General features: G+C 51.0%; 2 protein-coding genes across 6 annotated transcripts in view; one reads left to right on the forward strand and one right to left on the reverse strand.

Annotated features, from left to right (window-relative positions):
• The first annotated feature begins 18,088 nt into the window (after window positions 1-18,088).
• Window positions 18,089-49,779, forward strand: TCF7 (transcription factor 7). 5 transcript variants are annotated; one of them, XM_029216387.1, is made up of 11 exons: window positions 18,089-18,500; window positions 18,693-18,759; window positions 19,269-19,393; window positions 39,919-40,030; window positions 40,887-40,977; window positions 42,575-42,667; window positions 43,913-44,032; window positions 44,455-44,617; window positions 44,729-44,836; window positions 45,351-45,399; window positions 48,038-49,741. In XM_029216387.1, exons 1-11 carry the CDS (start codon window positions 18,261-18,263, stop codon window positions 48,058-48,060), a joined length of 1,191 nt encoding a protein of 396 aa, XP_029072220.1. In that variant the 5' UTR covers window positions 18,089-18,260; the 3' UTR covers window positions 48,061-49,741. The 5 variants fall into 5 exon arrangements, 4 of the variants coding, with proteins under 4 accessions (XP_029072220.1, XP_029072219.1, XP_029072222.1 ...); XM_029216386.1 differs by having other exon boundaries at window positions 48,061-49,741; XR_003792629.1 differs by having other exon boundaries at window positions 44,729-45,399; window positions 48,038-48,060.
• A 6,403-nt stretch (window positions 49,780-56,182) lies between these two features.
• SKP1 (S-phase kinase associated protein 1) overlaps window positions 56,183-70,139 on the reverse strand; it is a 17,234-nt gene continuing 3,277 nt past the window's right edge. The window contains exons 3-6 of the mRNA XM_029218307.1: window positions 64,637-64,710; window positions 60,142-60,285; window positions 57,720-57,860; window positions 56,183-57,075 (exon numbers count right to left, since the gene is read on the reverse strand). Coding sequence (XP_029074140.1) covers window positions 57,040-57,075; window positions 57,720-57,860; window positions 60,142-60,285; window positions 64,637-64,710 — 395 coding nt within the window. The 3' untranslated portion in view covers window positions 56,183-57,039. The remainder of the gene's footprint in view (window positions 57,076-57,719; window positions 57,861-60,141; window positions 60,286-64,636; window positions 64,711-70,139) is intronic.

Genomic DNA, 70,139 nt, shown 5'->3' on the forward strand with positions numbered 1-70,139 from the left:
GAAAGTCTCCTACTTCCATCAGGTCCTCAAAGGGGCCACAATCCATCACAAGTTCAGAACCCTCCTCCACCTACTGCCTGGTACCTGACAGCTTCTGATTGCCTTGGCCTACCCTCCATCTCCCTCCTTGAAAGGTGGGCTCTCCACCAGGGCTACCCATTAAGACACAAGTCCAACAGAGCACAACCCAGGCTCTGGGCCAGGTGGAAGTGGGTCTGGGGTGACTTGTTGGTAAGTAGTGCACTGGTGTGAGTGTGGGTCCATCCCCACAGCACATCACCTCTGGGGGAATGAGCACATTGATCCCCTGGGCCCCGAAAGCTTAAGATGTGATCGTGGTGAGCTTCATACCACGCTTCCAGGCCCTCCAGCCGATTACTGAAGGGGGATGCTTCCAACGGAGCTTGGAAAGAGGTGCAGTAGAGTAGATCTGGCGATGAAGGGAAATATCCATTGTGTAGCCCATGGCTTGGCAAGTGACAAAACAATGTATTGTATGGCCTCGGTTTCAGAAAAAAAGCCAAAATGCATATATGCATGGAAAAGAAAGTCTGAAAGAAGAACATCAAAACCTTAAAAGGGGGGGACTTCCCTGGCGGTCCAGTGGTTAAAACTCCGGGCTTCCACTGCACGGGGCATGGGCCCAATCCCTGGTCAGGGAACTAAGATCCCACATGCCGCATGGCATGGCGAAAAACCAAGCGAACAAACAAAAACCTTAAAAGAGGCCAACTCTGGATACTGGAATTATAGATTATTTTTATCTTATTTTCTATCATGAATGTGTATTATATTTTAACTCTGCAGTTCTCAACTGGGGTAATTCTGTCCCCAAGGGGACATTTGGCAACTTCTGGAGACACTTTTAGTGTCACAACAGTGGGGGAGGGGTGCATGTGGGCTACTGGCATCTAGCAGGTAGAGGTCAGTGATGTTGCTAAACATCCTACAATGCACAGGACAATCCCTGGTAACAAAGAATTATCTGGCTGAAGTGTCAATAGTGCCAAGACTGAAAAACCCTGAGGAAAACGTCAGAAGTCTCTCTAACAGAGAGACTGGGGTGGGGCAGCATGAGGCACTGCAAGCCGATTTAGCCTGTCCCACGGGCCGAGTAGCAATCCCTTCTCACCCACCTCTCCATGTCTGAGTAGACATATATGGGCTCTCCAGCAGGCAAGGTGTGGCCTGGCCAAGGGGCCAACGGCCCCCTCTCAGGAAGCTGTGAGTTTCCTGGGGCCCAGACTATAGCTGGAGGTTCACAGCTCCCAGCTCATATTCCCATCAACTTCTCCAGTTTCACCTTTTCCCAAAGCCCATCCCTGTCTAACGAAAAGACCTCGACACATATCAACACTGTCAGAACCCTTAACATCGCTGCAATCAGTGAAGCCCCCAAGTTCTCAAACGTCCCGTTCCCAGGGTTTCGACAATGGCATCCTGTTTTCTTTTGGAAGGAAACCCAGGTTGGATTGATTAACAAATACAATCATTATTTAACCTCAGAACTTGGTTTTAAAATTAATTTACAATAAAAGAAAAAGTCCATGCTAAATAATCTTTAATTATATGTTAAGGGCTCAGAATGGAAAACATTCAGGATCACAAGGGCACAACCAAGCTCATTAGCTCTGTTTTTGCTTCTAAAGTATCCCTAGGGGTACTCACTGAGGGTCCAGGCGGAGAAAAAGGCTTTTAAAATCAGATCGTTGAGAACTTCACCCAGAACAGCCACAACACAAAACTCTTTTAAATAAATCTTTGGATGATGAAACGGTGAGGGTGCATTTACACTGGCAGCTGGGCACAGGCATAGGGAAGCCACCTCTTCCTGGAAGCCCACAGCCTCCTCGGTTCACCAGGGAGAGGTCATTCATTCCAGTGGCTCGAGTGCACTTGGTCCCTGCCGCTCTACACACCCCCACCTATGGAGGGGCTGCTGGTGAGTGGACCTCAGCAGTGCCCCTCTGGGTGGTAGCGGGACAGGAGCAGCAGTGTGTGTTTGTCCGGAATAAGGGTCACAGCCATCAAGGAGATAGTTGTCTCATTTCCCCTGCAACCGGGGCTCAGGTTCCTGGGGACTTTCCCACTGGAACCTTCACAGGACAGGTCTCGCCAACACAAGGATTTCTTTTTCTTGGACAACCCTCCGCCAGCCTCTGACACTGCTCCCCTCTCACCCTCCAATCCTCTGTGCCTGGACAGGTAGTGGTCCCCTGTGTGGCCCTGACCACCAGCCCCGTCTCCATCACATGAAGATCCTTGGCCCCAGGCCTCTGAGGCTTCTTGAATGAGCTCGGCCCAACCTTATCCTTGGAGGTATCTGCAGCCTGCATAAGTAGGGGATCCAAGTCATGGTGACCAGGGCAGGCTCAGTGCCTACTCTCGCTCCTGGAGTCTCCCCCAGGGAGACTGAGGCACTGGGGAGGGAGCCAAGTCCGAAGGGGCCAAGGTTGGGGCCATAAGGGACAGGAAAACAGCCCAAGTGGGCCGCACTGGATTCAAAGTTGTGTTTGAGGGCCTATATCTATTCAGGAGCAGGGGGCAAGCCAGACAGGGTTCCAGGCTCAGATCCTGCAGCTATGATGAGCAAGACGGTCAGATGCTGCTGAGGCTGCCCCAGTGGGGGTAAAATTCTGAGGCCAAGGAGAAATGGAGCCTCATGAAAAGAAGCCGTGAGAGGGAAAGGAGAGGAGGAGGGGAAGTGAACAGACAGGCAGGAAAGACAGAACTCATTGAAACTCACCAGCTCAGAGCCTGCAGTGCTTCAGGTTGAGGCCAGGCTCTTCGAAGTAGGGCTTTTGGGGAGACTGTAATTTGGGCCGGTCAGCATCTGGCTGAGCCTGGCTTAGGGGACTGTTCTGGCTTGCCCTCTAATCAGCGCAGAATTGCCCCTCGATGGGATCGGCCCTTTAAGTTACCAGAAGTTAAAGACCTCCTGCCTCTTGGGGCCCTGAAGGCCCATGGGGGTCCCTCTCACTCCCTTCCTCTCCACTTCCCCCATTGGCTCATCTTCTCATCTGAACTACCTGGCACAGCTTGAGTAGAGCAGGGCATCCTGTCTGGGAAGTTTCCAGGGGCTCTGCCAGCTGTTAACCAGCCTTTACACCCTCTCCCTGGAGTCAGCCTTTCCCAGCTGCCTCCCTCACCTCACCAGAAACTGTTGTCAAGGCCCAGGGGTCAGGCCCAGTGGGAAGGGGGCTGTCCCACATCTCCCAGGCCTTGCTGGTACAGCCCGGCCCCTTGGCTGGCCCTGGGCCAATCCAGCAGGATTTGTGCGTCCAGCCCTGTGCATAGGCCACAGGTGGAGTCTTTTATTTATTAATTTAGACTTTATTCCCCACCTACTTCTCATAAGGATCTGAGGCCCCTCAGGGAGTACTTAGTGCCCAGGGGTACAGACTCTAACACTGCCCAGGGCACATTTCTAGAAGGAGGTGTCAGAAGAGCTGCCCAAAGCCAGGGCTCTCTCTGGGGGCAAGCTGGATCAAGAAAGCATTTTCTGGAGGACACAAGCCAGCCAGAGCCAAGTCCCCTGCCTTCACATCTTACTCAGCTGGGCTTTGAGGGTACCCAGTCATTTGCGTATCATTAGCATTTATTTGCATACGATGCAAAGGATGGAAAACCCCTCCCCAACAGTGGGCCCCAAGATTACAGTCCCTAATGCTTTGCTCCCATATCTGTAGCACCCAGTGGTAGACAGCGGATCCTGCCTGCGATCTGGGCCTCCTACCTAGAGGTGGCAGCCACTGTGAAGGTGGTAGCAGCAGCAGACACAGGCCTTGAAAAACAAGAGACTTTCACATGTGACTCACACACCAAGCGCTAAAAGCAAAATTACAGTGTGAAAACCAGAGATAGCAGAGCCTTTTCTGGGGAATCCCCTCCAGCTCCCTTCTGTTTCACTCCTTTAAAAAGCCCTGGCACCACCCAGCACTCTGGAACCCTCCAGGAAAGTGCCATGCTTTCCCAGCCATGATGGGCAGGGGCTGTGCCACCAGGCTGGGTTCCCTGATGCTCTCTCCTGGGCCTCTGGGTAGAAGCAGAGAAATAGGCAGAAGTGGATTTATCCCAGGGTGTGTGTTAGGAGCTGGGGGGTCATTGGAGACCTCTGAGCAGTTGCTGCCTTCCAGGCCACAGGGCTACTTCACATTCATCTTTTCCCAGCCTGGATCTCTCATTCTAACCCATTCTGTGAGCCATCCCATATCCCTCCAATAAACTCCTATTCTGCCCCCAAATTACCAAAGCTGATCTCTGTTGCTTACAAGCAGTAATCCCAACTGGCACATTCCCCATGACGGCAGAAGGCCCTGAAGTCCTTAGCAAAGATCATCTTCAGCTCCTGACACACCCCAGCGATGTCTGCCATCCCCAAGAGAGCAGCTTGGCTCCAAATCCTTCTCCTATCAGCTACCAGTATCCTGACCTTGGAAAGGCACTTCCTCCCTTTGAGCCTCTAGTCCCCTCACTTGCAGAATGAAACTGCTAATCAGGAAACATAGGATTGGAGTAAAGATTCCATGAGATAAGCACAAGCTGAGAGATGAGTGGGGACTCAGCAGACCCTAATTTCCTTTAATTGCCATATTTGCAGTCATACCAACGTTCTATTAATTCTTCTGATTACTTTATGTCGTTATTATTTTCATTGTTATTGTCAGAGGCAAGAATAACATGGTACACTCATGCATTACCCTGTGAAGTAGTAAGGCAGTCATTATCGTTCCTCACTTTACAGAGAAGGAAACTGAGGACCAGAGAGAGTGATTTAGAGGGCAGGCTCCCAAGTCAGATTCTGTGGGTTCAGGTCCCATCTCCATCACTAACAAGCTTTGTGACCTTGGGCCAAGTTACCGGTCCCCTCAGAGTCTCTGTTTCCTCATCTAATAAAATGGGGGCAATAAGAGTGCCTGCCTCACAGGCTGGATATTAGATAACACCAAGGAATTATTACTCATTTTTTTTGTATGTGATAACAGCTTTGTGGTTATTAAGAAAATGTCCAGGGCTTCCCTGGTGGCGCAGTGGTTGAGAGTCCGCCTGCCGATGCAGGGGACGTGGGTTCATGCCCTGGTCCACGAAGATCCCACGTGCCGCGGAGCGGCTGGGTCCGTGAGCCATGGCCGCTGAGCCTGCGTGTCCGGAGCCTGTGCTCCGCAACGGGAGAGGCCACAACAGTGAGAGGCCCACGTACCGCAAAAAAAGAAAATGTTCATGTTTTTAGAAATACATACTAAAGCATGCAAGAGTGAGATGACATTATATCTGGGATTTGCTTTAAAATATTTAATTAAAAAGAGAGAAAGAAAGCAAAGGAAGGAAGGAAGGGAGGGAGGGAGGGAGGAAGGAAGGAAGGAAGAGGGAGGGAGGGAGGAAAAGCAAAACATTTGTGGTAAATCTTGATAATTGTGAAATTGGGACGATGGGATATAGGTGGGTTCATTATACAATTCTCTCTACCTTTAAGATTTCTCAGTAAAAAGAAGACCCCACCTGCCTCATGGAGCTGTTGTGAGGCTTCGGCTGTGCTGGCCCACAGGAGGCACTCAGTAAATGCCAGGTGACATTCTTACCGCCATTACTGTTGCTACTATCCTTCCAGCTTGAGCAGCTGAGCCGGGGTAGAGCCGGGCCTCGTGGCCCTGTCACTCTCGGGGCAGCCCTCACCGTGGGACCTCACCAGCTGTGTACCACAGGTCTGTCAGCAGCACTGAAGGTGGGGCTCAGACCGAGGCTCAGGAGCAACTGGAGGCTTCCAAGCTCTCGTGCAGCCTGCCACCCCCGTCAGGCCCCGTGTGAACGATTCTGCTCTAAAAGACCCCCTTCTGGGGCTCAGTTGAACCTGCACATCCGGCCGCCAGGCCTGCTCCAGAGCCCAGGTGAGAACCCTGTCACAGCTCCCTGATAACTGAGGGAGGTGAATTCTGCCAGTGAGACCGAGCGTCTGTCCTCTACTCTAGTATTCGGTGGGGGCAGCTATGGCGAGAGGCGGGGATCCAGTGTCCGCGCGCCAACCTCCTTACTTCCCATCCCTGCCGTTCAGACACAGCCTCTTCCAGATCCAGCCACCAGGGGGCGCTGTGCGCGGGTCCGGCTGCTCCCCAGCAGGATCCAGCCTCCCCAACACTGGGAGGGAAGAGGCTGTGGAAGGAGCCGCCTGGTCACCCGGGCCGGCCCGGGCAGCGAGGGCGTGAACTACTTGTAATGCAGCAAGCTCCCAAGCCCCACTCTACCCCGAAAGTGTTTATTTACACCTGCATTTTTTTTTTTAATGACATTAAGTGGTTTATTTTTTATTACAAAAGCAGCTCGTGCTCAATATACTAAATGTGTGCTTTGGATTTTTGTTTATTTTGCTGCACGTTTCACGATGTCCTGAGCTTGGGGCAGGGGGCTCCTAAATTCTTTGAGCTATGGAGTAGAGGAAGGAGCGCCAATGATTTGTGAGACCTGCCTCTCTGGGCCTCTTTCCCTGCCTGCACATTCAGGGGTCCTGGCAATCTCCTGAGTCTCTCTGAGCTCTAGCCATCTGGCTTTCCTCAGTGCTCAGGGCTGGTCCAGGGAAGAAAGGATGACGAGCACCTCCTAACCTTTGCTCCAAAGGTCCCCGTCCCTGCCTCCCATCTCATTGCCCTCCAGTGTAGCTCTGGCCCCTCCTCCAGGGACCCTCCCTGACCACTCTGGTCCTCACTGCTCTCCTACCCTCTGAGGCCTGCACAGCTAGATTCAGCTGTCTGGGGCCTGGAGTTACACCAGGCCCTCGTCCATACAGTGGAACTCTTTAACTTCCCACTGACGATCCCCCATTTTCTGGGGGCTCTGGCACCGGCAGTCAACAAGACAGTCCTGGTCCTCTCTGTGCCGGCACCACAGCTCAGCTCCCTGACTAGCCCGTGAGCTGGTGCCCTGGGCACCTTTGGGACTTTCTGTGGGTGTAAAGGGAAGACCAAGACAGCATTTCCCACGCTGGTATGCCGTGGGTCGGTCTCAGGTACAGGTCTCAGCAACCAAAGGGGTTTCAAGTGCTTTCCCCCTACAGATCTGAATCTCATCTTTGAACACAAAACAAAAAGTTAGAGCTCAACCACAAAAGCAAGAGTAGTTCTAGAACCAGCCAGGTCCCGCCCCTACTATTTTGGAGGGGGAGGAGCTGAAGCAAAAAGCCTTGGAACTTCTGTCCTTCCCAGTTTGGGGTCCCACGTACAAGGCTCAGCAGGAGGCCAGGAGTATTTCTCTGGCTCCAAGGTGGAGGTATGAATTCAAGTTAATCTCTGAGAGCTCTGCAGTCCTGCCCTCCCAAAACCAGCTGCCAAGCGCTAGCCCCACAGTCAGGATGGAAGGGCCATCCCAGCCCCTGCCTAAGGCCCAGAATCTGCTGCAACGGGCCAGTGGCTATGGCCCAAGTGCTGCAGCTGCAGAAACCCCCGCCCCAGCCAGAGTGGCTGCAAATTTCGGAAGGGGAGCTTTCTGCCTAGACCTAGTCCCGCAATGAATCAGGATGAGCAGAGGGGCCCCACGAAAGCCTTTTCCCATCCCCTATTTTGTCAGGCTCTGCCATGTGCCCATTTTCCCAGGGCACTACAGGCCCCAAGAAGTAAGTTGACTTGTTTATGGTCAGTGGTCTCAGCTGTGCTAGAAGCTTCCCTCAGCAGTGGGGACAGCCCCGAGATGGGGAGAATGTTGGAGAGAAAGAAGGGGTGGGTCACGGCACCAAGGGGGCTTGTATGTGCAGGGCTAGAAGAACCAAAGCCACTTAGAACAAGAAAAAGAATTCCCAGTTCAAAGGGGTGCCTTCTCCCCCAAGTGCTGCCCTCAGAGCTGGGTCCACCCTGGTGGCCCCTCAAGCCTGTTAGAGGCAGGGACAGGGAGAGGAGGGAGGCAGGGGAAGCTGCTTTTAAACCGCCTCCCACCTACCTCCTGCTTCAGCATCTTCCAAAACCACAGGCTGAGAGGAGAAAGAAAAGAGGAGAGGAGAGAAGTTCCAAAATTATATTAAACACAAAGCTTGACCAGAAGGGGAAACCCTTTAAGATATCAGTAATAATAGAGCAGTGAACAAAAAGTAAAAACAGCAGAGCTGACAAGGAAAACCGCAGTTGTCATCAGAGGCCCACCAGTGATCCAGAGGTGAAGAGATGTACTTTCACCGCTGCAGAATGGAGACTGGCCTTTGGGACAGTGACTTGGATGCACCTCCCTGGCAAAGAGCTTCTGACTGCGTGGACCTGTCTATCTGACAGCCAGGAGAGGCTGGGAAAGAACTTGGCATCCCTGAGCCTCCTCATCCCAGTCAGAAGCCCCAGAGGCTGTAGCTCTGTGTCCCAGTGGACAATAAGGCCATCTCCCCTGACGGTTTCTGAGGAGTACTTCTGTGCCGAAAGAGGCCATGGGGGAGCCTCCATCCACGAGGGGTTCCTTCTGTCCTCCCACTGTCCTCACACAAGGACAGGGGAGATGTCTCTGTGGGCTGCAGAGTTACTGATAATTTGGAGCCCGGCAACCCGGGTTTGAGCTGTGTGACCTTGGGCAAGTCACTTCCTCTCTCTGAGCCGCAGTTTGCTCATCTACCTCTCAGGGTTGCTGTAAGGATCAGATGAGATAACAGAGGGGAAGGAACTTTGTAAACAGTGAAGTGCAGTGTCTGGAGACTTCTGGAATCCAACAGGTATTTATTGGACATCTGTTCTCTGCCAGGCCCTGGCTCAGCCCAGGGCACACAGTCATGAGCAAGAGAGAGGAGTCCAGCTGGGACAGAAGAGAAAAATGGGAGTGAGCAGGACACCTTAGGCCCACAGCCCCACACCATCCTGAGAGACTGTGTCCTTGTCCAGCTCCTGTCCCTTGTCCCTGGAGCTTGTCTGGGGTGGCCCAGCTCCCTCAGCAGTGTCACCGCCAAGGCAAACACTGCCAGCCCAGAACTCTGGCTACTTCTAGGCCCCCTCCTCCCCATCATGGAGATTACTCAGCTGGAGGAAGCAGGGCTGTAATTTGTAATCGGAGTCACCCAGCAACGTTTCCACAAATTAGTCAGAGAAATCTCTCCCAGGCAGCAGCCACGAGAGGGGGCTTGCAGCCTGACCAAGGCGGATGGGGGTTGGGGGACGCCTCTGACCCCTTCCTGCCCACTGATCTGTTGTTACCCTGCTCTCATTGGCACCTTACCTCCCTAGAGAGGCTGCAAACCTGTAGGGCAGCAGAGCCGAGTGACGGAGAGCCAGACCATCCGGAGTTTAAACCTTCACCCTGCCTCTCATCAGCTGTGTGACCTTGGGCAAGGAACTTGACCTTCTCAGATTCACTTTCCCTAATTTCCCTAATAATAGTAGTTTCAACCTCATTAGGCTGTTGTGGAGACTAAACAAGGTGATTGATATAAAGACCTTTGCAAGGTACTAGGCTAGGCATAGGTGAGTTTATCAATTAATTTTTATCTCTTTAACAAATACATGGTACTTACTATGGACTATTAGGGACCACAAACAATAACTCACTTAATCCTCACAAGAACCAAATGAGGGAGGTATTATTATCTTTCCGTCTTACAGAGAAAACTGAAGCACAGAGAGGTTAAGTGACTTGTCCAAAGTCACAGAGCTGCCAAGTGGCAGAACCAGTATTGAAACCCAGGCTCTCTCCTCTCCTGCTTCTTCCCGTCTTTCTCCTCAGCCCCTGGTTTTAGAAGTTGCAGCAAAAGAGGGGAGGCTGATTTAAGAATAAGACCCCTCCCACCACCAAGCTCTGTCCTCCGTGACCCCAGCAGGCCTAAGGCAGGTGCCTGGGCACAGAACAAGCTCCGGCTCCATGATGTCAGCCACTGAACTAAGCTGCTGCCTCGAAAAGGTGACTTTGTGGTTATTAACCCCCTTGAGATCAGCTTCTTATAGCAACACCCTCTCCCCTCCAGCCTCCAGCCCCAGTTTGGAGCCAGAAGTATCCAAGCTTTTGCTCTCACTCTCTGACACCTGCGGTGGGCTCAGATGGGCCAGGGAGGGGCAGGCCCACTCAGGAAGTACAAGGGACTGCCCACAGCCTCGGAGGAGCCTCAAGGGTAGAAATCCCCTCAGTGGCTTCCCTCCCTTGGAAGCCCCCAGCCTCTGCTCATACACCTCTGGTGACAGGGAGAGCTCACTGGCTCTGTCGGTGGCCTGGGCGGCCCACGGTTGGCCAGTTCTGCCTGGTAGACGTGCTTCCTCAAGCCAGATGAAATCTCTCCATGTAATTTCCTCCCATTAGTCCTGCCTCTGCCCTCAGGCGCCACAGGCCAGCTGGCTCCCTCCGGCCTGCAGACATCTGGAGATGGCCATCTCTTGGCAGGAGGAGTCCCTACTCAGGAGTCCCCACTTGAACACTCAGTGGCCTCGGCCTGGCCTCAAAAGGCAGGGTTCCTGGTGCCTTCCCCACCTTGGTTCCTGTTCTCCACTCATGACTTGCAGGACTGCAAGATGGCAGGACAGCCTCTGCTAAGCACTTTGAAGGGCTGGTCCTGAGCTCAGCCCTGCTGGCTGGGATCAATAATAATAATTGAAACTGGTCGCTACTTAGCAAGAACCTACTCCACACGTGACACCGTGCAAAGTACTTTACAAGCAGGAACTCATCGCATCTTCCCAGCTTTTGAGACAATACTATCATTGCACCCACTTAACAGATGAGGAACCGAAGGCTCCAAGAAAGAAGGGACTCGCCCAAGGTCCCACCCACAATGAGTAGTTGCAGAAGGCCTAGTTCACACACAGGCTGTGAGCTCTAAGCCCCTCTCTTGACCACCAGACAACACAGACAGCAGTCGAGGGACAGGAGACTCACTCACAGGAAACAGAGACTGAACAGCTCAGGAGCAGTTGAGGGGTTCCAATTCTAAAGGCAATGGGAGTCTGGAAGGGAGAGAGATCCCTGTGGACCCAAGTAGGTGGGAAGGCTTCCTGGATAAGGGAGAGACCACAGATGAGCCTTGAAAAAGCAAGGCATCTCAGACACTGCAGAATTCCCAGCTAACAAACCAATGGGAATAGCCCCTGGGAGTTTGAGGAACCGAGGTGTGTTGGACCTTTGCCCAACAGCCCCATCCCATGGGCAGCAGGCATTTATTAAGCGCCACAGTACGCTTGGTCCATATTAGCACTCAGCAATGGCACAGATGAAGGTTCCGTGATTCCAAGAAGCCGAGACTCCAGTAGGCCTAGAGTGAAGCCTGGTTAGAGCTGTAAAGACCAGTTTGGGGTGCAAGTGTTGCTAATTTCCTCCATATCAGGGACACAAACTGGAATATATTCTGGATAAGGAGTGCCCATCTCTGCCTCCTGAAACCAGGGATACCAGCATTTCCCAAAAGACTTTCAGGGGAGCCACGTTCTTTGGAAAATCATACATGGAAAAGTAGTTTTACGGTCAGATAAGTTTGGAAGGCACTTAACCAAAGAAGGCTAGCCAGGACTTTCCTGGTGCAGGACTTCTCAGAATCTTTACTGGCCGTGTACATTGGGACTGGCAGTGACTCCAGGGTCTGGCCCAGGTCCCCTTTAATCCTCCCTACCTCCCATGTCCTGTTGCTCCTCCCCCCGCCCAGCTGCTAGAAAAGAGGGGGCACTCTACTTGGGACACTGAGCCAGAAAGCCTTGAAGCCCCGTGCAAGATGGTGGATGATGCACCCAGGAAGTAGTCTGTCCTAGGAGAGGAGGTAAACAGGGAGAGCTGGTGTCTGGGGAGGTAGTACTTGGGAGAAATTGTCCCAGTTGGTGGGGGGCTGAGGGGACTGTAGGAACTGGGGCATGAAGATGTGCCATTCTGGGCAAGGCTCAACAGATAGCCAAACTCTCCCCCAGGATCCTGGCTCACCTAGGCCCCAGAGACCCTATGGGGTCAAAGTTCATCACAACCCAGAGTGTGGGCTACTGCCCCACCTCCTAAATTCTACTTGCCTCCTAGGCTGACCTTCATCCTCCGGAAGCCCTCCGTGTCTACCATGACATGCGTACAACAGCCATGTTTCCAAACCCCTGGCTCCTGGGAACTCTATTGGCCTGATGTCCCCCGCAAGACGGCAAGTTCCTAGAAAGCGGGTACTGGGCTTGCTACTTTCTCCCTGAATTCTAAGTGGTCACTGCTGTGAATGATTCACCCATCCATCTATCCACCTACTCATCCATCCATCCATCAAGTAAGTCATCCATCCAAAAATTTCTGAGCACTGCAGTTCACCAGCTCTGTGTCAGACCCTAGTGATAAGCAGCAAAGCCCTGACAGCCCTGTTTCAAAAAGAGACATCGAATGGTACTTTCCTGGTAAGACGTTCATACGTCAACGTATCTCGGGCCGTTCCCACACCCCAAACAGGAGCGAACGTGGGCACACTCTTCCGTGAAACTGCCGGCGACTTTCACATGGACACTGGGCCTCAGTGTCCCCCACTTCCTGTTGCATTTGGGGTACCTCTTGTCTCTCACCTCTGGACTCATCGCCACAGGCTCCTCACTGCATCCCTGAAACTAGGTAAGGGGCACTGGGCCCGGAGAAGGCAGTTCACCCAGCAGGCCAGTGGTGGAGCTGGGTACGGGACACAGCCTCCCACTACTGAGCTCCTGGGAGACCAGTGCGCCCTGGCTGCACAGTGCTTGGCACGCAGCAGCCACTCCCAGCTTGCCTTTGCTGCTGACACCTTGGTGCCTCTGACTCCAGACCCCTTCCTGTGGAAACCCAGGACTCTTTATTCCTCTGGGTGAGCAAATCCCAGCCCCATTCACTGGGAACAATAGCTGGTCCCATATGGGAGATTAGCCCCGGGAAACTGTCATAAGGAGCCCTCTGAACCTGTGGGGCAGCTCTATAATCTCACCACCACTACGACCCCTCAAGCCAGTTTGGCCAAACTTCCTTGGGTTTTCATCAGGAAAAGCTAACATCGAGCTTCATTATTTACTTTATATTTTAAGAGTAATTCTCGGGCTTCCCTGGTGACGCAGTGGTTAAGAATCCACCTGCCAATGCAGGGGATATGGGTTCGAGCCCTGGTATGGGAAGATCCCACATGCCGCGGAGCATCTAAGCCCGTGCGCCACAACTACTGAGCCTGTGCTCTAGAGCCCGCGAGCCACAACTACTGAAGCCTGTGCGCCGAGAGCCCATGCTCCGCAACAAGAGAAGCCACCGCCATGAGGAGCCTGCGCACCACAATGAAGAGTAGCCCCCGCTCGCTGCAACCAGAGAAAGCCAGTGCGCGGCAACGAAAACCCAATGCAGCCAAAAATAAATAAATAAATTTATATTAAAAAAAAAAGAGTAATTCTCGGTTAGTGCATTAATTGCGGGGGAGGGGGTCTGGGGGAGAAACACAGAAGATTATAAAGATGGAAAAAATGACCCCAAACCCTGTTGCTTCATTTTATTTATTTATTTTTAAAATTTATTCTTTTATATATATATTTTTGGCTGCACTGGGTCTTTGTTGCTGCGTGCGGGCTTTCTCTAGTTGCAGTGAGTGGGGGCTACTCTTTGTTGCGGTGCGCGGGCTTCTCATTGCAGTGGCTTCTCTTGTTGTGGAGCACGGGCTCTAGGCGCGCAGGCTTCAGTAATTGTGGCTCACAGGCTCAGTAGTTGTGGCACGTGGGCTCAGTAGTTGTGGCTCGCAGGCTCTAGAGCACAGGCTTAGTAGTTGTGGTGCACGGGCTTTGTTGCTCCGCGGCATGTGGGATCTTCCCAGGCCAGGGCTCGAACCCGTGTCCCCTGCATTGGCAGGCGGAGTCTTAACCACTCTTGCTTCATTTTAAAGGCAGCTGCCAGATCAGTCACATCCCAGCAATTGTGTGTCTTTGCCATTCTGCAGGCCACAACCTCCCACATGTACACACACAGACACACATGCACAGGCGTGCAGTGAAACTACACAGAGTTTTCAGAGAGCAAACTGTGTTTCTAGTAACAAACCAGTCTGACTCTAGGACGTGTGACCAGGCTTTGCCCCGAGAGAGAAAGCTCCATGGGAAGTGTTCCTGCCTGGAGCCAGCAGCCCAGCCTCCAGGCAGCGTTCAGCAAGCCCCAACAGGATGCCAGGCGGCTGGAGGGCAGGAAGAGACCCACTCTGAACCTCTCTCCCCGTTGTAATTTACCAAATCCATCTGGGGCTCCTTTGAGCTGTTTTCTGGAAACACCACATTTCAAGAGTCTCCCTGTTAGAAAAGGTCAGAGAGTTCATGTGGGCCTTTCATGTTAAAGGAACTTGAAAGAAAAGGAAAGGAAATGTATATTTTCAGCCTTAGTTGTGATTAAGTGAGCTCAGGCCATGAGAACATTTAGATGATTTACATGACATTACATGAAGAGCCAATTAGCCTAACAACTTCTGAAAAATATCTAGCTCAAGAGCACCCATTTATTAGAGTGCTTGGAATGTGCTGGTTGTTGTGCTAAGCTCTTTCCTAGGATACATGAGTCATCTCAGCCTTGCTCCCACAGTGCGAGGCAGGCTCTGGAGTGACACCCATTTTACCCCTGAGGAAGCTGAGGCTCAGAGAGGGTCGGTGATTTATCTGCGGTCCCCCAGCTAATAAATGACAGGGCAGGGATGGAAACCAGGTCTGTCTAATCCAAACCTAGAGCTCTCTTGTTCCATCCCTCAACCCTTAAGAGCTCTGATTTTGTCCTGCGTTCAGCATCTGTTGACAGCGCGATCCACCTAGTTCATTTGTGTGAAAATGAAGCCTGGGCTGCGTGAGTCCAGAAGATTCTGGGGCCTCCCTGCAGTTGGCCCTGGTCCCCAAACTCCCTGGTCACCTCCAGGAGGGGCAGCCCCAGCAGATCCCACTCACCACCCCACAGAGGAACCCCAGGGCCTATCATCTCTGTTTGGGATCTGAGTCAGCGCCCAGAGCAAGCAGTCTAGGGCGAGCCCAAGGGAGAGATGGTATGGGCTGAGGTCTGTCTGACTCAAGGCAGATGCTCTGGGCCCTCTCAACCAGCAAAGGGCTTGACCCACCCTATTCAGGCCAGCCAGGAACTTTCCCCAATCCTCCTGGTGGCCCCTGTATGCAACGTGAGCCACCCAGAAAGCTGGGATTCTATTAGCGACAGCTCATTCATCAGCATTTGTCTGCAAAGATCACAAGGCAGATAAGGACACCCTCTGGAATTTTAGAAGTCACCACACTAGAGTGTGGTGGTTAGGGTAGCTCAGGAGTCAGACTGCCAGGGTTTGGAATACTAATACCCTCACTTCTAAGCTGTGAGAACTGCAATGACTTATTCAACCTCTCTGAGCTTTTTAGTTTCCTCATTCTTAAATGGGGATAATAGTCCCTATGTCATAGGATTGGTATATGGTGAATAAATGAGATAATGTGTGTGAAGCTCTTGCCATGATGCCTGGCACATAGTAATCACTCAGTAATATGAAGTCACTGTGTGGATGATGGATTCAGTGCTGACCAGACAAGGGGCTGCTGCAGAGGTGGGTATATATCTTATGGGGACAAGCCTGAATACCTTTTCCTCTCTATCTCTCCAAGCACTACAGAGCCTTCCAGGCCCAGACGAAATCCACCTCCTTCAGGAAACCAGCCTGACCTTTCCAGCCACATTGATCTCCCCATATCTGAGCTCCTTCTGCCCATCATCTGTACAGATTAATACAGTAACAAACTCAGCTCTAGTAATTTCTGAGCTTCTCAAACAGTCAATGCCTCCTGGAGGGCAGGTCCTCACTTCAGCCCCTCCCTTCTCCACAGCCTGAGTCCAGGTATAGGGTAGAGGCTCCCTCAGCAAGCCTTCAGGCTGATTTCAGTGTGGCTGTGGATGTCTGAGCCTCAGCTTCTCTCTCCCAACCTTACCCCACCTCACCCCTCTGTTCTCCCTACTCACACACCCCCTCCCCCGGTTCCACCCAGCAGGGCAAGAGGTTGGGGCCATAACCCCATAGGGCAGCAGATCCCAGACCTGAGGATTTCACAGCCCTATAAAATGTCCAAAGAAATTTGGGGTGGCAGAGAGAACAGAGAGTGGCCAAGTTTTTCTTTTGCCAAATAAGAATATTTAAAAAATCAATTCTTACTATGATTTTAGTAAAGAAAGGCTGTTTTCATCCCAATAGAACAGAAAGTTCATAATCTCTGATTAAAGGCTAATACTTTAAGCTGAAAAAAATTTAGACTTATTGAGAAAAACAAACCAACCACTTCACTGTTGCCCTGACTTCTCTCCTTTCTCCATGGAGAAAACTTCAATCCCCACTGGCCTATGTCCACTGTGACGGCATGGGTCTTCGGACCTTCTCCTGGAGGAAGGAGGCTCCTGCTAAGCTGGGGTCACCCGCAAACAGAGGAGGACCTCCAAAGCCTTTGGATTAGGCAGATTTGTATCCCCATTCAACTTCCCAGAGGACGCTCAATCCAAAGCCAGACCCTGCAACCTCAGGGGCAGGGGATGGGGGGAAGCTGTGGGCCCCTCCTTCTGTACCCTCTTTCCTCTCAACTGGGCCAAGTCAGGCTGGAACAACCCTCCCCCCCACACACTCTAGAGGGGATGAGTGAGACTGAGCAGCAAGCTCACAGCCAAGAAAGGAGCTGGGGGAGACCTAACGGGCAGGGTCTTCCCACATCTCCGTCACCAAGCTGAGCACCAGTGCCCAACCCCCTCCCCCCGACCCCCACCCACACCCCGCCTCGCCCCTCCAGCACCGGGAAGGGAGGAAAATTGGGCACTCTAGCCCTGAGGTGGGGGGGCCGAGGCGCCCCGCTGGGCGGGTGCAGATAGGATCTGAACGCAGAGAAGGGCGGCCGTGGCTCTTTGATCCGCAGCCAGCCCGGCTGGGCCTGGACCCGCAGGGGCGGCGCGGCCCTCTTCCGGCCAGGCTTTGCGCCGCTACAGGACTCCTGTGGGACTCTGAACCGGACACGCGTCCAAGACTCTCTCACCTCCTAAATACCCTCCGCACCAGTTGCTTTCGGGAGACGTGGGAACGTCTACACTGAATCCAGCACCGAAACCTGCTGGATTTACTGCACCGCGATCCAAAAGGGCCGGTGTCTTTCCTAGATGCAGTGGCTGAGCTGTCAAGTGTGCTGAGGAGGCCCGCGTGGACATGACACAAGGTGCCTGGTAGATGCGATGAAAGGTGTCTCACGTTCCCGCCCTCCTCCGGCTACAGACCCTGCAGCCTAGATCTTGCGAGGGTCCGCCTGCGCCAGGCTCAGAGTCGATAGGCTCTGCGGGAATTCGACTTCCCGGTTAAGTTGCTGGGACCATTGACCCCTCGTCAGAATCCCGTGGCCCACGTAGCTGCCCAAAGTCTCCCCTCCCCCGGCCGCAGGTTCCAGGCAGGGAACTCAGCTGAGCGAGGTGTTGGGGGTGGGATTGGGGGGTGGGGCTGGAGGATTGGAATGGGGTCTGGCGGGATATTTCCTCCCTGCCCTCTTGGCTGTGTTCGCGCCTCGGAGCCGCCACATGGCTGAGAGGCCCATCACATGTGTAATGTATAAGTCCCTCATACAACAGGCACTCAATAAATGTGTGAGGGGTATATGCTTGCGTTAGCACTGTGTGCGGGCGACCTGGAAGGAGGGCCCAGATTGGCAGAAGGCTGCAAGATGCTTCAGAGAATGGAGTTTTGAGGAGTCCTAACTCTGCCGTCCCGGTGTTCGAGCACAGCCTCGAGCAGCCCCCGAGCTCTAGGAAGCCCCCAGTTCCAAGCCCAGGACATACTGGGCCCGGGGCACAGACTCTGCTCACACCTTGGCTCCCGTTCCAAGGCACCCACAAACTCCGTGCCCTCCGCAGCTGGGGGAGAAACCTGGGCGCAGGAAGGGACTCCCTTGTTGTAGGTGAGGAATCAAGGTCAAGAATCTCCTTTAGAGTCCCCGCATTTCAGCAGAAGTGTGATGCTTTTCAGGCTCCTCCGACGCCTCACTCAGGTTATGCCTGGGAGAGCGAGCCCTTTAAGTCTCTACCCACTGGGCACGTCCCGGCCTCTCCCGGGAGAGGAGGGGCGGGGCGATATGGCTCCGCCCATCGACCGGGCCCGCCCCCGGCGTCCCCGCCCCGCCCCCGGCACTCAGCCGGCGGCGCCTTTGATGTTCGGACCCGCCAGCTCCCCGAGCCTCTCAGCCCTGCGTCCGCGCCCCGCACCCGCAGCCCGCCCAGGCGGAGTCAGCCTGCGCTCCGCCCGCCGCGCTCCGGGCTCGGAGGTCCGGACTCCGGGCTCGCTGCCTCCCGGGCCGGCTCCGCGCCCCGCACCCCCGCGCCCCGCGCCCCCGAGGGAGGAGCGCACCATGCCTCAGCTGGACTCGGGCGGGGGCGGCGCGGGCGGCGGCGACGACCTCGGCGCGCCGGACGAGCTGCTGGCCTTCCAGGACGAGGGCGAGGAGCAGGACGACAAGAGCCGCGACAGCGCCGCGGGCCCCGAGCGCGACCTGGCCGAGCTCAAGTCGTCGCTCGTCAATGAGTCCGAGGGCGCGGCCGGCGACGCGGGGGTCCCGGGGGCGGGCGCCGGTGCCCGCGGCGAGGCCGAGGTGAGCGCCGGCCCACGCCCCGCTTCTCCCCCGCAGCCGCCACGCTCCGCCGGCCCCGGCGGTCGGCTCGCGCTACCCCGCCCCTCCCTCCCGCGGCCCTCGGGGGTCCGCATCCCTCAGACCCCTCCTGCCCCGGGCCCCGAGCCCCCAGCTTTCCCAGCCCTCTCAAGGCCCCTCTGGATCTTCCCGCAGGCTCTCGGGCGGGAACACACTTCGCAGAGACTTTTCCCCGACAAACTTCCAGAGTCTCTGGAAGACGGTGAGTTTCTGCCGGCCTGGCTCCCCTCCTCCCGCTAAGGCCCGGCCTCGGTGGGAGAGCGGGGCCTTTGAGGACGGGAGGGAGCCGATGGGGTGCCTCCCCCCAACTGCAGCTCGAGGAGGCGGTAAAACCGAGGGGGTGGGGGAGTGGGGGGCGGGTTTCCCGGGCGCCGCCGGGCTCGAGTCACTTCCGGTGCCCTGACCTTTATAGGAGTAAACAGACCCCCGCCATCTCCGCCTCCCCTCCTGCCCAGGTGACTGACTAATCCCCTGACTTGGGGAGAAAACGTTGGCCAAGGTTCCTTGGCGGGAGGGCGGAGTGGGGGCCGAGAAAGGGAGGCCCGAACTCGGGGTCCTTCGTCGAAACTTGGCACTGCGGGCACCCCCAGCCCTTCAAGTCACGAACTTGAAGGGGACCCCTTGGCAATTCCGATTTTCTCTCGAGCGAGCAGACAGCCTTCAGCCCGAGACGCCCGGGCTGGCGCTTCTGACCAGCTGTGGTTTTTCCAGGCCTGAAGACCCCGGAGTGCGCCAGCAGCATGTACAAAGACACCGTCTACTCCGCCTTCAATCTGCTCATGCACTACCCACCCCCCTCGGGAGCAGGGCAGCACCCCCAGCCGCAGCCCTCGCTGGTAAGTGGCCCCAGCAGCCCAGCCCGCCTTGTGCCTGCTACCTTCTTGATCAGGTATGTGAGGCATGGGCAAGAAGTGACTTTTGCCTAGAAAAAAATGGATACAGAACTCTGTTCTTGTCTCTTTCCCCATCCACACCCAGCGGGATCTGAACCAGAAGGAGAACTTTCCTGGAGTAAGGAGGGCTGCCCTAGGCACCCCACCTGCCTCCAGCGGTCGGCTTTTGTCTTCCAGCTTGCTCACTAGCAGGCGTGGGCCCTGTCCTGGTGCTGGGTGGTGCTGGGATGGAGTCGGCTTGGAGAACGGTTAAGCTGAGGCCACCCACCCCTCCTGACGGCGGTGGATGTGGTGTGCTCAGAGTTGTGAGCTTTGCTGTTAGCCTTCTCCCACTAAGCCCCAATCCTCAGTGTTTGGAGGAACGGGCAGAAAAGCTGGTCTGCTTCAGGTCTCCTGGTTGTACAGGAGAAACATGCTCTACTCGCTCTGTCCTTATTGGCATGAATGTGGCCTTACCAGAGAAACAACCCGAACACCATGTGTGGAAAGTGGGTTTTTATGAAGCTGGGGCTTGGTCTCAAATGCACCAGGAAGGGTTTGCAAAGGTGTTTCAAATCAGTAGTGTCAGTAAGCGGCCTGTTTAATGAATTTGCAAATTAAATTTAAGTACCCAGTGCTTTGAGAAGATTCCATGATCATTACAAACCATGCTTTTTGCCCACTGGTGCAGATGACCTAAGGTGTGAAGAGCCTTTTCTGAGTGCTGTGGAGCAGCAGTAAAGCTGCACTTACAAAAGATTCAGATTAGTGTTTCAGAGTGTGCTCAGCTGGCCGAAGTCAGGGGTGAGATTAGAGCTTCTAGAGTTCATGTAAGGGTTTGGGGTTTGTGGTGGGTGGGTGTTGGGTACAAATAGACCCAGGGCAGGTCAGGCCAGCAGTAGGAGGCTCACATGGCTAGTGGTGGGGGCCACCCAGAGGGCGGAGAGTGACTGCCAGGCTGTGTCAGATCAGGAGTGAGGAAGGTTGGTTCCGAAAGCTGTTTCATGCTGAAGCTGGTAGGACATGAGAAAGTAGATTGAGCCTTCTCTCCAGAAACCCAGGATGGAAAACCTGGTGGTAGGCAGCTGACTAGAAATAAGCTCCTTGCCCTTTGGACCCCCATTCTTTCATCTGTGAAGGAACATGTTGGTTGAGTGGTCTGTCTGGCTTTCTGCTCTGGGGTGGCTCCATCTGTGAGGTACTCGCTTCCTTCCAAGTCTGTGGGGCAAGGGGCTCACCGTCTGACCTTGCCACCTGACGCAGCAGCTCTCCCCAGAGACCTCTACCCTCCATGAGCTGATACTGAAGGATGCTTTGGGGGCCCCCTACAAGGTGTAAACCCTTAGATTTGGGGCCAAGTGGTGGGACATGACCCCCCACTGCCAAACCACAGGCACGTGAGCTGCTGACAGGGGGCTGGCGTCCCTTATAGTCATGACTAAACAAAAGGCCTAGGACCCAAAGCAGACCTAGCAGGCAGATTCCCTCCAGCATCTTATGATCACACAGAGGTGCAGGGAAAAGGCGGTGTTTCCGAGTTCCTTTCACAGCCTGGGCGAGTGGTAGGAGAGTGCCCAGAGTGGGAGTGCCTCGTTCTTCGTAAGGGTGTGGTGATGGGACCATTTGGTGTCCTTTAGCTTACACTGGTCAAAGTGTAGGCAGATGGATGGCTGCCTCTAGCAGTCAGGATTGTGGGGGGAGTAGGAACTAGGGCAGGCACACCATCACTCCCCTGGCCTGGATCATTCCTTTTTTCAACTTTGGGCTCTTTCTCAAGGTACAGCAGATGCATTTCTATGTGTCGCGCCCTCTCTTATAGGGGCAGATCCCTTTGTCCTCCTCCCCACACAGCTGTAGCCTCCCGCAGCCTGGCTTATGGGAACACAGGAGGAGGGCAGGCTCTGGAGCTGACTTTCTGTGCCCTGGCATCGGCTGCTCCGTGGGGCTGGGGACAAGGACAGAGGCAAGGGCCTAAGGTGGGGAGATGCTGGGTGAGGAAGATGTACGTGAATATAGGGGAGCCTCCTTTAAGCAAATCTGATACTTACAACCAAATAGCAAATAAGAGTAGTAGTTCTTTGTGTTACTCAGAGCTGTGTGGACATATAAAATATGGTGAGGATTTAAAAAGCAAAATTAATTGACCCCGTGTTTTGGGAGCACATTTATCATGTGATCCAAGGTTCGTGTGTCTGGAATGAGAAAAGAAACTCTTACGATGGGTTAGGAGTCCCTTGTAGGAGACCTGAGGAAAATCACCTTTGGAAGTTTTTTTCCAAAGCTCTGCTTTCCTGAGCCCCTCTTCAGGGGACAGATGACACACTGCCCAGCCCCTCCCCTTGAGCCTTAGAACTTGGCCCCTCTTGCTCTTTGCACTCTCTGAGAGAATCCAAGTGGTCAACAGTTGTGCGGGGGAGCTCAGGGCCGAACACTTGACCTCCCCTGACAGTGGGGAAGACCCATGCCAGGGACCTCATCTGCCCTTGTGTAGGTGGAATACCCACGCGGCTGCTACACTGGACACCTTAAAGCAGGCAGACTTGAACGTTGTCAGGAGCAATGGGCCAAATGACCACCTCACAGACAACTGCCAGGGGGGCAGAGGGATTTTTTTCCCAAAAGGTTCCTTCTTCTTGGTACTTGGTTTCTTGCAAACTCTGTTTTTGGAAGTGGAAATTAGGTCAAAGTTAATTTCATAGCTGATGTCTTTGAGGCATCTAATGTAGGCTTGCAGACAGTTACTGGCCTAGACCAGTAGCCACTATTGTTTTGTTTTGTTTGCTCCGCTCTGGGATTGAGGTGGGGAGGGGCAATGACTGGTCCTGCGCCAGACTTTGAGGTATTTCTGGGATGAGTAAGGCATCACTCCTTAGGGAAACTCAGAGTCTTAGTGCAGAACTGACAGTCTGGTGCAAATCCCCATCTCAAAAAGGATATGAGGCCATGTCACTCTTCTGACCCCTTCTATGGGCTCTGCTTGGTATCTGTGGCCTGGAAGGCTGCTGAGCCTTTTGCCATTTATATGAAATGCCCAGAATAGGCAAATCCATAGAGACAGAAAGTAGAGGAGGGGTTGCCGAGGGCTGAGGGAAGAGGAGAATGGGGAGTGACTGCTAATGGGTATGGGGTTTCTTTTTTTGGGTGGTGAATATGTTCTGGAATTAGGTAGTGGTGATGGTTGCACAATCTTGGGAATATATTAAAAGCCGCTGAATTGTATACTTTGAAATGGTCAATTTTAAGGTATGTGAATTACATCTCAATTTAAAAAATAAATAGCTGAGCTGAGCCTTTTGGCTCTTACAGGGACTTGGGGCTGTTTCCCTGTGCCGTCCTGGTGTCTGGGCATGCCCAGAGACATCTGATGTGAAGGAGCCCACTTGAAGCAGTGGGCTTCTGGCCATCGGGCTCATGTTCTCTGACTCCAAGGTCTGAGGTCCAGGTGAGGGGAGCGAGCCCTGGGGGAGCAGGAGGTGAGGGTATGAGCAAGACTTGAGCAGAGGAAGGAAGTGCTGCTGACGCGTGGCTAGCCGGTCCGGGGGGGCTCTGCAGAGATGCACCCACCCAACCCTCCACACCCCTCAGAGTGTGAGCAGTGGGGCCTCGCGGAGGAGGGGTAGTGATGGTTGGTCACCAGCCCTGGTTGGGATGAAGCCTGTTAGGAGAGAGTTTGGCACCAGCCTGGCCACCAGACAGAGCAGAACCAGCCTTTGCCCCTGGAGTGCCCAGCTGAGTGGAGGAGACAGATGAATAGACCTGAATCCCTGGCCAGAGGAGTACTGTCACAAAAGGTCCTGCTGGCATGTCCTGGGAAGACCTGGCCCCTGCCTAGGCTGTGAGGAGAGTCTGCTGAGCAGCTTCCTGAAGGAGTAGAGTTGTCTGCCAGATGAAGACAAATAGGGGGCTGGCAGGCATCTGGGCTCCCTCCAGACATCCCAAATCTTCCACGTCTCTACTTCATTCGCTACCTCCAAGCCCCAACCATCACCATCCCTCCCCCAGGAAGGCAGCCTCCACTAGGGTCCCTGCAGTGGACCTGGGTCCCTCCCCACAACCCTACCCTAACCCTCAATCCAGGATCCACAGAGCAGCCAAACATAAGTCAGATCCCACCTCTCGCCTGATGAAGCCCTGTAGAGGCTCCCATTGCTCTTGAAGTAAAATCTAAGCCACTCACCACGGCCTGAATGCCTGGGTGGCCAGCCCCTGCTGACCGCCCCTCCTCGTCTGCACCATACTCTTCCTTTCTCCCTAAAAAGCAGCCACCTCAGTGGCCTGATAGGTTTTACAACCACCAAGTTCTTTCCATCTCAAGACCTTTGTGCTCGTTCCCGCAGTTTGGCATTCTCTTCTCTAGCTCTTCACCTAGCTGCCACTTCTCATTCCTCACTCAGGGCTTATTCAGATGTCACCTCCTCAGAGAGACTTGCTCTGACCATCCAAGTGGGGCCTTCCGTCATCCCCCACCGGGCCTCGGCTGCCTTGCCCACCCCAGCAGCTCTTCAGGCCAAGGTGGTTGGCACTGGTTTATGATGCACTTGCCATGCTTAGTCCAGAGACAGCCCATGTGTCAGAAGTATGTCTGAGCCTTAGTTTCCTCATGTGCGCAATGGGAGTGGCAAGCCCTCCTCCCAGAGTTGGACTGAGGACTGGAGGCAGCAGTACCAGGGACGTGCCCAGGAAGGTGCCAGCGTGGCCTGGGCTTGGGGGTCGGGGTTTGGCCACAATTGATCCCTCTCCCTTGCTGTCCTGGCTCCTCTGGGACCAGGGGTGGCTCAGTGGTAGGCTCCATGTGCACTTCTGTCTGGAGGACTATATCTCCACTTTGGGCCACGGGGTTTGGGGGTTTGAACCCTGGGGACCAGCCCTCAGGTGGGACTCAGGTGTACAGGCCCCCTCCTCAATGCCTGCCTCACCCAGGCATTCTTGGAAGGAAAAGTGTTATTCCTGGGGCCAGACTGGGAGCCATAGCCACTCATTCCATCCTGAGAATCCTCTCCCACCGCCCAGAGATTTTTCGGAAAGAGGCTCCCCTTCCCCAGCCATATAGAAGCCCTTTACACAAGATGTTAGGGGCTTAAGCTATTTTGTAAGAAAAAAAAAGGGAAAAGACCTTCATGGCCATTAGCCTCTGAACCACTCCCAGAGCTTTTCTCACATGGTGCCCCGTGTGCAACACCCCTGTGTCTTGCTCCGACGCTTCCCTGGTGTGCAGGCCCCCAGGCAGTGCCCATGCACGGCTTCTTTGCTTGTTTTCCCTCATGTTTATTATTCATCTCTCCCTCATGTGGCTTCTAGTTTGCTCGCAACTTGCCTTCTTTACCAGTGGGAATGATGCTCTATACAAATCACTCCTTAGTTTCCATTTTGATTGTTTTTCTGGAGCATAATGTTCAAAGAGAATTATGGGTTCAAGAGGTAGGAAGAATCAAGGCCCCAGTTCACTGAGGGTTCCTTGCGGTGCCCAAGCATAGCTGACGTGGAGTTTCCCCTTTTTTGTTGTTCATTTTATAGGTTCATGGTGGGCAGTGAGACTTAAAAGTAACTTTGACTTGCATTCCTTCCTGACTTGGAAGGCTGTGTGGTATTTGGAAAATCTGCAGCAACCCCCTCACTGCCAGCTGCTCCCAAGGTGAAACTTCGTTTTGGGGGCTTCCCTGATGCATTTCAGGGCCAGGAAAGCGCCCTGAAGGAGGCCTATCCTGCAGACCCCTGCCCCACCCTGTCACCAGGGGCTGCTGTTTTAGGGCTGCCATCCACTCCTCCAGCTTAGCAGGGTGGAGGGGCTGACAGAGAGCCCTGAGTTGGTCACCAGGACCCAGGTATTCTCCCCCGGCCCCAGCAGGGTTTCACGAGCCAGCTTCCATAGCCCGCAAACAGGGATATCCATACCAGTTCTGCCTACTTCCCCAAGTGCTCCAAGACTTAAGCATGAGTGGAGTTGAAAAGAGGGGGCCTTGGTGGTCCCCTCTCATGGCCAGTTGGCAGACCATGCCCTCCTGGGTCTCCTAAGATCACACCCAACCCCCGTTCCTGCATGAAGGGAGGTTTAGCGGAGCTGCAAGAATGGGCTGCAGGGGCACTGGTTTCAAGTCGCATAACTGCTGAGGTCAGGCTGGATCAGGGTGGGCACAGAGCCACATGGAGGGGACGAGGGGAGCCGCAGCCTCCCTCTGAGCCTCCTCGGGCACCTGCGGTTCCGAAGCCATACAGTCACACTCCCTCATACCTTGTGACTGGCTGCTTCCTGCCACTGTGTACAAACAAGACTCTGTTGGAGGAAACAGGTGTTTTATCAGGTCACAGGGCTCCCCCTCCCCGAACGGTACAGTGCACAGATCCTTGGGTAACAACCCTCCTCTGCAGGTGGGGACAGTAAGGCCAGGTCAGGGAAGGGACTTATCCAAGGCCCCTTAGAGGAGTGAAGGGGGAAGGCCTGAGTCGGGAAGCTCCACCCTCAAATACCATATCTTCCACTCCTTGGCTGAGTGGCCTTGGGTAAGTTAACTCCTGTGGGCCTTAGCTTTCTCATCTAAAAATGAGGATAGCGAAGGTTCCTACCTCCTTGGGTTACTGTGGAATGGAACGAGATAGTGTATGTGGAGTTCCCGGCACATAGTAGGTGCTTCATGAGTGGAAGCCACTGTGGGAGGGATTGTTAACACTGTGTGGGAATGGCCCTTGTAAAGGACGCCGGGCCAGTAGGTGCAGTGCTCCTGACGGTGCGGCTGGACTGAAGCCCCTGGTGCTCTCCGTCCTCAGCTCAGCAGCCAGTTCCCCTGGGGCAGAGCAAAGAGGACAGCTGTCTGGCCCAGCCAGCCCTCGGGCCCTCAGCTGGTCGACGACATAGTGCCAGCTGTATCTAGAATCCTGGTCCGACTCTTAACCGGTATTTACTGAGCCCCACTTGGCCTTGGCTCAGCACAGAGGGGACGGCTGCCTCTGCCCCACCCCGCAGAGCTCAGTTCTGGCAAGGCAAAGAGACTCTCCTTGGGGCTCAGAGGCGGCCGTGTTGGATAAAGGGCACTGAGGAGGGAGGGAGGCCAGTGGGGGCAGCCAGGAAGCCTTCCTGACAGGGGAGAGTTCTGGCTGGCCCAGAACCTGCGAAGGTGAGAGTGGGAGAATGCTCTAGGTCGGGGGCACAGCTCAAGCAGAGGAGGAGAGGCAGAAATTAGTATGTTCTTGGTCATTGGAAGAGCCTCCCGAAGCCCAGGGTCTGTGAGGCTGGAGAAGGGCCAGCACTGAAGGCCCAGCACGTGACCTTAATACCCGGGGGTGCTGGTTCCAGAGCCCAGGAGTGGCTGGTGGGTACCTGCAGTGTGTTGGCAGCATGAAGGGCAGTGTGGTGCCCACGGGAGATGGTTTGAGTTGAACATAGAGGGTGAGGCGGGCAGAGCCGGCAGCTGGGGCAGGTGGATGCTGGGATGCAAGGGAGGGGGTGGGGTTTGGGCAGGGCAGACCCGAGCGGACTGGCACATGCAAGGCAGGAGTGCCTCAGAGGTGGAAGTTTTGTGTTACTTCTTTTGACTCTCAGTCTCACTCCAGGGTCATGAGTCCAGGGTCTTGTCCGCTGTTTCCTGAGGGGAGCTGAACCCCAGAGGTCAGGTTGTGCAGCCCATTGGTGCTTTAGCCAGGGTGTGGAGAGCACGTCTCGTCAGCACTGTCTGTAGCAGGACTCCAAGGCCCCAGGAGTCAACGGAGGGTCTCTGAGAACCCAGGACATTGTTAGCTTCTTCCTTCAGGCAGTTTGCTGTCTCAGCTCGCAGACCTTTGATGCTTGGGGTTTGGACGTGGGTGCCGCCTCCCTCCCTTAAAGAGGTGTGGCCCACATCAGCCTTGGCATGTGTAGTCTCTGAGCTGCAGCCCAGGAGGGTTTGTCCTGGTCAGAGGGTTTGGCCCCTTCTGGTCCTGCAGAGCATGGGGCTCCCGTTGGCTCAGTCCCCTGGTGGGTAGAGGAACTGTCCCCTGCTGGATAGGGTCCCTGGCCCAAGGTAGTAGTTTGGTGAGTTTGGCCCTCTCTTGTGGGAGGCAGCCATGTAGCCTGTCCCACCCATGGAGCCTGCCTGCCTGCCTGGGCTGTGCCAGCAGATACGGCTTTAGAGCCCAGAGGGGGATGGTGACACACAGCCTTCATGTCACAGCCAGCTCCACAGCCAAAGCTCCTTGGAGATCAGAGGAAGCAGATGCTTTGCCAGCCCCTTTACCCCTCCCATTCAAACAACCATCTCTGTCTCTCTCCACGGACCGGAGAGGTGTCTGGGCTCCACACTCTCTGCTTTCAGCTGATGGCGAGTGTGCGGCTGGGGCTGCAGGCGTGGATGGGCAGGATGTGGCCCCAGGGAACAGTGCGTTCTGGGGGTGCATGGTTACAGCTGCCCCAGCCTACCGTGTCTGGGTGGCCTAGCCAGGGCTGGCCAATCACCCCTCCCAGGAAGCCCAATTTGCCCATGAGGGGAGGGGGCTATGATGGGTAAGGAAGCCAGGGACCAAGGCCACCTCCTCCCCTGGGTGTGTGACCTCAAGCAAATCTGTTAACCTCTCTGGGTCTCAGTTTCCTTCTGTAAATGGGGGTGGGGAGCTCTGGACGTGAGGATTTCTGAAGTTCAGACAAGTGTCAGCTGGAGAGGCCTGCTGCTCGGGTGGGCCTCAGGTGGGGCTTTGTTGGGCATTGCAAGAACTGCTCCAGGCCTAGTCTCCCTGTCAGGCAAGAAGGAATTGTAGGGAGGGAGAGACAGGTGACAGAAGTCCAGTTGAGGGTATTCTGACTAACTCTGACCTGGCTCTGGTGGTAGGAGGCCCAGCCTCCCGGTCTGCTGGGCCGCCATCTGAAACGCATTACCAATGCTTTGTAAACTGTACATCATTCGGCCACATGAAAGCCTGGGATCTAAAAATAGCCATTCCCAGAGGACACCCCGCATTGGCGGGGCTCAGCTGACCTCTGCACGCACACCCACCACTAGGCCACCTCCCTTGCCAGGGGGCCCCCGACTGGCAGGGCCACACCCACCCACCCTCCCAGTGTGGGCAGCCACTGCCAGAGGCCACTTTATCTGGGCACAGATCTCGTCCGGCTGGTCAAAGCTGCAGGCCTCAAGGCCTTAACTAGGGCAGAATGTCTGGAGGAGGCGGCTGAGAGCATGTCGGTGGCCGCAGGACCCCTTCCCCAGACCATAGATGCCTGGCATGTCTGTGGGAAGCCAGTGGAACCATCTTACAGATGAGGACACTGGGGCCCTGTGGAGGGGAAGCACAGGAAGGGGGACTTGGCCACTGTCAGATGGTAGACAGGAGGGCCGCTGGTGGATGTGCTGGTATGAGAAGGGCAGGGTCCTGCCCCGGACCCCGTGGTGTCGGTGGAGTCTGCCCCAGCACGAAGGCAAGGCAGCTGTGGGTCTCCAGGCTGCTACGGTTGACTCTTTGTCCTACTTTCTGCAGGCTCCTTTTCCCTATAGTCTCTATGACCAACTGCAAAACCACTCTTTTCCCTAAAAATAAACATGCTTATGGGATTGGGGGAAGCTTTGTAGCTATCAAAGGAAATAATAGGGTGTTTAAGAAAATTACATTGCATTTTAAATAACCAGCATGAAAGTCATTAAGTTTGAAGTTTCATTCAAATCAGATGGCTCTGTGGCTGGCCCGGTGGCCAGGCAGGCAGGGGGTGGGTGGGCACTTAGGGACGCTGAGAAGCAGCCTGTGGAGAGCTCTGCAGCAGCGGCAGTGAGGTCTCTGCGGCTATAGCCAGGGTCCAGGCGGGGCGGCCCCGAGTGTGCGCCGGGCTGCAGCAGCCGCCCCAGAGCTTGCCGACAGGCTTTGAAGCAGGCTACAGCCTGGGAGCCCCCCAGCTGTGGTGGGCAACCCCATGGGTGGGGCTGGGGGGTGAACATAGACCAAAGGGTGTGGGGCCAGATGAAGCTGGGATTGCAGAGGCCACAAGCATTGATGGCCGTGTTGAGGTGGGGTTTAAGGGATGGTGGTTGGGATCAAAAGGGCTGGAGAGGATCTACAGGGCCAAGGCCACATCTGTCTTCTTCACTGCTAGAATCTTAGCGGCCAGCATAGCGCATGACCCATAGTAGGTGCTCATAAACTGTTGCAAAAATAACAACAGCCGCAGTAATAGTGCATGTGTCAAGAACTTCCCAAGTGCCAGACCTGTGCTGGGGACTTAATCCTAATAGCAAGATCCTTACAAGAAGCCAAGAAAGTAGATACTATTATTGCTCTCATTTTACAGATGGGGAAACTGAGGCTCAGAGAGGTTAAGAACTTGCTAGTACTTGTCAGAGTCAGGACTTGGCCTCAGGTCTGTTTTACCCCAAAGCCCAGGCTCTGCTCTGTCCCTTTGGTCTCGATTGTGTGGAGCTCATTGGGAGCATTGCAGGCTGCAAAGCTGAACCCACTCCTGTTGAGTTTATGAGCTGAATTCCTCTGGCCTCAAGGAAAGACTTGGCCCTTACTTCCCCTTCTGGGCGTGACCTCAGAGCTCTGGACCTGGGTCAGGGCTGGACCACATGCTATCGGGGGCCAAAAGGGTTGTTTCTTGGTTAAAAGCAGGACCTCAGGGCTTCCAGAATAAATATTACCTGGAAAAGTGTTTATAAATGACATTTACGATGACATCAGGTTTGGGAATTCCCCGGTGGTCCAGTGGTTAGGACTCTGCACTTTCACTGCCGAGGGCATGGGTTCAGTCCCTGGTTGGGGAACTAAGATCCCGCAAGCCTCGCAGCGTAGCCAAAAATTAAATTAAGTTTTTTAAAAAAGATTACATCAGGTTTGATGCATGATGCAAGGACAGTTAAGAACTGTGTATAGGTTGATTCCTCCTTTCTAACTTTGGTCCTGGTCCTGGCTTAGCTTGGAGCTCACTGTTGGACTTCTCTGGCCCAGGTGCCCTCCTCTGTGTGGTCCAGACACACCTAGAGGGTGTCCTAGGCCCGGAGACGATGGGAATGGCTGGACTGAGGAATCTGAGGGCATCCCTGCACATGGGTGTCCCCTCCCCAAACCCCTTGGGAACCAGATCCACCTCCCAACCCTGCTGCGGCATTTTGAGGGTTTCTTCTTCTACCACTGCCCTCCTCTGCTCCTCCCGTGCCACCCCCCACGCCTCCCCCCGCCCCTGCCTTGGCTCTGGTCACTGAGGGCTAGTCAGGAGCTCAGGAGTCTGGCCCAACAGCAATCTGGCAGTAGTCCAAAGGAAATCGAGGGCCAGCAGCCCTGGCCTGGCACAAAAGCCGGCTTTCCTGAAAAGCCTTGGTCTAGGAACATGCTCGCCTTTGTCTTTTGTTTTCTTCTTCATTAATTTTAAAAAATATTAGCAGACACAAATATTACTTCATTTAATCCCTATGAGATATGGATATTGTACAGATGGGGAACCCGAAGCACACAGAGACACGCTTTGCAAGTGCTGGAGGAGAGATGTGAATTCAGGCATCTACCTCTGTGTTCCCTGCCCTTACCACCTGCTACCTTGCCTCTTAGACAACATATCTATCCACTCATTTTTGAAAAGTTGGGTTTTATAGCTACAGCTGGGTCGCCTTGGCTCCCCCATCCCATCCATCTCCACTCCTCACCCCCGCCAGGAATTTAGTGTTTCACCCTCTCCCTGTATTTTTATAGTGTTAGACCCAGGTGTGTATCTGTAAAAGCTGTTTGGTGTGGTTTTTGGAACCCCCTAACTCAACCTCATTAGAGGGCTCCACCCCAAGAGGGCCCCTGTGGCAGTTGCAGCAGCCCTGCCCTCCTCCATCTGCTTACACTTGGCGTGAGGGGCTTGGGTGGGAGCATCCTGGGGCCTGAAGCCTCCAGCAACTCCTTTCCACTCCTTGCCTTGTTCACTTGGGATAAGCCTCTGGACTGAGTCCAGGCAGAGCCCCAAGGGCCTTCCTGAACTGGCAGTAGCTGCAAGGGTTAGACCCAAGTGAGCTTCCTGACTGTGGCCCCAGGGCAGAACTGTCCTCCGGGCTGGTACAGGCAGCTGAACAGACCAGGTAACTCAGAGACCCCCATCTTATCTTTGCTCCTCAGAAGCTGGCTGGAATTAATCGGGGCAGGAATGCAGTGCCAAGGCTGGGGATGAGATCTCCAAGTCTCCTCTGCCTCCCACCCTTGAGCCGTCGCTGACCATCAGCCTCCGCCTCTCTGGGCCCTGCGCCAGGCCGCCCTAGCTCTCGCTCCTAGGCAGCACACTAACTCTTCTGCGGGTGGCCATCCCACCCCGCATGCACGTGGACTGGGAAAAGAGGCCAGACCTGGTGGGAAGAATGACTTCTCATGGTTCCTTTAGTCATTTACGACTGAGGACCCACATCACCTCCTATGAGGGCAGGGTGTTGCTGGCAAAATCCAGTGGGTCCCGGGTGGGTGGAGGTCTTAGTGAGGAGACCCAGTGTAGGGGGGAGAACCTGGCAACCACTCGGCTCCTGCGCCTCACGCGTGTGGTCTCCATTGCTGCGCGCTACCAGCTGGCCTGGGAGGCCTCTCACCGAGTGGTAAAGATCTCTGGCCAGGAACCCCAAAGGGCTGGATTCAAATCCCGATCTGTCATTACTTGCTCTGAGACCTTGGGCAAGTCATTTAACCTTTCTCGGCTACCCTTTCCTCATCCGCACAATCTGTACACACGTCACAAAGTGGTTGGGAAGACTGGTGGGATTCGGGGGGCGGGGGGCGAGCCCTGCAGGGTGCTAGGCACACAGGAGGCTGCCACTAGTGGCGGCTGCCGTGTCTAAATCTGCACCTCCGCTGCTTTCTTCATGCCTTTTCTACAAAGCCTTTTTGTTTTGCTCCCAGGGGAACAAAACCTCTGAACTCCTCAAATGCCTTCTCCCCAGAGCCTGGCTTTCCCTACTGCCAAAGACAGCCTGAGCCGAGGTTGTGCCCTGGCCTCTGCCTCAGGCATATGGGCTCCCGGAGGGCTGGGCCTTGACGAGCTGGGAGGGCGACTGCCTGGACAGGGGACGCCCAGCCCCCAGGCTGCTGCAGAGTCCCCAGACAGTGTGTCGGTAGTATCAACTAGCAGCTCGGCTGCAGCAGCTCCCGGAAGCTTATATTTTCCTCTGAAAACATCCTGTCCTGAGGGGCGTTTACCTCAGAGAGGAAGAAGGAAAACAAAAGTAAACGAATGCATAGAAACCGCTGGAGGCTGTGGGCCAGGCCACTCAGCTAAGTGAGGTTCCGCTAGCTCCGGGGGTGCCTCGGGGCCAGGCTGGGTCTAGAGCAGGCCTGTGGTTTGCCAAGCCTGTAGGCAGGGACTCAAGTCCTTGCCTCTGCTGTGGCAGGACCCCCTATCTGATGTCGAGGCCAGGCAGCTGGTGGACTGGCCACGTGGACCTGGGAGGGCTCTGTGCATCCCTGGCCACAGTCCTGTGCTGGCAGGCGGGACTAAAGCCTCCTGGTCCGCAAGGGTGTAGCCCAGCCATACCCCAACCCTCCAGCTCAGCTGGCCACATGGCCGCGGCTCCATGCTCTGCGGTGGGCGTCTAGCACAAGGCGTCCAGCACGCTGTGGGCGGGGTGCTTGAGGGCCGTCCTCTGGAGAGCACCATGTCCTGGGCAGCGGGGGCTGGCAATAAAAGGGCATGAGCCCAGCCAGGGGATATCTGCAGATGTGGGGTCTGGGGAGCGTGCACATCACGGCTTGGCTGATATGCAGGCGAGCCTCCTTTGGAGGACCTGCTTCCTTCTGGGAAGTTCATTCTCGTGGTCCCAGGCCGTGGGGCAGCTTCCCACTCAGAAACTGGCCAGACTCCTTGGTGCTTAAGCACCGTGAGTGCTGGACAGTGGATCCCCAGCTCCAGACCTAGAGGACTGGGGGAGCTGTGTGTGGTGGGCACTAGTGGGCCCTGGAGCTGGGAGAGGAGTCCAGAGGAACTGATCAAGGCCAGAGCAGAAGTTGAGTGGCAGACCCTGGATGGAGCATGGCCTGGTTTCTGGCAATGCAGGGAAGAGAAGTGAGAACTGGAGAGGACTTTTTGAGCAGGGCCACTGTGTGGGGTTATGCAGGGAATCTGGGCCAAGGAGCTGAAATCTAGCCTGCACTATGCTCCACAAACCACGTGCCCTGGTGTGGGCCCAGCTGTCTCTCCAGAGGAAAGGGTACTTTTTCTAGTTAGCACAAAGGCACCATATGAACTAGTGGTAGCCCTGGCTTTGACTGTCTGGTGAATTCTGACTCCCAAGGTGTTGCAGGAAGGAGGAGATGGGGTAGAAGGAGGCACAGGGTCTCAGTTGCCAGGCAGGATGTCCCTGACTCCCAGCAGTGGCCCCAGTTCCTCCCAGCCTCCTGTGTGCTGCTGTGACCATGCCCAGCCCCAGCCAGGGTGCTTTGTCCAGTGCTGCCACATGCTCCCTAAACACTGGCTCACACTGGGCGCTACCTACACATACTGCTAGAGACCTAACTTGAGAGCCCAACAAGTGGGGGGAGAGCTCTCCAGGCAGAGGCAACAGCATGGCCCTTGAGGCCAAAGTGGCTGGAGCACAGAGGGAGAGGAGGTGAGAGATGAGAATGTGGCTGTCTGGTGTTGCCTGAAGACCCTGAGAGACCTTAAAGGGGTCCCCAGCACTGACTTGCAATTTTCTCAGCGTCACTGAGCCTCAGGTCCCTCATGAGTAAAACGGGAAGGATAATGCCTGCCTCAAATCAGTTGTCATATGTGGCATTTACAATACTGAATTTTTCACATCTGTGCACTTGGCAGAGAGAACAATATGTCAATAGCCCACCCTTCTGTCTAGTTCGAGGTGTGGATCTGCCCTCCTTCTGTGGACTCATACCAAGGGCCGTTCCGCAGCTCCAGAGCGGGCATCAGGAATACCCCCCCTCCCCCTTCTAGGAGCCAAGAGACTGAAGTCAGGTCCATGGTTGGATGAGTGGGTAGGCATGCAGGGGTTCTGGGGCATCAGGTGTTCTAGAGGCCTTCATTCAGCAAGTCTTAATGAACATGCCAAGTACAGACCCTGGAGAGGCAGAGATGACTAACAAGCCGATTCGCCCTCCAGGACCCCTAGGCCAACAACCCCTGCAGCAAGTGGGCAGCTCTGCCTGCTGGGCTGGTGGAACCCCACCCAGGCCACAGTCCTAAGGAAGTGGCCCTTAGACTGAGGTCAGGATGAGAAGGAATCAGTATGGCAGAGTAGGAGGAAGTGTGGAAAGCTGGGAGGGGAGGGCGTAAGGGGTGGGTAAAGGTGCAGAGGCGAAGAGCTGGACACCTGGGTAAGAGAGAGGCAGGCCCGCGTGGTTGGGTGTGGCTGGGGTGTGGCTGTGCGAGAGTGAGTCGGGGAGATGTGGGCTGGGGACCTGGGGTCATGTCCCAACTATTGCCATCAGGCAAGCTCCCTGTGCCGACAGCCCTGGCAGGCAGGCAGGCATGGGGTATAGCTAGAACCCCAATCCCAGGGTCCCAGAACGTTCTTTTGCCTGCTACCTTGGAGGAGCTCAGTAAATACATCCCGACTCACTGTGTCTGCTGATAAGTGGTCAACTGCGAATTCGGGTGCAGTGTGTGTGGGTGTGTTGCGGGGTGGTGCTCCTCCTGGCACAGTCCCTGCCAAGGGGAGGCCTTCTTGGGAGGGCCTTGTCAGCCTCACACGCTTCCACCCTCCAGGCTTGAGACCAGAGGAAGCAGCAGCTTTCTTCACTGAGAAAGTGTTGTGCGGCTTCTTAAGCGTTTGGGGGTTTTCAGAGTCAACCGTTAGAGGCGAGGGAGCTTCTCTGCTGGCAGTGGCAAGGGCTCTCAGGGTGCACACAGCCTGTAAGCCGACCTCTGCGGTCTGCAGGGAAAATGCCGACCGTGTTTATTTTTCACCTGAGCCTGCAGGAAGTTGGGGGTTGGGGAAGAGGGAGGCGGGAGCAGCCCGGCCAGGCCCAAGCCCGACTTCAGAGCAGAGGAGACCGACCTCAGGAGTCCCTCATTTCCACCTCCTCCTGCCTGGCCCTGCCCTAGGGCCCCTTCTTGGCTCCAGCCTGCTCAGCAAGAGGAGGGCATGCTGGGGCACCAGAGTGAGGAATTTCCAGCCATGGGCCAATGAAAAGATCCCAGAAGGATGAGGACCGCCTTCGGGACGATAGGTTTTGAACCGGCGTGGGGAAGAACAGTAAGAGCAATGCCGTGGCAGGAAGGACCGCCTCTGCTAAGGCTGTTCCCAGTCCAAGGGTCTCAGAGTCTAGACTCGTCCTGGAGTGCTGCAGTCTGGAGGGGGAGAGGGGAAAGGGGCTGTATGCAAAGGCCAAGAACAGGGGTCTTGGAGTGTGCTGATCAAGGAGTATGGTCTGCTGTTAGGTCTTTCATTTGTTTATACCTCCCACCATGCTGGGAGCTCTTACTGAGTGCCCAGCGCTATGCCTGGCACTCTGCCCTCAGAGGTAAGAGATGAGGTTGTGCCGTCGAGATACTCAGGGACCGGTGGGGACGATCAACCCAGGCCTGCCTGCTTCCCTCGGAGGCAGGGCACAGTCACCATCAGGGGAGGAGAGGAGCAGAGCTCCAGTCACTGGGCTCCCCAGACACAGGCCAGGCCCCAGGCAACTCCACCCTGCTGGCCGGGCAGCCTAGCCCTGGGACAGCCTTGTGCTGAGGCCGTGGAGCGGGACGTTCCATTTGGCTGAGAGGGGCGTGGGGCACCAGGTCCTGCGCCAGACAGTTTCCCCTGGCTGCCACCACCGGGCATGCAGGGGGCTGGGGAGTGAGGCTGAGAGGCAGCCTGCACGAACGTGGGAAGGACTGGCCAGGCCCTCAGTGCAGGCCTGGCACCTCAGGGCCTCCACCTGCTGGCAGGTTCTCAGCCCCACCTCCACCCACCTGGCACTTCTCCTGTGGCCTGGCTACAGACTCCCGTTTAATGAGGCTTTTCCCCAGTTCCCAGGGGAGGCTGGGGGACAGGATGAGCCCTCTGTCCATCTGCTCCTGTCACACACATACATAACCAGGCCAGAGGCTATAGGCTGAGCTGGATTCTGAGGTTTCCTAGACCTAGAATGAGCTGTGTTACAACATGGAGCTTAAACAACCTGGCCAAGGAGGGTCAGCTCTAGCTGTCCCTCAGGTGACAGGGCTTCCTGGCCCAAACGAGCCTTCCCCAGGGAAGGTGGTGTGCCGCGAAACCTGCTGTGGAGCCACCCTCTCCCTGCCCTGGCCAGAGTGGGACTCCGGGACTGTCTTCCTAGAGCTGGCACCTTGGACCCCAGGCTCTGCTCCTAAGATTTCCCAGGGTCAGAGCTGCCTGTTCCACCAGCCAGGCTTATAACTCTGAGCGCTGAAAAGCCAGAGCCAAGGCTGAATGGCAGGGCCTTCTCTGAAGCAGAAGTTTAGACTTGAAAGCTCTGTGGTCTGCAGCGCCCTGTGGAGGGTGTTCATTCCACCCATTGCACCAGGGCTCCAGGCGTTTGTGCCCTTAGATGGCAAATAGTGGAATGCCTTCCACCAGGGTCCCAGGTTCCTGAGGGAGTGGGCCCTGAGGCTCATCTCCGTGTGTGCCACAAGGCCTGGGATCTGGCTAATCCCTGTGCTAGGAACTTATCAGGGTAAAAAGGCCCCCGAGGTTTCCAGAAAGCTTTCCACCTTCATAGGCCCTTGGCTCCTGCTCCCAAAAATTCTAGGATAAAGCAGGGTTTTTTGCATCCATGACCAATGAGGTAGGCAGGGTTGATATGATCATGCTCATTTTACAAGGGGCATACTGGCCCAGGGTCCTATAGAGGAAAGGTCAATGAAAAAGGTCAGCAAGCCTAGAGCTGTACTTCCCAACCCACTTCCCATCCTGGCACAGTTAAAAATGACCACTGGAGTAACTGGAGGAAGAGGCTGGAGGCTGAAACAACCATGAGAAGTGCTGGGCATAGTGAGCAAGGAGAGAGGATGGTAATGGGGTTAGAGAGGTAGTTGGGGGCCTGATCCTGGAGCTCCATAGGCCTGGGCTGAGGAGCAACGTGATCTGATTTCTATGGCTGCTGGGTGGAGGACTGAGGAAGCAGGAGGCTGCTGCAGTCGCCAGGTGAGACGTGACTGTGGCTTGGACTGGGTGGGGAAAGGGAGAAAGAAAGAAGTGGTTCGATTCTGTTATATTTTGAAAGTAGAGCCATTAGGATTTGCTGACAAATTGGAGGTGGAGTGTGAGAAAAAGAAGCGTCAAAGGTGACTCCAAGCTGTTTGGTCTCAGCCACTGGAAGGGAGGGAGTTACCATTAACTGAGGAAGATGGAGAGGAATGTTTGGGGCAGGGAGTCAAAGGTACCCTGGTGGGAATAAGACTGGGCTTGCAAAGTGCTGGGCACAGTGCCTGGCATGTGGCAAGTACTCAGTACATGAAGGGGTCATATTCCCCCACACCCCGTACCCCACACCTACTGTCCCAGTCTACTCCTCTCTCTCTTGCCAGTCACCTGCAGGCCTGAGGGTCCTGTTTTCCACCTTCCATTCCCCTGCACGATCCCAACCTGTCACAGGTGTGTCTGGGTCCGTGCTGGGGATAAAAGAAGGCCTGGGAATGACAGGAGCTTCCCCCAGCTTGCTCAGGAAGCCCAGCCTTCACACAGCAACAGGAAGGTCCCAGCAACCAAAGCCTTGAACAGCATGGCCCTGTCTCCACTCTTCACGAGTGATGCTGCCAGTGGGCTGCCAGGCGTGTCTGCCATCTCCAGGCAGACCTCCTTTGGCATAATAAGATCAAAGTGTCTGGCCCATGTGAGGCCTGGCACCAGGGGCCTAGGGAAGCACTCTAAGTAACGTTTCCTCCTCTTCAGGGTGAATGAAGGGCTTCTTACATGTCCCTTCCTCATTACCTGACACTTGACTACTTGAGCTCCTGGCTTTGTCCTCACAGGAGCCATTTGAGACAAGGTAATAGGTGCTCGGGTATTGTAGTAAATTAGATCCAGGAACTGAACGTGGTTGGCAGACTCTTCCTCAAGCTCACAGTGGCGAGTCCTCGGAAGCTCTCCTGCGCTGCCCCAGGAGGCCAGGAGAGGCCTCTGGTCAGAGGTGAGGCATCGGCCTCAGGAAATGGCTGTGATGCCAGATCCATGCGAGCCGCAAAGAAGGAGCCACGACTATTAGAGCATTAACTCCTCCTGTCTGCCTGAGGACAGAAGGCAGGCTCATCATCCCTGGTATCCAAGACTCCTCCTGGTGGGCAGATGGATGAGCAGGGGACTGACAGGTGGCAGTGTGAGCAATTTACCAAGCCCTGAGGGGAAGGGTACAGCTTGTAGCCCAGCCTGAAGCTCCCCTGGAGGCAGGAATGTGGGAAAGGTGGTGGCCAGGGCTGTTGCTGGGAGGTGTGGGATCCTGTGCCCACCCGGGAGCCTCATGCCATGGCTACAGTGTGGCTCATACCTGCCCTTCCCTCTAGCCTCGCTCTGGACCCCCAACAGCCAGTGCCGAAGGACCGGTGCCAGGCCTCCTCATCAAGAGCTACCTTCACCTTCCTCAAACCTGGTGATGAAGGGATCATGAACCCCATCCACTACACAGGAGAGGAAGCCCAGAGATGTTAAGGAGTCTGGCTAAATTCAGCCAGTGAGAAATTTCACCTACAGGGTGGGAAGGAGCCCAGACTACCATCTCTCATGACTGTTGCCCCAGAGATGTCCCATTTCTTCTGTGTGGTGGGTTAGAAGTCACTCATCTGTGCTCCCAGCCAGCAGCATCCCCACAGGTGGACTTTTCCAAGTGGAAGCTGACCTTCAGTTTTAGATGATGTCTCCAGGGCCCTGGCCTGCAAAGGTGTGCACCGGGGATATGCAGAGCTAGGCCTTGGCCCTGAGCCGCAAACTCCCTGTGGTTGGGTCTCAGGGGAGCCCCCGTCCCAGTCTGAATATGAGTCAACTCATGACAAATCCATGTGACTAGCGTGAAAAGTAAGAGTCCTGCGGTGCTGAGGAAACAGGAAGTGTGGAGGCTGGGTGGGTTGGCCCTGGGGGGAGCCTGGCCACAGCTGGCACTACCTTGCCCCACCTCCCCTGAGTTAGAGAGCTGAGGGGGCCCCTTCCCTATGTCAACAAATCCTCTTAAGCCTGAGGTGGTTCCAGAGGGTCAGACTCAAGCCCCTCAGTCTGGGGGCTAGAGGAGGGGGACAGCAAGCTCCAGGCTTAGGGCTGGAGGCTTGTGAGCAGCTCCCCAGACAGGCCATAGGGCCTCAGAGAAACTGGGGGATCTCTGAAACCAGGAGGCAGGAAGAATTTTCCTGGGCAGGGGAAACGCCTCCTAGAACTGAGGGCCAAGAAAGACCGAGAGGCTCTCTAGTAGGAGACTGGACTGTTTGGGCAAAGTTGGGTGGGGGGGGCAGGGCCCCTGGACACCAGGTGGCCTGAGTGGGGTCCTGTCCAGTGAAGCCTGTGGTTTTGATCACCTCCACTCTCCTCCGGTGGTTGGGCTGCTGCCACACAGCTAATTGGGGCTCTTCCCGTATGTGCACCCCGGTCTCGTGCCTTCCTCTCTCAGGTCCCCCACATTCACCCATCCTCCTCGTTTTTCAGCACAACAAGGCCAGTCAGCCTTCCCACGGCGTTCCCCAACTCTCTCCTCTCTATGACCATTTCAGCAGCCCACACCCCACACCTGCTCCAGCCGACATCAGCCAGAAGCAAGGTATGGATCCTGGATGGGAAGGGCCCAACAAGACCCAGAGCCGGGGAGTGGGGAGATCAAGTCCCAGCCTTCTGAGACCAGGTGGCTAGACCCTTTTTGTAAGTGGAGAACCTGGGGCTGTGCAAACTCAGGGCCCCTCGAACATGCCCAACAGATTGAGGAGCCTGAGGGCACCAAAGGTTGGGGAAGGTGGTACCTGGTCAAAATCTGAAGGCTTCAGGTTGAGGTAGGAGCCTAAATCCTGCGTGACTACCCAATACCAGTATGGGAGTAGGCCTCTGTGTAAAACTGATAAATATAAAACTTGTAGTCTTTCCCTCCCCCAGTGAGAAAATGGAAAGTGGTGGTTGTGATGGCTGATTCACCTCAGCCTCGGGCAGAGTCATTCTGAAATTAGCCATTGTCGGCTGTGGGAAACCTGCTGACTCAACCCTGGGGAGGAGGGGGCACGGGGGGATGGGTAGAGCCCTGGCTCCCCAGGCCAGGGGGTCTGCCTCCTGCCCGGAAAGCCAGGCTAGAGCCCCCAGCGGAGAGGCCCCAGTTACAGACCAGCATTGGACCAGGGTGTGGCAAGGTCTGGCCTCCCACTCCTGAATGACTCCAACTCTGCCACTGTCCGGCCACTGTCCCGTAGGCAAGTCACCCAAACCCTCTGCCCTTGATTTCCCTAGCCTGTAAATGGGGCACTGTTATCACACTGGGATAGTCCTGAACAAACCAGTATGTCTGGTCCTCCCTCTAGCACACGGAGATGGGGTCCTAGGAGGGCCCCCACAGGAGGCTCCAGGATGCAGTAACTAGCTGAAGTGGCCTCCAGGTCAGGCTGGCTCACTTACTCGGCCCCTCTCCACTGCAGGAGTTCACAGGCCTCTGCAGACCCCTGACCTCTCTGGCTTCTACTCTCTGACCTCAGGCAGCATGGGACAGCTCCCGCACACTGTAAGCTGGTGAGTGAGGGCCCAGTGGGAAAGGGGCACCTTGCGCTGGTTGGACCCATACCTGCCCTTCCATTTTCCTCCTCCACCCTTCTGTGCTGAGCACCCAGATGCCAGCTCTGTACGGTACCAGGGGCTGGCCAGCAGCTCTATCCATGCCTCAGCTAGCCAGACATACTCCCTTTGGGAAGGCAGGAGACCTAGCCCCTGGTCCTAGCCCTATCACACTCTGTCGTAATGTCTAAGACTTGAACGGGACTGTTCAGGGCCACATGAATATGTGAGGAAGAAAAAGTAGGCCTGACCAGGGGATGCGGCAGCATGCATGGCCACAAGAGAAGCTGTTGCTTCTCAGTGGCCTGGTGGACAGAGGGATGTTCCCACTTGCCTCAGTGTCTACTGCTGGCTGGTCCCTTCCTTGGCTGAGCTGCTTGAAGGGCAGGGTCCTTCTTGCCCCTATGGTGCCTGCTTCAGTCCAAGCCCCTGGCATTCTGCTTGGAGAGTCTACTAAGGCTGGGCCAGGGAAAGACAGCCTGGATCTCATTCGGCAGGCCCAACTGTGAGCCAAAGGGCCCGTCTTCAGCTGGAGCTGGGCCTTGGCAGAGTACGTGACCCTTTGTTCATCATGTGCAGTTTGACCTAGGCAGGTCTCTAGCCTCTCTGGGTTGGGGCAATTACCCAAAGGCAGGAAAGCTTGGCTTCCCAGGAAGGCAGAGCAGGTCAGAAGCCCAACCTGGGGCCCACCTGCCCCTTCCTACTTGCCCTTTATCCACGTTCAGCTCACTCTTCCATGTCCAGATTGTCTCTGGATAAAGCTCCACCTTGAACACAAATCAGGACTACCCTTACGAGTCCCCGCAGGATTTAAGCGCACCGGGCAGGTTCTGGGAACCAGAGCAGCACTGCTGAAGCTGGTTGATCCTCCGGTCCCTGCCCTCTCAGAACTCAGTCCACCTAGTGCACAAGTCAGGCAAGAGGCCAATTACAGAGCGCTGTTGGCAGTGCTTTGAGGACTGTAGAAGCCTGAAGGGACACCTCATCCAGTTTGGGATCTCAAGGGCTTTCAGGAGAAAGGGTGTTTTGGCCAAGCAAGACCTTGACAGATGACCAGGAGTTTGAAGCAAAGTGGGACAGAAGAACAGTCCTAACAGTGTCAACAGTGAGTGCAAAGGCCTTAAGGCAGGTATGCAGGTATCAAGCCCGAATTTCAGGAGGTGAGGCTGGAGGGACCCCAGGGACCTACTAACCTGGGTCCCAGGAGAATGCTGCCATTTCTACCCCTTATACACGAGTAGAGGGAAGGTAAGCCTGTAGAGCAGGGGTTAGGAACCGGGCCGCACAGCAGGAGGTGAGCGGCAGGGCGAGCCCCAGTCCGTGGAAAAACTGTCTTCCACAAAACCGGTCCCTGGTGCCAGAAAGGTTGGGGACCGCTGCTGTAGAGGGAAAGGTTGCCCTCTGGTGGCACGTGTTTAAAATATACACTAGAGTGGTCCAAGCAGAAGCCAATTTGCCTTATTACACTAGGGGTCAGGCCCAAGCAAGGTGGGGAAGTCGTTCCCCACATTTGGCAAGTAGCCAGACTGCTAACAGCTATCTCTCCCAACCACAGGCCCAGCCCTCCTCTCTACCCCCTGTCCCCTTCCTGCGGATATAGACAGCACTTCCCCGCCCCCACCGCAGCCCCTGGCGCCCCCTACCCCAGGTGAGTCCCCTACCCTGCAGCTAGGCTCCTGCTTCCTGTTGCCCAGGCTTCAGTGCCCACAAGAGGCCACGCCCAGGCCAGTGCTTGCCCTGTGTCAATCGTCTGTCCATCCGTCCGTCTGTCATTCTCCAGCCCCACGCTGCCCTATACCTGAGAATGAAGCCAGTGGGAGTGCAGGAGGCCTAAGCCCAGGCCATACAGTGCAAAACACGACAGAGCAGCCAGAGACAGTGCATGTACACGTGTGCAGGTGTGTGTGCACTCACCTCTGTTGTGCATCCTGCTGAGCAAAGGATGACTCAGGACAGCAACCCCCGAGCTCTGCCCAAGCTGAGGCAGAACCTTTTACATGCATCTCCAACCTCTGGCCCTTAGGGGCCACCTGCTCAGTTATTCCATACCTGTGCAAGCAGTAAGGGACAGATTGGTATCCATAGAACATCAAGAAAGTAAAGTGGGAGCTATGTGTTTATGTGTGTCCTTTCACTTGGCTCACTCCCTCAGTGACAGGCTTGTGCGCAGGTATGGAACAAGGAATTCAACAGACATCTCTAGCCCACAGCCCAGGGTGGGAGGTATAGACACAGCAGCAGCAGTTGAATGGGCTAGCTGGGTGATGGGGAAGCCCCGAGGAGACCCCAGCCATGTCTGATGGGTCAGGGAAGGCTTCATGAAGAGGATAACATCTCTTGAGTGAGGGGAACAAAGGGAACATCAGTAACTGGAGATGGCTGGGGGTGGGAAGTGATGGGACATGGGGTGGGGGGGGTGGGGCCAGAAATGTCAGCAGAGATGGCCATACAGGGCTGTGCAAGCCCTAGGGAGGAGCCTGGGTTTTATTCTGTGGGCAGTGGGGGAATTTCAACAGAAGTGGCCAAGAGCATTCAGGTGTTTTTAAAAGGTCACTGGCTGTTATATAGAGAGAGGCCTTGAGGGGTCAAGGAGGAAAGTAAGGGCAGCCACAGGCTGAGGCTGAGCTGGTGAGGGCAGGAGGTAAGAAGGGGACAGATTCAAAAGCTATTCAGGACTTCAGTAACCACCTGAATTTGACATACATGTAGATTTTTGCATCGTGTCTGTGCAGTGTGTTGGGAGCAGGTATTTGTATGTATTTCTGTGTACTTGTATGCAGGCCAGTGGAGGTGGGTATCTGTTCACCCTCTTGTACTGTGCAGGGGCCTCTCTGTGTCCAAAGAGCTGGCCCGTACATACCTGGCTCAGTGTTAACTCTTCTTCTGCCTTTAGGTTCACCCATCCACCCCTGATGCTAGGTTCCGGTGTACCTGGTCACCCCGCAGCCATCCCCCACCCAGCCATTGTGCCCCCTTCAGGGAAGCAGGAGCTGCAGCCCTATGACCGCAGCCTGTGAGTGAAAAGACACTCAATGGGGACTGGGGGTGGGACAGGTAAGCAGACCTCAAGATACACATTCCTCCCCCCAGGCCCAAGCCTGCTGCCTGGAAGCTCCAGGGACTGCCAGGAGGCCTCTGGCCAAGCCGTCCTTTGGCAATTGCCACTGACCAGTTTTTTGATCCTCAGAAGCAGGAGGGGAGTGGGTGGATTTAGTTTGAGCCAAGAGGGGAGGGGCTCTCCTTACTTAGCTGCAAAATTCCTATAAGGAACAGTTACCTAGCTCTGCTCACCTACTTTGGGGCAGCTAAAAAAAAGATCCCATTTAAAAAACCCTAGTATCCAGGCACTTACACATACACTGGACACACTAGAGGAGAGTGGTAGCATCAGGACACCATGGGGGCCCCTGAGTGATCTGTTCGTGTGTCCTTCAGGAAGACGCAGGCAGAATCCAAGGCAGAGAAGGAAGCCAAGAAGCCAACCATCAAGAAGCCTCTCAACGCCTTCATGCTGTACATGAAGGAGATGAGAGCAAAGGTCATTGCAGAATGCACACTCAAGGAGAGCGCTGCCATCAACCAGATCCTGGGCCGTAGGGTGAGGCCACGGGGCAGGTGGGCTGGTAGGGGTGGGCCCTGACTACCTTCACCCCGGTGCAGCCTGCTGACTCCCTGATGCACCTCCATCTGCTCCCCTTCCCCTCTGCAGTGGCACGCACTGTCCCGGGAAGAGCAAGCCAAGTATTATGAGCTGGCCCGCAAGGAGAGGCAGCTGCACATGCAGCTCTACCCAGGCTGGTCGGCGCGGGACAACTACGTGAGTGGCCAACACACAGTAGGGGAACCTTCAAGATGCCAGGCCACAGTCTCACCAGGGAAGTTGGGACTACTGTCCTGAAGGCACAGAGGAGGAGGGGAATAGAGGGTCCAAGGCCTCCCATGGCTAGCTCAGAAGAGGATCAGATGAGGGGAGCTGCCCCTAAAGGCAGGCTCATTTTCCCCAGGATGTACTTCCACACAGGGCTGTTGTCCAGCACTTGACTGGGCTACATCAGCACAAGCGGAGGAAGGGGCCCGGAAGTCACCTCCTGCATTCAGAAAGGAGACCAGTGTGGGAAAGGGAGGAGGCCCCAACTGCTCCGTGATAACCTAGAGCAAAAAGTGCAATCAAGAAACATCAGGGCCCCCAAGTCAGAGGGAACTGTGGACCGGGAATCCCAGCGGCAGCCAGACTAGGCAGCAGGCTGCAGGTGTCCCAACCACTCGCTCACTGGGGTTACAGTGTCCACCTCCCAGCATCCTCTGAGCATCCTCCACTTTGCTCCCTGCAGGGGAAGAAGAAGAGGCGGTCACGGGAAAAGCACCAAGAATCCAACACAGGTGAGGCCTTCCCTCAGCAGTAGTGGAGGCTCCTCTCGGGTCCCCAGCTCGCGAGCGGCCCTGCTCTGGCCCAGGAGAGGGGCAGAGTACTGAGCCATGAACCTTTAGGGCCTGGGCCCTCTGGAAACGAGGCCTGCATCTCACAAGTCAACCCCCCACAGGAGGAACAGCTACACTAAGTCCCAGGGAAGACCTGCAGAAGCCAATTCTTAGAGCAGTGCTTTGTGACCTGCCACACACACACCCTTGCAAGCCCTGCTAGTGGCCAGCCTCTGCCAGAGAAGCTAGTGAGGAACTGTTTGATTCAAGACTAAACCCAAATACTGCATCCTGGTTAGCTCTGCGGAGGTGAGCAGCAGGCTGTCTGGGTGGAGGCTGAGCCAGGCCCCATGCTTGAGCCCAGCAGTCACACAGCCTATTGGCTGGTGCCTAGCAATTTCTCTATCGCCCCACCCCCAGTTCTCACGGAGGCGCAAAGTGCTCTGTATAGAGGACTCGGGAGGCCGCACCCTGCCTCAAGTCTTCCTCTGGGTGAATTCCTGTCCCAACTCTGATACTTCACACTCCGCATCCACGAGCGACTTTCTCAGCTGTGCTGCCCCACACAGGGAAGCTGGAAGCTAGGACTGGGGCACGGGAGAGTCCTCAGTCCTTTTTCTAAGGTTGAAGAATGGGCTTTACTTTCCTTCTGGAAAAGTATGTAGCACAGGCTTAAGCTACAGCCGCAGGGGATATGGGTCAGGCAGATTGCACACTGGCAAAGATGAAGAAAAACTGGATAAAATGGGCAGGGAGTTGGCAGGGGTGGGGGGTGGGGGACCTAAGGCAGAAGAGGCTTGATCCCCACGGGCCCCCCACGTTCTTCTCTGAGCTCCCTTGCTGCAAGGGGCCCCACAAGCCACAGAGAGGAGCCAGTCTGATAGGGTCCCCTCCCTCCCCACCCCCGCCGTTCTTCCCACTGCCTCTACACTGCCAGCTGGGTGCCACCCTTTCCTGATACCTTGGCTTTGGGCCCTGGGGCTCCCACTAGGGCTGGCTGTGCCGTGGAGAAGCCCTTGCCTGTAGGGACTGTGGGGTATCTGTGACTGGCTAACACTGATGTTACCTCTTCTTTCTGGGCCCTGCTCTGCCCTGCTGCCTGCCTGCTCGCCCTCTGCCCTGCTCTGCCCCTCTGGCATGGCTGTGAGCAGACCCTGGCTCGCCTAAGAAATGCCGTGCTCGCTTTGGCCTCAAGCAGCAGACGGATTGGTGTGGTCCGTGCAGGTGGGTTTGTCCCCACCACTGTCCTCCCTTTGCTTCAAGCTGCTTCCCTTACTCTCTGCACATGTTCTGCTGGGCCTGCTGCCCTCCTTTGGCCCCTAGCCCCCAACATACCCGCAGACTGGGGAGCCCATGCCTCCTAAGAATGGGAGTGAACACAACAGCTCGTGGGGAAGACCACTTGGGTCTAAGAGGAAGGAGGAGAGACAGACAATGCTCTAGGAGCAAAGGAAAGGCAGACTTAGAAGGTATTTCTGGTACCTGGTGCCCAGGGTTCCCTGGTAATGTTGGTCTGGTGCTTATCAGGCCTAGCAGGTCCTCAGCAGACAAATCACACACACAGCATCTAAATGGCCTGAGCCCCTGTTCCCAGGCCTCAAAGTCATCACGGTCCACCAGCTCCCTCACTTCTTCCAGTTGGGATCCCTGCTGTACCATACCGAGCCCTAAGAATAACGAAGTGACTGTAGTAGAGAAAAACCTGAATAACCTCAATGCCCAGTGGCCATGTGACTTATATCACGTACCTGCTGAGACCAGCGGGCTCAGAGAGGTAGGGAGATGAACAGAGGTACCCCTGGTAGCCATACGCAGACCCTGTGGCATTAAACCTGTATGTTTCACCATACAACAGAGAAATATTTGTGTATGGGAAAAGAAAGTATACCTACCAAATGGTTAAAGTTGCCTAGTTGAGGTTCAGGCCAGGCCTGCTAGGGCCAAGGCTCAGGCTGCTCCAGGCAGTAAGTTCACTGACTCTAGGGAATACTTGTCCAGCCCCTATGAGTGCCCACCATACTCCCTGTCCAAGGGCAAAGAGGAATTTGGGGAAAATAAGTATGTGTGTGTATAAGTATGTATGTGTATGTACACATGATGGGAGGCAACCCTGTTCTCAGAGGAGGCCCTATTCCATCCATTCCACGCTACTCAGAAACAAAGTGTTGTCCAGAGAATAAGATGGTAGACAAGTCACTGTCCAATTCTTTCCCTTCTCCGCCCCTAGCCTAGCTCTGAGCATTTGGATTGCTCAGCCCTAGAAGCCACAAGCCCATTGCAGCCCCCCCACCCCCCCCGCCGCTTCCTTAATCAGATCTGAGCCCCACAAATGTGAAGCAGACCCTCAACAGCCTAGACTAGGAGATAGCTGCCCTGGAAGATAGCAGGCAGCCCACAGGCCAAGCTACAAAAGGTCCCTGTGCCACCTTGTGGTTCTGCTGGGAGCTGCACCTGTCCCTAGGTCTGGGCCAGGCTCAGCAGTTGTAGCGCTAAGCATGAAGGCACAGACATATCACCTAAGTCATGGGGAGCTAGGCCTATGCAAGGACAGCATTTTCTGGTTGTGGAGTATGACTATGAATTCACCCTCTGTTTACAGATAACTCTCTTCACTATTCCTAGGAGGAAAAAGAAATGCATTCGGTACTTACCCGGAGAAGGCCGCTGCCCCAGCCCCGTTCCTTCCGATGACAGTGCTCTAGGCTGCCCCGGGTCCCCAGCTCCCCAGGACTCACCCTCGTACCTCCTGCTGCCCCACTTCCCCACAGAACTGCTTGCTAGCCCTGCGGAACCGGCGCCTACATCACCAGGTCTCTCGGCCACTCTCAGCCTCCCAGCCCCCTGGGCCCCCTCAGGCTCCTCACAGCAACCTGCAGAGTACACAGGTACAGCAACAGGAATCTCAGAGACAGGCAGCCTAGCATGCACAGGACACATGGCTTCCTCCAGGGGCCCACCCTCTGAGAGGAGACGACAGAGCCCCAAAGCACGTGGAAACCGGCCAGGGGCCCTGTTGGCTCCCTCTCAGAGTCCAGGCCCTGGAGATTTCAGAGGCTGCACATCTTCTGCCTGAACATGGGGCCATCAATTCAAACTGCTCCAAGTGGTGGGAATTAGATCTGCGTTGTGTCATTTGATTAAGGGCATCCCCTCATGCCTGTGGCAGACTGGATCTATTCTTTTTACCATCTATCTTGCTAGCCAGATGCCCCTCCCTGCCTCCCTTGCTTTTCTGCTATAGGTCATAGATGGACTGGACTGAGCCCAACTGCTTTCCCTACTTCCCCCACCCAACCCCACCACTGCCACGCCCTCCCCATACAAGATACTTCATGGACCAAGAACAAGCTGGTTTACCAAACAATATGTAAGCATGGTCACAACCACAAAGCTCAAGACAACAGTGTTTCTCTCTTAAGGGCCTGGAGAAGCCCTGTTTACAGAAAACCAGCTGCTATCTGTAAGCTGGACCAAAGGAAGCTTCTTGCCACGTTCTTTGGAGCTTACAAGAAGAGGAGTGAATGGAATAGGTTAAATTTAGGCCTATCACCCTAGCCAACAGGAATAACCTGACACCACCTTAAAGGCAAGTGTGGGTGGTGAGGGTATGTGGCTCTAGTTCAAATTACTCAGAAATGTTTCCTAAGGAACTCAACCACCTAAGAAGCCCTGATACCAAATGCCTCAGGCACTAGTGGCTGCAGTCAACGGTTCAAGTAAGTCATGGCTCAAAATCCAGTGTGCATCCCTACCTGCTCTTGAGAGCCTTTTTCACAGAGCCAGTTCCAGCCTATCCACATCATTCTAGCCAGCTCTCAGACAGTTGTAAGAGGGCAAGCCAAACCTCAGGACAACCAGTGCCTATCTTCCAGCGTGAAAGTAGGCCAGCTTCAGTTTCCCTATGGGGCTGCAGGAAGAAAGACTATTACAACCAAAGCAAGGAGCCCAGAAAACCTCTAGTGGTGGACATCGGGTTTGCACCACAGCCTACTTTAACCCATTTCTGAGCCAAGCTTCAACCCTGAGCCTTAAAAAACAAATCTTTAATTTAACTTAGTTGGGTTTTTTGCCTCCTCTTCACTGTACATAGCCTGAGTCCAAAGAGAAAGGGCTATACCCCTGTACCCACACACACCCTCAACAAAAGCCGTTAGTTCCTACTTTAGCCACTGGCTTCTCAGAATCCAAAGATCGTATGTTCTGGTGTAGTGTTGCAAGAAGTCTTGAGAGAAAAAAGGACCATTGTAGTATTCAAAATATTTTTGTATTGTTAATGCATATTACAGAAAAACTTTTCTGATATGAGAATAAAGATACTTTTTACTGGGTTTCTTTTTCAAAGCTTGACTCTGAGGAATAAGCTGTTTCAGTGACAGAGTATAACACTCTTTCCTTTTCTTTTCCACAGCCACAAAGTTTATTCTCTATTATGGTACACATGTTCTCAAGACCCTGAACCTACACAAGCCAGGGATTGACTTGTCATCTCTCCTTAAGGGGCTTGGGCCCTGCTCCAACCCAGAGAGCGGGGCTCATGCTAGGTATAAGTTCCCATTGCAAGCCTTGATCTTAACCCCCCAGTCCTCTGAGCTCACCCCTGATGCAGGCACAGGCCAACCTACCCCACTGGCTCATATGAGAATGGACTGGAAACTGCCGCCACAGCCCCTAAGAAAACCCAGCCAGAAATAGGCACGTATCATCACTGGGCTCCATTTTCCTCTGAAAGCAGAGAGAAAAGACAGAAGCACATAGCCTATTTTGAGGAAAACATGAACACACAGGGATCTTTTATAACCTGGTATCATCATAAAATCCAAAAGATGGGTATTTTAAGAGCACCCTTTCCTCCCAAAGACTGTAAGGTACATGAAGTATTTCTTGAGGTAGTCATATTCTTATACAAAACTGAAGACTGATAAATCTACAATCTTTTTCCACAGCAGTTTCCATCACGTTTAAGTATAAACTTCTTGAGACCCATCATGAATGTAAAAGGTGTCACAAAGCCACCTCAAAAGGTCAGTCAACCATTAGGTACAAATGGTGGGCAAGAAGTATTACAACAGCCAGCTGCTGGATCACCATAATGTACTGTAATTTTCGCTTAACAGAGTTAGTTTTTTGGATTTTACGTTTAAAAATATAAAGAAAGTCATCTTCCAGAGTAGTGTCTATTTAAAGTAGGCCACTGAAAGTTGTAATCCTAGACTTGCTTTTTTCTGCAAGGGTGCTAGAGGAGACCAGCCATTCTCTTGACATCTGTCCCATTTAAAGAATTCCGCTCTGGCTACTGGCCTAGTTGTTTCAAAAAACATTTTAACCAAGGCTTATGCAAGACTGGGTTGCTGCATCTGATCTGGTGTCTTATTTACAGCACAGGGGGTACGTGAACAATGCACTCTTTGTGTATGTGAGGGTAAAGAGGGGGGCTTTGCCAACCTTGTTAAAATCAAACCAGCCTTTTAAAAGAAACTGACTTCAAAGAGGAAACTCAAATCTTCTTAGATCATACCAGCACATTCCTGTGAGGGCATGGGGTGACTTGAGAGTGTAGCCCCAAATTCAACTTCAAATACCACAGCAGTCCCACCTCATTTCCAGCCAAAAACATGCTGTTTTCTGAGACATAAGACAAGACATCCCAACCTCCCTTACACATTCCTAGACAACTGGCAGATTTGCTTGAAATACAGATCTTGATCCCTCCCCTGTTACAGCTGCTCTCCCTGCCCTCAAGTCAGAAGACATGGTGAGGGCTCAGCCCAACAAGCTAGCAGGGCCTTCCCAGGTCTCCCAATTTGAGGGTGTTTCCCCCTTTACAGGAAGCTCTGTGGCTAGACTCTCTTCTGAACTGTAACTACATTCTGGATGGCCCAGAAGCTGCCCAGCTCTATTCAGTGTACCATAAGCCTGGCTGGGAAGGCCACATGTGCAGTGAAGCAGAACGGTCCTTTACATTGTTCCAAAGAATAAGAAAGGAATCAGTTCCTGCATGCATTTCTACGGGGGAAAAAAAAAAAAACAGCGTAGATGAGACCAAAAACTAATTCATTATATTAAAGCTGAGTTGTTTTTTCTGTAAGGTTAGAAAAGCTGCTTTAGCATGCCTGTTTCTCAGGTCTCTTGAGAGTTTAAGAGTCTACCAAGGGTCCTTGAAACAGAGCTGGCAACCAAAGCAGAACGTGGTTCCTAGGTTGTGTCAACTCCCCCAATCCCAACTACTGCGATCACCTTCTGTTTCAGATCTCAAATCACCATGGGCTTCTTTTTAACTCAGGCTCCCAAAGTCTGTACTGGTCTGCTTGTCCACACTGGGCAGTGGGGGTCTGAGAGGAGCTATAACTGAATGTACTCAGGGAGTACAGCAGGGAGTTTTACAACAGAGAATATAGATGGGGATATTCCCATAGTCAAGTCCCTCGAATAAAAGCCCACCTTAGATCAAGAGACATTTTGAAGTTGTTAAGAACAGTATGGGACTGGACAAAGAGTTAACTGGAAAGGGCATAATTCTGTCCTAGGGTAGGGGTAGGAGCTATCCTATCCCTAGCAGTCCCCATGAGTTGGGTCACTAGCAACCTAAAGTAAGGGATATTTCAGCAGCTATGAATTATAAGGGAGATAGTTACTAGTTCAGGCTGACACTTCTTTAAAGTTCACCCAGGGCTCTGGACCAGATGTTCCTTTTTTATTCAGGTGTTCTCACATTCCTTTATCTGAAGTCTTGTTCTTTCAGGCATGTGCAGTCAATGGCGGGGCGGGGGGGAATGGAGGAGTAGAAATTAGGTTCTAGACACACACACACACACACAGTGATAACTCCTCTTGAATATATATATCTGAGTTTCTTCTGTTTCCCCACCCTTCCTATAAGCCTCCTACGACAGAAATATCTGCAAAGCATCTGAAGCAGTTAAAAGTTAGAGGATGTGAAATGGCACATTCAGCATCAAAGGAAAAATACCAATCTGCAACATATACAGGTGGAAGGTTCTGAAGGTGAGAGTACTTTTATGGAACAGGCTGATCCTCAGAGTGAAAGAAGAGGCCGGCATATAGCAGGTTAATAAGTTCAGCAAATGACTCCTGAACATGTCAAGTTCAGCAGTGTCAGAAGGTCATGAGAACTAGAGACATGGAAGCAGGTATTGTTGTGAGCAACTATATTCCTCCTACAAAATGCCTCTCAGTATTGGCACACAGACCAGATATAGCCAACAGTGCAAAATACTGCAAGGAATCAAGTATGTTATCCATAAGTTAAACTGTCACTCAAAAGAAGTCCCACACTGGAAATCGCTCAAACAAGAGCCCCTTCACCAACACCGTTATGCCACCAACAATGCTGATATCCACTGACAACTCAACAGGAAGGGTAGCATTCAGCCTACCTGCTTAGGTGTTCAAATGGCTAAATCTTGGGCTAAGGGACATGTTATAAACTTACATCATTCTTCATCTTGTGTACACATACAGTTCTTACTCATTCTGTTTTTTGAAGGTAGTGACTTTTAACAATAGTAACCAAGAAAAAGGCATCAAGACTCTAGTTGTAAAGTCCTCAATATTCAGAATACTTTAATAATAATAAAAACATTCTGGTTCACTCAAGAACTGCACTGCCTAACATGAGTCTGATGAATACTCTTCCTACAATGTCACCAAAATTCTTTCACCAATCCAGCTTTAATATCTCTTTCCAGACTATATTCTCTAGCAGGCCTAATGACACCCGACTTCTGCTACTAGTTCCAGACTGAGCACACTGCTTTCTCCCTCACCTTGGCATCCCTCCACCCCAACCAAATCCAACTTGACCTTTGAAACCAAGTTCTTCATGGAACCTTTCCTAGACCCTTCCAGCTCTGCAGCCCCAATATGCTCACTAATGTTCTGTCTCAGAACATTTTTATTATTCATTTCCTCCCAGCAGTATTTATCTCTGCCTCCTAAGCTACACCAAAATCTCCTAAGAAGGCAACCACGTCTCATACTTCCTACAAAGAAGCCAGGAGCTACACTTCAGGGATTTAACCATTTCATGTGCTTACCCTTTACTTGCAATCTTCTCCCTTATTCCCTCCTGGTTTTCATACAAATCCAAACAATTGAAGATTATCACCTTTTTAAAGCACAAGCAACTCATAGGAGAACATTTATTTGGTACCTTCCCATTTCAATGTATACTGAGCTTTATAAAAATAATCAGAAACATCTTCAAATGGAACTGGTGGCAACCAAAAGTTAAGCTTTGAAAGATGAGATTCTGATGGATGTGGACAAGGTAAAGGCTGTACTCAGATCAAAGGGTCTGCTGCTCTCTTTCCCTGGGGAAACCACTCTGTCTCCCTGTTCAAACTGCCGTATTAAGAGCCTGGGCAGGACTTCCCCGGTGGCACAGCGGATAAGAATCCGCCTGCCAATGCAGAGGAAACGGGTTCAATCCCTGGTCCGGGAAGATCCCACATGCCGTGGAGCAACTAAGCCCGTGCACCACAACTACTGAGCCCGTGCTCTACCGCCCGCGCGCCACAACTACTGAAGCCCGCGTGCCTAGAGCCCGTGCTCCGCAACAAGAGAAGCCACCACAAGGAGAAGCCCACGCACCACAACAAGGAGTAGCCCCCGCAAGCTGCAACCAGAGAAAGCCCGCACAATGCAACGAAGACCCAACGCAGCCACAAAAAAAAAAAAAAAAAATCACGTGGTTTGGAGTATCTGCCTGCCCTGAGTCATGTGCCTATAGTGACTCACTGCTACTCTCCTCCTTCTCCAGCTAGTTCCAGACTAAGCTCAGAATTACCATGACACCATGTTACAGAGCTGCGGTCCTAGCAGTCTACCAAATTACAATATAGATCTTGCTTGATCAATTCCAGCAGCTGATGTGTTCAAACACTTGTAGAATAAGTCACAGCTATAATGCCACTTCAGGGATCTGTAACCTAAAGGGATGCCTGTGAATCTTTGGAAAAATATAAAAACTGTAAAGCAATACCTACTTTGTATATTAAAAGTAGATTTATGAAGGTGAGCTAATAAAATATAACAGCACCTCAAAAGAGGTTAAGAATTATTAGAAACTGTTTGAGAGCACACATCCTTAATCCGTGACAATGTTAGGGAGAAAGTAATAAGCTAACATTCAGAAGGCGTCTGGTTTACTTTCGATCACAAGTGACCCAGAGAATCAATGAAAAGCTGAGAAGCCAAAGGACTGTCACAGAGGAGTCTTCACCACCAAGAGCACCACACTGCAGGTAGCTACGATTTCCAACTTACCCAAGACGAGGTAGGCACTAAGAGGCAGAGGCAGGACTCCAGCCTCAGTCTGACTTCATGCTACAGCATTAGCTCAGAATAACTGGGAAATGAGAGGGCAGACAGGAGAGAGTGTGTCTTTGAAGACAGGTTTGCTATTATGGATAATGGGAAAGGGCCACTCACTTTCCTTGGACAAGGTGAGAATCTGGAAAACTCTTGGTAGACATATTAAAGAAATAGAATATAACAGGGAAGAGGGAAAAGGGTAGGAAAGTGTTACAGCCAGTTTGAAGGGCCTCTTAATATGCCTATGATTTATTCGGGTATATAATGTCCACAAATTGCCTATTTTCTCTTGGATGAGCTGTCAGATTTCTATTAAACATGAGAGTTTCAGATTATCAGGATTTTTTGTTTGTTTAAAGACAAGGGCCAAGGTCTACAGAAAGTCAAGAAGAGAACAAAATTTTAAACTACTATATTGTCTGTCCACTCACTCTTACACATTCAGAAAGATCCCAGTATCCTTTAAATACGGGTAGTGATGATATTTAGTCCTGTAATTGTAACAATTCTTGGGGGTTACACATTAACAGCTAATAATAATAGGCTCCCGCTTCCTATAAGCTGATACTTCCTTTCCAAACTAAATAGAGCATATGCTAACAATCCTGAACTTTTAGGAAAGATTTGTTTGTTATGATATTGCTAGGGATATACTTGAGGTAGTTAAACTTTTGGCAAGAGTTGACCATTGGGAAATAGCAGAAAAGAGACACTCCAGCTAGGAGTGAATGCTGCTACCTTCCCCACTAAAACCAGAACAAATGGAAAAACAAGCTTACTTCCTGAGTAAAGGGAATCAGGGATTCAGAAGTAGTCGAAGGGTTTGCAATCTTTTTCTGTGAAGAGCCAGAGTAAATATTTTAGGCTTTTTGGTCAAATACACTCTTTGTGTGTCTATTTTTTAACAATCCTTTAAAAATGTAAAAACCATTTTTAACTCACAGACTGCAAAAACAGGTTGTAGGCTAGATTTCACCCACACACAGGCTGTAGTTTGCTATCTCTGGTACAGACAACAAATGGGGATTTATGTGAGACAGCACATGAAACTTTATTATAAAGGTAGATTTGGGACAAATAAGAATTGAAGTAAAAGCAAACTACTGTCAAGTAATAATCTGAGCCAGAAGAGCTCACAGTAAACATGAAGAGAACACATTAAGACTACATGTGAATATAGTTAATTCTAACTGGGAAAGTAAGTAAAAAGGGAACACAAGGAGGAAAGAAAAAAAATTAGAAGACAATTAGAACAGAGTCTACCAGAACCTTATTGTTATGTCACAGCCTCCAGTGAGCTAGGACATGAACTGCCTGCAAGTCTTTTCCAACTGAACAACCATACATAAACTTAACTTTTAATATTAAGTGAAGAGAAACATTTTAAATACACAAAAAGCAAACCATTTACTACCTACCACGTAACTTACTTTTTATTGAAAGTATCTTGCATTCGTGACTGATGCTTTCTGGGTAACGCCATACATTTTAACATTAAAGGTTAAATTATTTTTTACATGCAAGTAGTGTTTATGGTTTTCCCCACATAGGATTACTGATTATAAAAAGATGACACACCACATGGGTTAAGTGTCTCTTTTAATAGAAAAGCCAGCAAACTGTCTAATTCTGTTTCCTCCCAAACCACAAACTGAGTGGTAAATGAGCCTCTAGCCAACATATTCAAAGCTGAGAGGATTAAAAATGCAAAAATAAGTCCTCAGATCCAATTAAGGGAGCCCTGCTACATACAGGTTAATCAATACCAGTGGACTCCAGGAAGCTGGAAGACATTCTGATAACCCCACTCTGATAACATTTACCTCAATTAGCCTTTTTCCAGTTTCCAACTCATGAATAAAAGATAATACGTTGTTAATTCTATTTCAGAAAATTTTTTGCAAGTTGTTTTATTTACAATGCCAACTTTTAAAAGTCACTAAACTAAAGTTAACTGGACAATAAACTAGGCATAAATTGCTTTACAAAAAGAGGGAAAGCCCAAAATGCCACTTTCTATAGAGAACCCACAGTTTAATTTTATTCAGAGCAAAGAATAAAGAACTTTTGATCATACTAGAAGAAACTGAGCCATAAGTTTGGAATCTGTACTCAAACTACACATGCAATGAGGACAACATTCTGCTAATACAACTGATTTGCTGCTGCATTTGTGGACTGTTTTTCTAATATTAACAATTATAAACAAAGCAGTGCAACTAGTATTTGGAACAATCCTTACAGTGTTACAGCATCAGACACAAAATTTCACTTCTCCTCACACCACTGGTTCTCTTTGCGTACCTAGAAGAAGAGACAGATATAAGGAAGTACCTTAAGCAGTCTTTTCTAAAACTACTATCTAATGATTCATCAATAGCCTGTGAGGTGGGTCAGAAGGAAATAGATGGAAAACCGGAAAAACCCAGTTAACAGTACGCTTCCAGGTTACCATTCTTTCCCTCCCCAGTTTTTTATTGTGCCCTGCTGAAATTATCAAGAAAAGCAAAGACAATGGGCAATTACAGCTTTAGTCACCAGAGATGACCTGCATCAACAAAATCATTCTGATCTATTAATTTCTTCCCCATTCACTAAGTTGCTCTGAAGTACCCTGGCACATAATCCATAGGGCCTGCTCTTCTGAAGTCAAATATTGATGGCTTACATGTAAGGTCCCAGGTGCCAAAACTAGTAACTGCTAAGGAACAAATATCAAACAGCACCTTTGGATGAAAACTAATTGTTCTTATGCTTATAAAAGAACAGTATCATCTAAGTGCTTAGACTAAGAGACAGACCAGAATATTTTTAGCATACAGAAGGTACCTATTTTCCCTCAAGTCAAGTCAAGACTCCTTGATATAAATACCTCTTTTCCTAGCATGCTATGGGTTTCAGTCTCTCTTGAAAAGCATTTGATCAAGAACAAGCTGTTAGCCACCTACCTGGGCTTCCTCTTCTTCAGTAAAATCATTTTTGATATTGAATGTCTTTCGAATCTCCTCAGGAGTTTTCCCCTTGATCATATTGGCAACAGTCTTGCAGGTAACATCAAGCAGACCTTTGATGTCTAAGTAGTTTGCTGCCTGTAAAGTAATTGTTGTTTTCATTAAAGTATACTTGATGCTTTAAATTAAATCCAGAATCAGTGACTAACAATCCATATCTAACTTAGCTTAAAATACTAATTTTAAGAAATTAAATGAATAAATAAATCAGACAAATTCGTCTGTGAAAGATTATTGTATGTCCCATTCTTTGTTATACCTCTGTAATATTGAGTCCTTGCGCTACATTCAGCAAACTACACTACCTCAAGTGTCGAAGAATGGCCACTACTGGCAGTTGTGTACGCGTGCACACACACAAACACAAGTTTGTGTTTGACAAAAATATTTAAAGAATTCAGTGATTTTCCTGGTGGTCCAGTGGTTAGGACTCTACGATCTCACTGCCAAGGGCCCAGGTTCAATCCCTGGTCGGAGAACTAAGATCCCATAACTAGTTATAGCATTACATTTTACTGACCTTCTGATTCAACTTTTGGTTTCTTTGATTTTCTCTATTGTTTTCCTGTTTTCTATTTTACTGATTTCTGCTCTTACCTTTACTACTCCCTTTCTTTGGGATGAAATTCATCTTTCATTAGTTTCTTAAAGTAAAAGCTTAGACTGCTGGGCTTCCCTGGTGGCACAGTGGTTAGGAGTCCGCCTGCCAATGCAGGGGATGCGGGTTTGTGCCCCGGTCCGGGAGGATCCCACATGCCGTGGAGCGGCTGGGCCCGTGGGCCGGGGCCGCTGGGCCCGCGCGTGCTCCGTGGCAGGAGAGGCCGCAACAGTGAGAGGCCCGCATGCCGCAAAAAAAAAGAAAAAAAAGCTTAGACTGCTGATTTGAAACTTTTTTTTAAAAATATATTTATTTATTTATTTTATTTTTGGCTGCATTGGGTCTTTGCTGCTACACGTGGGCTTTCTCTAGTTGCGGCAAGTGGGAGCTACTCTTCGTTGCAGTGCATGGGCTTCTCATTGTGGTGGCTTCTCTTGTTACCGAGCACAGGCTCTAGGCACGTGGGCTTCAGTAGCTGTGGCACGAGTGCTCAGTAGTTGTGGCTCACGGGCTGCAGAGCACAGGCTCAGTAGTTGTGGTGCATGGGCTTAGTTGCTCTGCGGCATGTGGGATCTTCCCGGACCAGGGATCAAACCCATGTTCCCTGTATTGGCAGGCGGATTCTTAACCACTGTGCCACCAGGGAAGCCCCTTTCTTTTCTAATATAGGTGTTTAGGGCTATCAATTTCCCTCTAAATGCTACTTTAGCTTAATATCACAGATTTTCGTATGTTGTATTTCATTTCCATTCAGTTTAAAATACTAACTTTTCTTGTGATTTCTTCATTGACTCATTCTTCAGTAATCATTCTTGATTACTAAGAAATGTGTTACTTAGTTCTCAAATATTTGCAGATTTTCCAGATAGCTTTCTGTTACTGATTTCTCATTTCATTCCACTGTGATTAGAAAACATATTTTGTGTGACTTGAATCCTTTCAAATGAGACTTTTTTGTTTGTTTTGTTTTGCTTTGGCCGTGCCACGCAGCATGTGGGATCTTAGTTCCCCAACCAGATATTGAACCCACACCCCCTGCAATGGAAGCACAGGAATCTTAACCACTGGACCACCAGGGAAGTTCCCCTGTGACTTGTTTTAAGGCCCACAACATGTCTATCTTGGAAATATACACTTGAAAAGAATATGAATTCTGCTGTCATTAGTCTTCTACATCCTTATGATTCTCTGTCTACTTGTTTTATCAATTATTTAGAGACAGGTTTTGAAATCTCTAACTATGATTGTGGATTTGCCTACTTAACCTTTAGAGTTCTATTGGTTTTTGCTTCACTTTCTGGAAGTTCTGCTTTTAGGTAGAAAAACATTTAGGATTCTTATGTCCTCGTAATAATGAACAGACCACTTTATCATTATGCAATGACCCTCTTTAATCCTGATAATATTCTTCGCTCTGAAATGTACTTTAATATAGTCACTCCAGTTTTCTTTTGGTTATTATTGTTAGCATAATATTATCTTATTCCACCCTTTAAACCTAATTGTGTCTTTATATTTAAAGTGAGTTTTTTGTAGACAGAATAGCTAACTCTTTTCTATCCAATGTGATGACCTCTAACCTTTAATTGTGGTGTTTATAGACTGTTTACATTTAACGTGGTTATTGATACATGGATTTAAATATAGCATTTCAGAGTTTAGAGTTAAAATTCAGTATCAATGAATTTAACAAATTTAACTCTATGAAGAGTGCTAAAGGTATGGACTAGAAATATCTTATACTATGCATTAAAAACATACCAGTATAAGCTCAAAAAGTGTTCCTTGGTCAACTTTCAGGAATTCTTGATCCCAAACAGGGATATCATCTGTTCGCTTTTCTTTGTTCTCATCATCCTCAGGAGGAGGAGGATCATCCTTGTGGTGGGTGCACCACTGAATGACCTACAACAACAAAAGTTCATTCCTATATGGCATTTTATAACAAGGTACTTCGTTCCACTGCTGGGGCAAGGTTATTCCTACACGGGGCTAAGAACTAACTGTAAGTCAACTTGAATAGTAAAGTTAGTAGCCCAGCTTGAAAAGCACAACCCTAGAGTTCATGGGAAGATCTTAGAAAACAGCGAACCATGAAGACAGATTACTATACTTGACCATACTAAAAAGCTCCTGTGCAAAAAAACACATTAAGTCAGACAGGACAATGACTGGGAAATACCTGCAACATGTACATGCCAGCAATGGATTACCTTATAAAATATAAAATCTTAACAATCTCTACACAGAAATGGGCTAAAGATATGAACAGGCAATTTACAAAATATATCTGAATATGAACAGTCTAAAAGGAGGAAATACTCAGCCTCATTAAATGCAAAATTAACACTACAGATACTACTTTAGACTGTACCCCCAAAAGATAAATAAAAATCAAGATGTCGATACTAATCATTGGCAACAGTGTGAGGATAACATGAACGTTTCTACTATAGAGTGTAAACTGGTATAATCCCTTTGAAAAGTAACCTAGGAGTACCTAGGGAAGCTGAATATGTGCATACACTATCACCAAGCAATTCTAAACACCCTAGACACATGCACAACACTACCCAGTATAAGAACAATGCAGGAAAAGCCCAAAGTTCCCTTAGTAATGGAATGAACACATTAAAGTTTCCAGAAGCTGATTAGCTAGACCGTGCACCATCATATAGACCACAATCTACACTGAAAGTGTTAAGTTACAGAATCTAGGTGGTAGGAAAATGGGTGTTTGCTGTATAATTTAACTTTTCTGTATGATTAACTTTTTTTTTAATATTATAATGTTGGGGGAATAAACAATGCTGAGAGAAAATGGGAGAACTGAGAAATTATACAATAAGGATACAAAAAAGGGAAAGAACTACTTCTAGAAGAAAAAGCCAAGCATAAAGGGCTTTAATTAAATAGCTTTTTAAGAAGTATTCCAGGGCTGCCCTGGTGGTGCAGTGGTTGAGAGTTCGCCTGCCGATGCAGGGGACACGGGTTCGTGCCCCGGTCCGGGAAGATCCCACATGTCGCGGAGTGGATAGGCCCGTGAGCCATGGTCACTAGGCCTGCACGTCTGGAGCCTGTGCTCCACAACCGGAGAAGCCACATCAGTGAGAGGCCCGCGTACCGCAAAAAAAAAAAAAAGAAGTATTCCGGTAGTATAAGAAAGAAACCAGGGCTTCCCTGGTGGCGCAGTGGTTGAGAGTCCGCCTGCCGATGCAGGGGACACGGGTTTGTGCCCCGGTCCAGGAAGATCCCACATGCCGCGGAGCGGCTTGGCCCGTGAGCCATAGCCGCTGAGCCTGCGCGTCTGGAGCCAGTGCTCCGCAACGGGAGAGGCCACAACAGTGACAGGCCCGCGTACCGCAAAAAAAAAAAAAAGGAAAAAAAGAAACCTATTAGTAACATATGGCATTTAAAAAGTCTTAAAAGGCTATGTAGGGTTTCCCTGGTGGTGCAGTGGTTAAGAATCCGCCTGCCAATGCACGGGACATGGGCTACAGCCCTGGTCCAGGAAGATCCCACATGCCGCGGAGCAACTAAGCTGGTGCGCCACAACTACTGAGCCTGCACTCGAGAGCCCGCGTGCCACAACTACTGAAGCCCGCATGCCTAGAGCCCGTGCTCCACAAAAAGAGAAGCCTCCACAATGAGAAGCCTGCACACCGCAACAAAGAGTAGCCCCTACTCGCTGCAACTAGAGAAAGCCCACGCACAGCAACGAAGACCCAACACAGCCAAAACTAAATAAAATAATTTTTTTAAAAAAAGCTTTAAAAAAAAAGGCTATGTAAGAAATTAATGCTGATGGGAGTTTCTGGTCAGAGGAGAGACAAGGAAGGGAAATTTTACTTTACACTTTTACAGTTTGGGGGTCATATAATCAGTAAATATACTTAAGTTTAAATATTGATAAGTAATAATGCAATAGATTGGAAAAAAATTATTCTAAGTGGCCCTGTATCACACAATCCATTAACTCTAACCTCTACTTCTTTGCCTGTTCACTATGATCTAGCCACCACACTAGCTTCCCTGCCTTACCTCAAAAGACAGGACATGCTCTTATCTTAGGGTCACTGCACTTACTCCCATTGCCCAGAGCTTTCTTCTCCCACATATTCATGTCTCTGTTCAAAGATCCACTTCTCACAGTAAGGCATTTCCTGACCATCTTTATTTTACAAATAGCCAACTCCCCCCTACCATCCCATTTATACTCCACAGCTTTTCCATCTGACATATTTGTGTTGTATGCTTCCCACACACCTTCAGAATGTAAACTACCTAAGAACAGATCTTGTCTCTTTAGTTCACTGCTGTACCTCCAGCACCTAAAAAATGCCTGGAATTTGAATGAATGCAAGTAAAAGTCCTTTTAGAAGCATATTATATTAGCATAAGATAGAATGTTAACTTGCAACACAAAACCCTGAAGTCAGAAAGGAGATCTGGGCTTCCCTGGTGGCTCAGTGGTTGAGAATCCACCTGCCAATACAGGGGACATGGGTTCGAGCCCTGGTACGGGAGGATCCCACATGCCGCAGAGCAACTAAGCTCATGTGCCACAACTACTCAGCCTGCACTCTAGAGCCCGTGTGCCACAACTACTGAGCCCGTGTGCCATACCTACTGAAGCCCGCGAGCCACAACTACTGAGCCCGTGAGCCACAACTACCGAAGCCTGCCTGCCTGGAGCCCGTGCTCTGCAACAAGAGAAGCCACCGCAATGAGAAGCCCGTGCACCGCAAGGAAGAGTAGCCCCTGCTCGTCACAATTAGAGAAAGCCCGCATGCAGCAACGAAGACCCAACGCAGCCAAAAATAAATAAAAAATAATAAAAAAAAAAAGAAAGGACATCTAACTAGATAAAAATATAGAGCTGTGAATTGACCTAAGACAAGCAAAGTGGTAAAAACTACATAAAGAACTCCTATAAAAAGCCTATTAAGACTACAAAATGGATGAACCTTGAAAACACTACGCTAAGCGAAATAAGCCAGACAAAAAGAATATCCTATGATCCCATTTTTTATAAGATAGCCCAGTATAGTCAAAGTCACAGAGACAGAATACAGAATAGTGGTTACAAGGGGCTTTTTACCCGGACTAGGAATATTAAAAAGACTGGTAATAGCCAATCACGGTAAGAATATAGAAAAATATGCAATGCAGCTGTATCTCATGCCAGGGTCAAGAGAAAGCATAAAATGCAACTGCATATGGTCAATGACTCTGGAAATTCCTCAGGAAGGGGCCAACTGGGAACGACCATTCCCATCTCTAAGCCTAGCCAGTTTTCCCCGCAATGTGGAAACTGGCTGCTGTTTCTTGAGAAGAGCATTCAGTTAAACAGCTGGCTCTATTAAGGAGCCATATGCTCTGAAACACTAAAATCCTATTCAATGTAGAGGGCTGGGGAATTCCCAGGTGGTCCAATGGTTAGGACTCGGTGCTTTCACTGCCATGGGCCCAGGTTCAATCCCTGGTCGGGGAACTAAGATCCCTGCAAGCCACGCACAGTGCAGCCAAAAAAATAATAATACGTAGAGGACTGTTTATGCTTAGACACAGGGTAAGGTGATCAACTAAAAAAAAAAAGAAACAAACCGAAAAAAGCTCATATCTTGTTCTCAAACTCCTTTTTTTAAAAATTATTTTCATTTTTGGCCACATTGGGTCTTTGTCGCTGTGTGTGGGCTTTCTCTACTTGCGGCGAGCAGGGGCTACTCTTCGTTGTGGTGCGCGGGCTTCTCTTGTTGCGGAGCATGCGCTCTAGGCGCGTGAGCTCAGTAGTTGTGGCTCGCGAGCTCTAGAGCACAGGCTCAGTAGTTGTGGTGCACAGGCTTAGTTGCTCCGCAGCATGTGGGATCTTCCTGGACCAGGGCTTGAACCCGTGTCCCCTGCATTGGCAGGCGGATTCTTAACCACTGACCACCAGGGAAGTCCCTCAAACTCCTTTTGAGGCATACCCATTCAGTAGACAAGCAATACAAAAAAATTCCCCTTTTTGCTAAGCACATACCATTATATTTCAATAATTTAAATGTGTTAATGAAAAAGACTAGACAACTTAAATATTCACAGGGCCTGGTTAAACTAAAATAAATATCTTAGTCATAATCTTACTATATAGTTATTGTTTTTGTTTTGTTTTGTTTTTAAGGAAGCTATCTATATATCAATTAGAAATATCACCAGGATATTGTTAATGAGAAAAAGGATATATATATATATAAGGGTATAGTTGCTACCTTACCTTTTTTAATATTGCTGCATTAACATTTGGCAAGGGGACTGGATCATCATCTCCTTCATCATCCATTCCCAAATCTAAGTAAACCAGAAGAGAGTTGCCATTATTTTCTAGCCCCATTATAACAACCAGGCTGTTTCAAACAAGTAACTTGTAAGACATGTTATCTGAAAGACTATAAAAAGTACTTTACTAAGAATAGTTCTCTTGAAAGTATTTAAAACTGGCGGTTCCTAGCAACAGCTCCATGAACCACCCAAAACTATATAAAAATGTGTGAGAAGACAAATACAGGATTATATAAAAAGGGTTTTCTTCATTAGGAGGAAAAGTGATTTAATAAGTGGGATTGAGATAACTGGGCAACCACCTGGGAAAAAATTAAAGCTAGACGCTTACCCTTACTCTTTATACCAAACTCTAAATGGACTGCACTTAGGAAAATAAAACAATGTGAGGTATTGCAGAAGTAACAGAATCTCAATCTATTAAAATCTGAAGCCCAAAAATGTATATATACACACACAGACACACACAACAGATCGTGCAGCCACCGACAAAAAACAAGGCAGGCAGCTCCATACATACTGGTATGATTTCAAGATTAAAGTTTTTAAAAGCCAAGTATAAAAGATAAATGTTACCTGAATAAAAATGGGAATATACTTATGTTTATATTTAAAATATCTTCAAAAGGATATACAAGGAATTGTTAATATTATGTCCAAGGTAGTTAATGAGAACATGGGTTGAGAGACGTAGTTTCAACATATACCCTTTAGTGTTATTCATCACATACATACTACTTATAATTTTGAATATATAGGTTTCTCTAATAAAAAGTCCTAACTTTTAGACTATCAAAGTGGTTGCTGAGCTCCAAAGAGAAAACTTAAAATCCGTATGTTACTTAAAGATTCTAAATAAGAGTATTTTTCAAACCAAATGGGTCCATCCTTCAGTTTCTACAGGACTAAAAAAGAGCTGCCAAAGACACTTATGTAACAGAAGTACCAAGATCAGAGGTCAAAAGTACTGCATTGCTATACTGGTTGCAGCACAGCACCAGTTATGTTGACATGGTTAAGTGCTGAGGCATACATTTGAGTCCCTAATATACAGCTGTGCTAGGCAGGGAAGAATCAGCAATGAATACAGGAGGATGGAGGAACTGTTGCAACTTTAGATAGAGTTGCTCAGGATGCCTCACAGAGAAGATGACATTTTAATTAAAATCCTAAAGGAGAGAACACCTAAGCAGAGGAAATGACAAATGCAAAGGCCTTCTGATAGCGTCCTAAAAACACTAAGGAATCTAGTGTTACAAGAGCAGAGTTAGCCAGGTTGAAAGGAGAAGACAGGGCCCTAATAGGGCCTTCTGCAATTAGGCTACTATATTGGTAAGAGATAGCAGAGAGCAGGAGGGGAAAGAAGGAAACCAATTATGAGGCTAGCAATGACCCAGGCAAGTACAAGTGGCTTGTACAAGGTATATAGCTATGGAAGAAGAAACAGTCCAATTCTGTATGCATTTTGAAGTGAGAGGCAACAGGATTTGCCAACAGATGGAAAGCAGAATGTGAAAGGAGTTAGCAACGGCTAAGGCTTATAACATGAGGAACCAGACGGATGGAGCTGCCATTGGAGTTGCCACTAATTGATATGGGGAAAGTTGTCAGAGAACTTGTTTTAGAGGGCAGGGAATCAAGAATTCTAGTTTGGGGACTTCCTTTGTGGCACAGTGGTTAAGAATCCACCTGCCAGTGCAGGGAACACAGGTTCAAGCCCTGGTCCAGGAAGATCCCACATGCCGCGGAGCAACTAAGCCCATGCGCCACAACTACTGAGCCCGCGCGCCACAACTACTGAAGCCCACGCACCTAGAGCCCGTGCTCTGCAACGAGAAGCCATTGCAATGAGAAGCCTGTGCACCACAAAGAAGAGTAGCCCCCGCTCGCTGCAACTAGAGAAAGCTCGCACGCAGCAACAAAGACCCAACGCAGCCAAAAATAAATTAAAAAAAGAAAACAATTCTAGTTTAATAAGTTTGAGGTATCTATTAGATATTCAATGGTTGACCAAGAAGTTAAATATGCAAGTCTAAAAATCAAAACAAGAGATTAGAACTGTAGGTAAGTTTGGGAAATGATGTATAAATGATTTATAACACTATGAGTCTAGCTGAGGGACTGACTGAGTATTGATACAGGGAAGAGGTACAATGATTAAGCAAACTCCCGGGAACTGAAGGCTTTAAAGATGGGGAGACAGGTTGTCAGTGAGCTAAGTATTAAGTATCCTGAAAGCCAAATGCAGAAGGGACTGATCTACTGTCAAAGGCTATCAATAAGTCTAGATGAGAAATGAAACAATGCACTTGACAACATGGAGATCAATGAGTTTAACAAGCCTCTCCAGTGGAGTGGTAAATGTGAGAGTATATTCAAAAAGTATTCTAATTTCCTGTATGGGTACATTCACTCATCTCCCCTCTACTCCTCCCCACCAATGCCTTTACCTGATCCCATCTTTGCTGAGAGTAAAACTATAAAATGACAATATTTCAATTTGGATCAAGCCACTTATGCTTTTCTTGAACTAGTATGAAGTATTTTTAACTCAGAGGGGAGAAAAAGAAGTTATACTATGGAAAATACATGTGTTTGGGGAAATGAACAGATTAGAGGAAATGAAATACAGAAGACCAGCTTGTTTAGATACAAATGTTATTTGGAAGAAGGCTTAAGTCACATTAAAAATAAGGGCCTTACAGTTGTAAAGGATCACTTCTCCAGCATTTAAACCGAGGATTTGAAATGGTTTTTGCTTTTAGACTAAATGCACAAGTACCAACAGTCATTCCTTTAAGCTATTTAGTTTCAAGGACTTCTGAAAGACACCTGTATCCTGATACCACAACCTGGACCTGAAGAAATGAGTCAATCCATGTGTACACATGCCAAGATTTTCACTTCTGATTGTCCACTGATTAGAAGATTTTATTTCAATACACTCCAGTCTTCAAGAGGCTAGAATTCTATATAAACCACTGGTACTTAAGATAAAGCCATTCACCTCTGATGCCCAAAGCTATGAAAGGAAAGAAACATTTTAATTGTTGCTATCTATCATCCACTTGCTTCAGTGATCAAAGTTGGCAGAAAACCTTCAAGCAGTCCTATGTTCCTACACTGGCAAATGCTTCTTTGAAGCAGCACAGGAGAGATTAGTGTGCCAGGCACCAACTAAGATGAAATAAAGCAAGTATTCAGGCAGCAATTTTGTTATCAGTTTCTACATCTTCTAGATAAAGCCTTACTCACCTGCCTTTAGGGACACCTGGATAACTTTCACACTCTTTTATCAGTGACCATACTATAGCTCTTCATTCAACACGTACTTGATGAACAGTGACTGTGGGTTGTACCAAGGGGTTTACAACTTAATAAAAGTAATCTATGTAAGTCACCAGGGTGCAGGACTGTAAGTGCCACGTAACTGGTGTCAATTACCCAAAACAACTTTATGTTCAGCTTTTATTTTCTATTAGAAAACAGAAGACAAACCTGCAGCTCAGTTTCTGCCTCTACCACACCTAATACTTGCTGTTAGAAGTCTTCTAACTTATTATCCCTGAAATCCTAAGTGACCAGTCTGCAGTATATGAATCTGATAATCACTCTGGTCACTTCAAAATGCCCCCCTTTTCCCTTGGCTTCCTACTCCACATATTCTCTACTTCTGACTTCACTCTTAACAGCCCATCCTGCCCCAACATGGCCACCTGCCAAGCTCATTTACTTCCACAGATATATATATATACTCCTATAACCCACCATACAAAGTCAGTCTATCCCCAGCAGCCTACAACTCAGGGACCAAGATCCACATACTCAACTGACTAGTAGCTTATTACAAAGATCTTTTGAGAGAATCTCTAACATACACAACATGTTCAAGCTCAAAGTCATTTTCTTTCCATTCCCCTCAAACTTGCTGCTCAGCTCTATCAACTACAAGTATCACAATCACAACCCCAACTAAAAACCTCAATTTTTTTTAAATACATCCTGTCTACTTTACCTCAGAATGATCTCCCCAAACATCTTAATTTTACTAGATTTGAAATATCACCTCACTAGTACTACACACTGCACTCTCTCCACAAGCCTAAAGAATAACATCAGCCAACAAGTTCCCATAGCACCCCACTTGGCACAATTTTATTAATGCACTAATTATACCATGTGACCATTAGCCTTGTTTGCTGTCTATCTCCCTGCCTAGTTTATAAATCCTTCAAGAGCAAAGACTACTTCTCACTTACCTTCTTTTCACCAGCACCAGGACTTATTCTTTGCCTGCCTTTCTGCTCTCACTGAACACTGACTACTATATCTCCTGCTAATGCTTGGCATACAACTCTTTAATTAAATTTCTATAAGCTACAGATAAACAAAAACTTTTGATATTTGAAGGCACTCAGCCCTCCATATCTGCAGGTCCCACATCCTCGGATTCAAACCATGGACAGAAAGTATTAAAAAATAAAAATTTTTAAACTCCAGAAAGTTCCAAAAAGCTAAAATTTGAATTTACATAGCATTTATGGTGTTATTAGGTATAAATATCTAGACATAAAGTATAAGGGAGAATGTATGTAGGTTATATGCAAATACTACACCATTTTATATAAGTTATTTGAGTATCCATGGATTTTGGTATCCATAGGGGGTCCTGGAACCAATCCCCTGCAGATATGGAGACAAATGTACTGAAGAACATTCTTATTACTACTGTTTTTTTCCCACCAATTCTAGAAACTGATTTGTAAGTCTCCATATACTATTAATGTCTACCAACCCACTGATAATACTAATTAGAGATCCAGGGCTTCCCTTGTGGTGCAGTGGTTAAGAATCCGCCTGCCAACGCAGGGGACGTGGGTTTGAGTCCTGGTCCAGAAAGATCCCACATGCCGCGGAGCAACTAAGCCCGTGCGCCACAACCACTGAGCCTGCGCTCTAGAGCCCACGAGCCACAACTTCTGAAGCCTGTGCGCCGAGAGCCTGTGCTCTGCAACAAGCCACCGCAATGAGAAGCCCGCGCACCACAAGGAAAAGTAGCCCCCACTCGCCGCGACCAGAGAAAGCCCGCGCGCAGCAACGAAGACCCAACTGAGCCAAAAAGTAATTAATTAATTAAAAAAAAAGAAGAGAGAGATCCATGTTAACTAGTAAAAGTTCCAAAACGTTTCAGGACCTGTTTTCTTGCCTTCCTTCTTTGATGCACTGCATACATGCTTTGCAGCAGTTTCAGAGGTATGACAAAACAGACAAAAGGGAAGACTTGGTTAAAAAAAAAAAAAGAAAGAAACAGACATCTACTCAGTTTACAATCTACTCAGCTTACTCCGGCTGTTGAAACAAGGTGTTCTATTTAGCTACCATATATAAGGTATCTCTTTTCCAAAGGCTTTACTTTTGTCATTAGAAATTACGAATGC

This window comes from Monodon monoceros, unplaced genomic scaffold (assembly GCF_005190385.1).
Source record: "Monodon monoceros isolate NGI ecotype Baffin Bay Population unplaced genomic scaffold, NGI_Narwhal_1 Super_Scaffold_12, whole genome shotgun sequence".
Lineage (NCBI taxonomy): Eukaryota > Metazoa > Chordata > Mammalia > Artiodactyla > Monodontidae > Monodon > Monodon monoceros.

What these genes read in the sequence shown, in the direction of transcription:
- TCF7 (XM_029216386.1), top strand. Translation starts at nt 18,261, where the DNA reads ATGCCTCAGCTGGACTCGGGCGGGGGCGGCGCGGGCGGCGGCGACGAC. An exon ending in CCTGGCGCCCCCTACCCCAG is followed by an intron (nt 42,668 to 43,912) that starts GTGAGTCCCCTA and finishes TTCTGCCTTTAG; the next exon opens with GTTCACCCATCCACCCCTGA. An exon ending in ACCAGATCCTGGGCCGTAGG is followed by an intron (nt 44,618 to 44,728) that starts GTGAGGCCACGG and finishes TCCCCTCTGCAG; the next exon opens with TGGCACGCACTGTCCCGGGA.